The following is a 72,089-nucleotide window of genomic DNA, read 5'->3' on the forward strand; positions in this document are numbered from 1 at the left end:
TTCACAAAAAGTTGATGATAACATAAAACTCTTGCTGGAATGTCAATTTTCATGGTAACAACAAGAATCCAGGTTACTGATAGGCTGTTGCTATTGGAAGTTGCCATTCCAGCAAGAGTTGCTATCCTAACATCTTTTATAAAATGGGGCCCAGGGGTTATCTCCTACATTTATAATGCAATCCATTGTGTCAACCCTCTTCATAATTTGGACTCAAAACTTTTTAAACTCACATCTGCCATTGGACCCACACTAGCTGAAGCTCATCTTCTCCATCAAACTCCACATCATAGTGACAATCACCACACTGTAATCAGCAAGTAACTTATGGCTGCACCTGGTTAAATAGAGAAATGGGGAAAAGAGCATGGCTAGTAGTTAACAGGTTATTTAATTGAGGTATTCAAAAGGTCGACATCTCCACCATCAGGAAGAAGATAAATACTGTCTGTAGACATTGTAGGCTGGTGTACTGACACTGGAATAGATAAAACAGTAACAACTTGATCAAGAGGACAGCTAGACAAATACAAGAATACATTATTTAAAGGGATGGTATAGAAAATCTACTAGTTTGGTCGAGATGGGACTTCAGGTTTTGGGGTAGCTTTTCTTTTTGAAATAGTAAGAAACCTTTTATGAAATATACAAAAAAGCATATAAATAATTGAAAGAGGAATTCAAAGTTTATTTGGTGAAAATCGGTTTTGAAATAGCTGAAACATCAAAACAATATGATAGACAAACAAGTGTCTATAACTCTTACTTGTTGAATAAAAGGTTTGACCCACCTTTTAGGGTCACTTTGTTTTCAATCTACTTTGTTTTTCGGGTATCTCAGCCATTTCAAAACCAATTTTCTTCAAATAAACTATGAATTCCTATTTGAATCAATGGCGGTAGGCCTATAGCTTACAAGTGTAAGCCTATTATGCTACGGCTATGCTCTTTAACATTTCAGAAAGTAAGCATCTCACAAAAACTTCAAAGCTGAATTGTCATCTCAATCTACACTAGATCTAGTGGTAAATTTACACCGTATTTGTAGGTAGGCACAAACTTGACCTGAAGTGGTGAACTTGGCCCCTTGTAAATGGGGTCATGAGGGGCTGAATTTACCTGTTTTAGTGTTAGACCGAGTTTACCCATTCCTTTACTTTACTAGGTAAGGACTTCTTTGGAATGGAACAAATTAAAAACAACAATTTGCATTGCCATTATTGGCCAAGCATCATCTTGACTACGGGCAAGTTTGTACCAATCGTAGGGGGAGAGAATGGGTGGATGTCCAATACTATTTAGTCCATTGACGTCGACACCCTAAATGTTTTAAACTTAAAATATCTCACAATTTGCCTGACTTTTACTCACATGTCAAGAAAATACTATGAATTTACAGGCATAAATTGAAAATGTGATTTGCGGTACACACTCCAAAATATTAAACTGCATCAAACGTGCGGGGTGTAACGTTCTTTAAGATTTGACGCATTCATTGTCTCAGTTGTGCTGTAACTTTGAAACTGACTTTACGACACCCCTACCCGCTATTGACACGCACGTAGTGCTCTTCCAATGCAATTAGGCCTATGTGCATTATAATTGGTTGCATGGTATGGTATCATTGTTTTGCTGTTGATCTTGTTTATTATCAAGTTTTCAGTAATTTTTGGACACCTTCAAGCTTCAAATCCCCAGTAAAGAATCTAGCTAAAACCACAGCAAGTAATCTCATGCGCATATATGCGTGAATGTTCGTTCTGTGTGCGCAATAAATACTACAGACAGTACCGTAGTTATGGGTAAACTCGGCCTAGCGGGTAAAGTCGGCCCCCAGCGCGTGCAGTACAACTACTTGTACATTGTAGTACAACTACTTGTACTGCGCGCGCTGGGGGCCGACTTTACCTGCTAGGCCGAGTTTACCCATAACTACGGTACCTCTTCTTCTTCTTCTTCTTTTGTTGACTTCCTCCAGTCCTGGAGAACTGCGTTAGATTTGCAGAAATTTAGTAGTACATTGGTTGTAATGTACTTAATGTGGTCATAGGTCAAGCCGGAGACAAACAGACAAGAATTAACACAATAAGTAATAGCAAAGAGCAGGAGAGATGAGGAAGACAAGATGAAAGCAACAAATCAAGCAGCAGGTATGAAGAGGTTATAATGTCATAGATGAGCGGATCACATGCATATCAGCTAGGAAGCGAAGGGAGTTGATGTGGAGAATTGCAGATTCTTCCTGGGAAATATTGGGGTCACTTGCTCTGGTGAGTATTAGGCTGGCAGTGAGTGTGGCTTGCTTATCTTAGGGCATCCGGGAGAGCAATTTCCGTAATCTTTCTGGTAGGTGTGAGATATATCTTCCTCTCCTTGGCGTACAGCACGCACTCCCCAAGGAGATGTGTGATGCACTGATGGTCTCATCTTTGGGCATCTGAAAGGGGCATCTAATATTCTGTAGCTTCCCAACCAAAGCTAGACGGGTGTTAGTGGGATAGACTCCACACAGCAGCTGACATTTAACTGCCTGTCGAAGTGAATGCGAGTCGAGTCTGGCGGGGCCGGGGCAGGGAGGATGGTAGAAACCTGAGAGCAGAGCTACCAAGTCTCACGCATTTTGAGTGAGACTCAAGCATTTAGAGGCCGTCTCACGATCTCACGCATGGCACCCATTTTCCTCACGCATCGGGCGAATTCTGCAAATTTGGCCTAGGCTATAATAAGGAGCATAATATGTTGTAGCTCAAAGGATTAAAGTAATACTGTTGGCGTGTTGCAATTGAAGGTAATTTCCCTTTTGTCTTTCAAACTAAGAAAAAACAGTCACGTAAATATGCACCTGGTCGCACCATTAAGAGCTAAAAATTGAAAAAGCTCCCTACCGTGGGAGGCCACAGGGAGGAAAAACCCCTCCCACACCTTCGCTCGCACGCACATTCGCGCACCAAGATGCCGAGTCATGACAGTCTCACTCATAAAAATTTTTTGAACTTGGCATCCCTCTGTGAGAGGGGTCCAAGGAACTGAGGAGGCGGAAGTGAAGTCTGGACTTGGCATTGGTGGCCATTGATTGCCTCTTGACTTTGGATTTGTCTTCTCTTTGACCCAGGACTGCTGCTCTAGTGATCCTCTTCCACTGCTGAAAAGTGGTGGGCATGTTCATGACCTCTTCTAACAATTAAGGGTGGCCGCAGCCGGTGGGTTGGCTATTGCGCACACAGAACAATGAATGACCATTGATGACCTGTGCAGAACGAACGAACCCTACTTACTATTGAATAGTAGGCCTAAAGACGTTTAGACAGAAAGATCCGTCTGTCCGGAGGACTCTTTTATATTTTGCCATTAACGCTGTCCCCCGTAGACAGACGGAAGGTTGCAGTACCCATTGCTGTGTGGATGTTCTTAACCACTGTCTCTATGGAAAATTGGGTGAGGTACCTCACCCTTCTCGATTGCGTCTAATTCACGGCCCTAGGTCGGCAAATTTAAGCTTGTATGGTGAATTTATTTTTTTATGAATACGTTACACTCACCAGATTAATGAATAATCCAACATTTTAGGAGAATTTTCAACGTAAAACACAGCCTGTCGCGTCGTCACATTCAAACTGCAAAAACATACACTATGAATCTATTAGCCAATCACATGCGAGGTAGTTTCTACGTGTTTGTTTTACTAAAACACGTACCTCGCATGTGATTGGCTTAGCAATTGTTACAGATTCAAAATGGCGACTTACTGCTCGCGAACGGCGATGTTGCGATATCGATAAAATTTCTGCATTATAACCGAGGTTATGTGAGTATTTCGATTGCACAATGTGAGAAATTTATCCCAAATATTGCTGCATAATGTGTCATGTCATGTCATACTTGTTTGAATGTAAAAAAGCTGTCTGAAATTTGGTTTATCGTAACGTTTGATCTGTGCGCGACTGCTCCACACAGGAGCCGCAATCATTGACTTCGGTCTGTATACGGAGGGGATCCGTGAAGCCAGACGCAGTCTCCGCGGAACATTCCCCGACGGACAGATACAGACCGATCTTTCGGTCAAAAAGACGTTCTGTTAGTGTTAGGGATTAACTAGCTAAACTTAAGCATTAAGTTTAGCTAGTTAAATTATATATGGGATGCATTAGATCTATAAACTTGTCAATAATTATAAAAAATTATGCACTAAAATTGATTATTTTACATTGGTAACCATTACTAGTATTGGTGTAAAAGAAGGTAATATGTAGCCAAAATTTGACTTACAGATACGTAATATAGACGATCTGATACCACAGTGCGTGTACACCGGTAAAGTACGGTACGAACAGCAGGTATCTTCCATCTGCCCATTCGTTTACACATAACAACAAGGCTTTTTATAAACTTGTCAATAATTATAAAAAATTATGCACTAAAATTGATTATTTTACATTGGTAATTGTTTTTTCAATTAATTATTAATATTGAAATATATATTTTATAGTGGGTTTTTTATTCTTTATTCTAATATTTCAGGACTCTAGTTGGCAATATTCATGAGATTGGTTAAATTGTTCAGCAGAAGATGTGACCATTGACTCGACCTCTTGCTAACTCGCCCCACATGCACGTCAAAGTAAAGAACCAAAAATGCCAGTATGATGATAATATAATAAAAATGGTAATAACCAATATATAGAAAATGTAAAAGTTGATTCAAAGATCTCTAACAATTGCAAAAAATAGAAGAAATCGACAACATGGTTACTGAACATGTGCCTAGATTTATACAGGGTCATATATAATTTGGTATTATATGTATCATATACAATATTATTTATATCTATATAAATATGGATTCAAAGGTTGATATTGTTAACACTCAAATAGACTATACCAAGAGTTTGCAACTAGGTAAGTGCACCCTTGGTAAGGGATGGTATAGTTTTGAATGAGATGAGGCTTCCGGTTTCAAACTTTCTTCGTGACAGAATGAGTTGAAACCGTTTCTTATGAAATGTGAAAGAGTATGTAATTCTAGGAAATTCTAATAAGAAAATCTTTAAAATGATAGAAATTAAAAGAGAGAGGGGGAGGGAGAGAGATCGAGATCGGATTCCAATCTGCAGCCAGTAAATCGCACCTTCACCAGAAAATTGATGGTGATAAAAGTATACACCTGTACTTAAATGGATAGGATGCTGATCCATCCTTTCCCATCCAAGAGGGAATGTCCCTTCGATTTCGTTTCGTGGGTTCCAAGCTTTATACAATATTTTTTTTTTTTCAGTTCAGTTCAGTTCAGTTCAGTTTATTCAAACCAAATCAAACATGACAAAAATACAAGACATAACTGTGAAAATTTAGAATGACAGGTTTGGGACCCCAGTGAAGCACAGCTTGTGGTCGGGGCCCCTTTACACAATACGCTACAGTATATGGCAAGGTGTAACATATTTACATGGAATATAACATAATGTACAAATTATACAACATAATAAATGCAGGCAAGTATACGTATACCACCTCCCCCATACACAGCACACACACACTCACACACACACACGCGCATACACACATGCATGCACACTTGACACATGGCTACCTCATCTCATTTTCTACATTCACGTACCTAATTTCAATCGGTCGAAAAGGTGTCTTTTACACAAAATTTTGAATCGAGACAGTGTAGTGGAATTAATTATATTACGGGGCAACTTATTCTTAATACTTTTCTTGTTGCATTTTTGGTAAATTTTCTCGGATCCGCGAACCTGTTACACAGAATTATACCTATAGGCCCTTAAATATTTTTCATTACAAATCTTCCAAATTATAAACCAATCCTTAGTAAAAAAAAAAAAAAAAGTGCACAAGATCGCTTTAAATTCTAAAACTGCAAAAGCTCCCTTTCATGAGAACCCCCATCTTACATCATAGTTACTTCTTTTGGTCGACCCACCTCCATGAACTTTAATTACTTAAGGCCTCATATGGCAGAGAAAAAAAAATTGCACCATGGAACAAGAGGTCAACAGATACCGCGATTTAGTTATATATTGCCTTTCACATTGTTCTTGTTCATATATTTACCTATATATTAATATTTGCGAAAGTGCACATAAAAATGAATTCACTGGAATTCGCGTTAAAGAATCTCATTCGTGTGAGAATAACCCCCTCTCGCCATCGACCCACCTCAGTAAAATGATTAAAGGGATGGTACAGTATTGGTGGAGCTGAGGATTTGGCTTTTAACTTTTTGCGAGATACCAAGAAACCACTTATGAAATGGTACAGACTCTACAGAGCATACCAATCTAAGAGGAATTCAAAGTTTATTTTATGAAAATCGGTTTTGGAATATCTGAGACATCCAAAAACAAAGTTAAACAAAGTGATCGTAATAAAATGTGGGTCCCACATTTTATTCGTATTGCTCTGTGTTGGGTATCTGAGCCATTTCATAACCAATTTTTCTCAAATAAACGTTGAATTCTTTATGGAATTACATGCTCTTTCATTATTTCATAAGTTGTTTCTCATTATATCATCAAAAAATGTTAAAACCCTGAAGTTAGGTCTCAACCAAAACTATACAAGCCCTTTAAGTCATTCACAATGTCCCTGAATATTAACTTTTTCTTGCTTTTTTTATCAATTTTCCCAAACATTCTACCCAATGTGCACGTGTTGCCGATTGTTGGATTTTACTTCTAAATCATAATATATTCGACTCTCCGCTAGTCATGTGCCGGGGGGAGGGGGCCAGGGGCGGGGGGGGGGGGGGGGGGAGTGGCACACCCCGCTTCACACCCTGGCTTGTCTGTTACCCCCTCCCCCTCAGTATTAAACATCTTGCCTCCCCCCCCCCCCCCCCCCCCCCCCACTCCCCTCCTGAAAAAGAGAGAACGGTTCCATGACATTTGCCCCTGCATGCGACTAAAAAATATGCGCAATTGTTAAAATACCAGTGCACGCACGCCAAGCCAATTACCTGCCCATAAACATAACCCTGACCAGTAATCTTAATTCTCACATCGAACTAGAAACCTAAGACCTTAAAACCCTAACACTGTAAAGTTCTTGAAGAAAATAAGACCGGAACAATACATTATCCTAGAAGCAAATGTCGTATCACCGAAAAAACAACAACATTCCTGCCCACGAGGTCTGTAGGGCCAATGTATCCTACGTGTATATCTTCTGGCGCTATATTTTCCTACTCGAGGGTTTACTTATTTCGCCTGCGATATTTCTTCATCTCTCGCCACTGCAACCATCCAGTTTACATAAAGCAATCTCTAATGCATTCATTGATGTTACATAAATCTATGAAAGAGACTCCAGAACGACTGCGAGGGCCTTATGAGTATATTATAAGATTTTTTTCCTTTTATTCTGTTTAGACAATTAAGTTGCCTATCATATTTTGAAAATAAGTGAAGCGATTAAACTGTTAAATTATTGGTATTGATCTATTTTCAAAGATTTCGGCCCTATGAACATGCTGTTTGAAATGCAAAACATTTGCTTAATGCAATGATCCCTTGATGCTGCTCATATACATGCGGAGCTATGGACTTGGATTTGTTAGTCATGCAGTCATGAGGGCGGCTAATCGATTGTATTGCATGTATTGAAATCATAAAGTGCCATATTAGGGGTTGAGCCAGAAAAGTTTATCTTAATTCTATACAAAACAAAATAGCAATACGTGTGATAACATTCAGTAAGCTTTACATGAAAAGGTAAAGACCGTTATTCAGGGATATCAAGATTGCTTGACGTTTATAAACTGCGCATGCATTATCTATTTGTAGTTCTATGTATATGATTTGATTAATTAGAATTTGCCCCATGCACTGCCACAATAGGCTTATTGTTCATTAATTCACCACTGATAGGCCTAGTACAATGCAAACAGAAAATGAGAATTTTTGTCAGGAAAGAATAAAACCATTGTATAGCTCCATGATCTTATACCAAATTTTGGGAATGACTTCCTAATCAGAATTAGGAAGAAAACACCAAGGCCAATTTTCGTAAAATTGACATCTTAACGGTATAAAACGTTTGTTGCAGTTAATGTGCTCAAGAGATATTGCAATAGATATTTGTTTTTATAAATATAGATACTTTCTGTTTTTGTCAGAAGTAGACATCGTTTATGACATATCATATACAATATAATTACAATTGCAAATAGATTCATCACGTGAATTACTGATTTGATCATTTTTGTAAGCATTAAAATATTTTTTGATAACTTACTACCTAACAATGACACATTACTAAACAGTAAAAATACTTTGTAACAGCCTGAATTGCGATAGGCCAAACTCAACTAGCATTAATGCTATTTTCTGGTTCCTATTACCCTTGGGGGGGGGGGGGTTGTGTGTGTGTTTGTTTGTTTGTTTGTTTTTTGGTGTTTTTTGTTTTTTTCATGTGACTGCGTATATATTTCACAAATATGCATTATGAATATTATTGCACTGGATAATAAATCTTTTCATTCATTCCTTTAGTTGTTTGGTTTGGTTTTGATTTAGGTGATATAACCATAGCACGTGGGTGAGTATGTTTATTGAATTTGAATTGATAATGATTTATTAGAACAAACATGCAAAGTAGTTGCCCGAAGGCTAAATCATATAATGCATCACATAAAAACGTATAACTTACATCAAACAACATACATTGTATGAACATTTCAACAATAACAAATTCCAATTATATTGACATAACAAATACACAACATCATATCATATAAAACTGTTGAATTAATCACAGGGAAATTCAAGTTTTATATGATATGATGTTGTGTATTTGTTATGTCAATATAATTGGAATTTGTTATTGTTGAAATGTTCATACAATGTATGCAATATAAGAATTCAATAGATATATTATACATATCATCTGTAAAAGAATAAAAAAAAAACTAATCGACCATTAACACTTTACTTTGATGCTCAAATAACTGTATCTGCATTCATTTTTAACTGGACTTATCATCAATTTCCCAAATCCAATTACTCATATCAATTATTACAGAAAACACAAAACAAATGATACACTTTACAATACAAATACACAGACTAATGAATTATTTCTTATTGCACAAACATCATAAATATAAATTCATGAGGGTGAGTATACTACAAATGAGATACTTGTATATTTGATGGCAAGGTACGATCTCTTCCTTGTATATATTATAAGTGGGTGATCACTGGTGGGTAACGAGAGTATACTCTCCAGGACTGATAATGCACCAGTATGTTGTGTGGGCGTAATGGTGTGTATGAAAAAATTACATGAGAGAAAGAGCGAGTGAAAGTGACAAAGAGGGAAAGAGGGGGAGGGAGTGCGAGAGAGGGATATTGAAATAGAGAGTGTGAATACCAAACTCTAATCACCTGTGTTTTTGTTATAATATGATATTTACAGCATGCGCAATCTGTAAATCTACATATCCTGTCATAAACCTCATTTTATAATAACTATATTTCACTTATTTCTTTTACATAACTACCTATTTCATAATCCTTATCATCTCTTTTACAATATAATTTTATATACAATTCAGTCCTATAACTGCGAGATATATCTCAATGAAATACCATTATCAAATTCACATAAAACATCAAACAGTAAAAGCATAAATTCATAAGATGAGCATTAACTGGAACATATACTGATAATTATAACATAATTAGTAGGAACTTAATAAAATGGCATTAACAAACAACATAATGATTACATCATTAAAAACAAATTATTATATATACACCGTGCATATTCAACAATCTCGTGAGGTATGGGACACAGCTGTTTCGATAGCGGTCAGTTTTACACTTTGGTTCAAAACACAGTCGATTGTTTCTTAGACTCCTCGATAGATTTGCAGGCAAAAACCATTGATTTGACATAATTGATTTGAAAACCTTCCGGGCAAACTCTAGACACAAGTACTGACGTCTTTCCTCAAGTGACTGAAGTCCTGCGAGTTCTATAATGCTTGGGAATAAGAGAGATAATTGTACGACAGAATTATTCGGAGTGAACGTTTTTATACTTTCTCTGTTTTATTTCGTTGAGACTGGGTTAAAGCACTGTGCCAGACAGGGCAGGCATATTCAAGCAAAGGTCGAACAAATATTGCATAAACAGTCAGTATGTCCTGGCAACATTAAAGGACAAGTTCACCTTCATAAACATAAGGATTGAGAGAATGCAACAATGTTAGTAGAACACATCAGTGAAAGTTTGAGGAAAATTGGACAATCGATGCAAAAGTTATTAATTTTTAAAATTTTTGTAATGGAACCGCTGGATGAGGAGACTACTACAGCTTGTGAGTCATATGCGTACAACAGTATAAAGAAAATATAAAGAAAGTTCAACATATTTTCACTTTTTTCACATAATAAAAGAGCACTTGACTTGGCTCTTTCTAAAGGCAGGGGGAATAATATTACCCATAACATTTGTCGGTAACGAGTCGGGGGAATATGAACTTTTTTCATAAGATGAAAGTTTGTGAAATTCTCTTTATATTTTCGTTATTTTGTTGTACGCATGTGACATCTAAGTTATTCACACACTGCAGTAGTCTTCTCATCCAGCGGTTACTGCACAAAAACTTCAAAAATTCATAACTTTTGAACGGATTGTCCAATTTTCCTCAAACTTTCAACGATGTGTTCTACTAATATTGCTACATTCTCTCAATCCTTATGTTTATGAAGGTGAACTTGTCCTTTAAGGTCTTGAGAGAGTTCGCAACATAAACAAACGTTGATTAGCTCGGGAAACCATAGAGGCTACTTGAGAATCCCATTTTAAGTCATCCTGGACAACAACACCAAGAATTTTTATTTGTTTCACATTACTGACTTTTCTCTTTGACGTAAATCTGCAAAAGTTGTCTATCTGTCCATCCATATACTGTCTACTTATCTGTCTATATTTTGCCCACCTGCAAAAAAAATTCGCCAAAAGAGGAGAGTGTCGTAGGCGGGCGTAAAATAATGATTGGTGAACTAAAGAGGCGATGCATTGGGCGAATCCGATATTGTACCTGCTTATGCACAAGTGAGCGATTTTGGGACGAGGTACCGTCTGTTATCGCAATCTATGGAGTGATCTACACAGCAATAGGTTTCGTGACATATACAACAGCACTGGCCACTAGCACAGCAGAAGACGTGCTCAGGAGAAATGACAGTTGTATTTTCAAGCAGATTGAACGTTTTTCATCTAAATCACCGGTCACGGTTGCAGTAGTTATCATGGCGTACAGGTAACTAAAGATTTCCTTTTTTTTAAAACTCAGTAGTGTTAAAAAAAAGATAAGAAATGCTGTTGATGACTAATATTTTCACCTTGCATCTCCGTCGGGCGTCGCGTCGATGAATGGGAGGGGACGATAACGAGTCGAGTGAGTAGTGATCTACTGAGTGCAGTGCCATGAGATTTGTGCATTGTTCGGCCGGCCTGCCTGCGAAAATACGCTAAGGCCTACCGGGCTACCATGAACGGCGAAGACAATACTCAGAAGACTGAAATTATCAACTCGTATTCGTCGTTAGATCTATTAATATAAATGTAAGTTCTATTCTAAATGCAGACATGCGACACAACGTAATAATATTAGCTCCAGATTGGTATTTAAAGGGGGAATGCCAACCGGCAACCCAAAGATCAATGTAATGTGGTTTGAATGAAAGCAGCAACATTCAATTGGTAACGTTAGAAGTAGAACACATGATCACATCAGTGAAAGTTTGAGAAAAATCGGTCAATCGATGCAAAAGTTATGAATTTTTAAAGTTTTGGTGTTGGAACCGCTGGATGAGGAGACTACTACTACTACTACTCAGAGGTTTTATGACGTATGAGTGGATAACAATATAAAGAAAATATAAAGAAAATTCCACAAAAATTCTTTTTTCTTGAAAATTACAAATTCCATCAACTTGATACTGGCGTATGTTAAGGGTAGCAATTATTCCCTCTTCTCTCTGAAAGCAGTTAGTCAAATGCTCTTTCATAATGCTAGAAAGTGAATTTTTGTTGAATTTCCTTTATATTTTCTGTGAATTGTTGTCCACTCATACGTCATAACCTCTAGTATGCAGTCTCCTCATCCAGCGGTTCCAACACCAAAACTTTAAAAATGTGTAACTTTTGCATCGATTGTTTGATTTTCCTCAAACTTTCACTGATGTGTTCTACCAATGTTGCTGCTTTCACTCAATCCACATTGTTCTTTGGGTTGGCATTCCCTTTAAACACAGCCCAGACTCCCCAGTCACTGTAAATAAAAACCGTGCTCTGCACGGCGTCTGGTCGGGCTACAGATTGGTGTGCTATATGTCATAGCGCATTTGATGTTCTATTTCATAGCACACCCACCAATCAGGCGCTGTTTAATGTACACTGTACCTTTGTTACCATGTGATGTGGATATTTTTTATGCAATGCTATCAAATTGCACCAAAATCACAGGAAATACTTTGCATGATTCTATTTTAGTTTATTTTCAATCACCCATATAGATTTGAACAAAATCAATTATTGGAAGCTCTGATATTGAGTTTCATTCTGCTGCTTAAAGATAATAAAAAGTTTTGGTACCTCAAAAGTTTCCCTGAATTTCCTTGTCTTGGTTTGTGTTTCACGTTAAAGTATGTTGTCTGTGAGAATTACTCGCCCCAAAGTGCTCTCATGTCTTAGTAATCATGCAATAATGGTTTCGTACCAGAGCCGTCGCCGTACGGCGTCGATAAATATTGTACGAAACCACTGACTGCGACCAGCAGCGTGCAGCCCATTGTACGCATAGCTAACTGCGACCAGCAGCCCCATACGCATAGCGTATTAATGGGGCTTCACATTGTAGCATTCAGGATCATGACAGAATTAGTATCGCGGGTAAATGGCAACCTAAAATCCAAAAATTTCTTCGATTTGAAGACTTACCAATTAAGTTGAAGTATTGAAAACAGGTTTCGAACAACGTTTGGTTCTGCCAATAGTCCCTTTCTTTTTCGAATTGATGACTGAATGTGACTTGGTTGAGAAGACCTTGGGAGAGCTACTACACTGACTACTACGGCCAGCGCATGCGCACACAAACATCTTATCCGTTGATGGATTTGAAATTTGTGCGCATGTGATGTGTTCGCATGCACTGGCTGTAGTATTCAGTATATCGTAGCTCTCCCAAGGTCCTCTCGACTGAGTCACATTCAGTCATCAATTCGAACAGAAAGGGACTATAGGCAGAACCAAACGTTGCCCGAAGCCTGTTTTCAATACTTTACCTTAATTGGTAAGTCTTCAAATTGAAGAATTTTTGGGATTTTAAGTTGACATTTATCCTGCGATACTAAATCTGTCATGATCCTGAATGCTACAATGCGAAGCCTGACTACGCTATGCGTATGGGACTGCTGGTCGCTATGCGTATGGGGCTGCTGGTCGCAGTTAATTGCATGATTACTAAGACATGAGAGCACTTTGGGGCGAGTAAGTCTCACAGTGTTAGTTATATGAAAGGTACTTTAACCTGAAACACAAACTAAGACAAGGAAATTCAAGGAAACTTTTGAGGTACCAAAACTTTTTATTATCTTTAAAACTGCACTCTTTGTGAGCTTTTAATTCGCAATCGCAGCATATGCCACTCTGCAAGCAAAATCTGAATGATTAATCTAAAGATTGAGTTGTTTTGAGCAGTGTCATGAAAGTCCTTGTTGATATCAATGTTTCCCCAATAACCGATCTGGTAGTCACTCTTTACTTTGAAACATCAGGGCTTTGAAAAAAAAAACAAATGCTCAAATAGAAATCTGAAACCAACACATTCAAAAGTGTTTGTCTCTTGCTTCCATGAGATGTACAACAAGAATCAACACAACTTTGCTCAGGTAGATTAACTGAGCCTATAATCCAAGCCTCTTTATAAATGAATTGAATGCACTCAAGACCTTGCCACACTCGCTGCCCTTTGAACCTGAAACCGATGATGCACTATCTTCTGTAGTATGTAAATCACTGTTTTCTCTCTTGTTCGCAGACCTCCGTATGGGTCTCAGCCACCAGGGGCTTTCTCTGCAAGTCCACAGCCAGTGAGACCTGGAGGGGCCGGTGGGGTGCAGAGTCCCAGGCAGCAGCAGTTTGGGATGGGGATGCCACAGGCACAGAGCTTCCAGATGATGCCACAGCCCCCTAGTGCTGTTCCAGGAGGTGGAATGGTTCCACAGATGTTCCCTGGGCAACCTGCAGGCATTTATGTGAGTAGATTTGGTAGCTTCTCAGGATTGATACATGGTGCTGCTGGATTTCATCAAATGGGCAAGCCTCCCCTTTTAATTCACATTAAATTTTTGGTCATGGTGTATTAAGTTATGCATGCTACTTTCTGAATTTGAACTTATGTGAAGTGAATCTCTGCAAATTCACTTTGAGGAGCATGGAACATCTTCACTGGAAGTATTCATAAGCATTAATTTGTATCCTCCGTTATGTTTAAGTGTGTGAGTGCATTGTTTGTACGCATTTTTTTTCTGTTTGTTTTGTTTGTTGCTCTTTTTAATGCTTTTTGTGTTATCAACAGGCAAAGAAGATACATTTAATGAAGCCATTTACATATAAACAGTGTATTCTGTATAGATGTAGCGGGATTATGTTCTTCATTTTAACTCTTTCTTCTACTTCTTTATTCTGTTTAAATAAACTTCTGTAGCCTGGTACTGGTTACAGTCAGACACCAGTGCAACCAGTCTACATGGGGCAACCAGGAATGGTCCACCCAGGGATGGTGCAGCCCGGCCTCGTAGGCAGGGGTGTAGAGGCTCCAGGTATGGTACCTGGTATGGGTCCTCGCCTCCCTCAGAACATGACCGCTGAACAACAAAAGTGAGTTTGACCAGCAGCATCAATAAGAAATTTGTTTTCAGAATGCATGTAATCATAATTATTACAATGGGTCCTTCATATTTAACAGCAGCTAATAGAATAATTTGGTGTACATGTGTATATATAAAAGCTATATCAGAATGAGTGAGACAGCCACTAATAAAAGCATAGCCTTTCTTAGAGATTGCTGAGGTGTCAAAATGCATCCACTCATTGTAGTATGTTGTTTAATTTAAAGAAAAAAAGTTCATAGGATACTCTACTATGTATCTTTGACATCTTATATTGTATATTGACAGTGTTCTGTGAAGCTATGATACCTTATTATACAGGGAAGTACCAGTTTTGTGGTAAGCATATTCATGTATACAAGTCTTTTCTGATTAGTAATGATGTGGAGATTGAATACAAGTCATTGGTCAGTAGTGACATTGTTCAATCTCTCCTATCAAATTTGCATTCTTTGTGTAAACAAATTTCTGAAAGTGACATTGATGTCTTGTTGTAAAAGTAAGCATGACATTTTGATGCAAAGCCCCTGTTGATTTAGTATTGTCTGAATTATATTTTTGAAGGAAATTTGCTGAGAAGCAGAAAAAGCTGGCTGAGGAGCAAAAGAAGAAGGAAGAACAGGAGCGAAAAGAGCGCTACAGGGAGGAGCAGAAGAGGAAGCTGAAGGAGTTCTCCACTGGAGGCAGATCTTCGCTGGGCTCCAAAAGTCTGGATATGGGGGAACTGCTCTCAAAGGGGCTCATGACATCTCCTAGCAACCAGGGACCACACCCAGCAACAGCTCCTGGTATACCATACCAATATGGTGAGTTGTAGGATTCTCTCTTGCTCAAGGGTTCTGATTTTGCAGTCCTCATTATTAGACTTAGAAATTTTGCACAATTTTTGTTTGTTTGTTTGTTTGTTTGTTTGTTTGTTTGTTTGTTTGTTTGTTTTTATGGCAAATTAATGCATTCTAACAGGTCAAATAGAACAAAGAGTCTTTCAAGTTTGAACATCAGTGATAAAGTTGTTGTACACTATCTTGACATGAAGAACTGATTGTATCTTCATTATTGACAGCTAATATTTCACCTCTGATATCCAATATGTACATGTAGAAATAGACATATTTGCTTGTCATCATTTTCATTATTGTGTATCACTATGCGTCTTTAGACTTGAGTCTTTCACTGCCTGTTTTTTCTTTGTATGCTCACAGGAATGCAAGCACCCGCTCAGGCTGGGTTTGTTCCCCACTCCCAAACAGTGGGCATGGTGCCAATGATGCCAGGCTGTGTGATGGTTGCCAGGCAACCGCTGCAGCCGGCAGCGAGTGCCACCCACCCACTGACCCACTCCCAGAGTCTGGACGATGGCTTCAGTGGCTTCCAGAAAGCAGCCCCTCCTTCGACGTCACTGACACCCATCTCGTCAGATCAGACGGAGGGGGATGATTTTGGAGACTTCCTGCAGGCACCTTCAAAACCAGGTATGCATCCAGAATTGGGATGATCTTCAAGGCTGTTTCTCCTGATCTGTAGCACTATAGTAGTGATGCAGTTTAGCAAGACAGACTCCGAACATGAACAACGTAATGTAACTCTTATTTGCCACAGTGGTAATTGGATGATATCCCTTGTACATGACTGTAATGTAAGCTAGACAATTCCACTCAATTGTCACAATATCAGGCCAATTGTAACAAAAAAGGCATGAACATGATTATGTAATATCTGCATCAGTTTCAGGATATCTGTGGTGATTTGTGAAGAGAGCACACCAGTAAATTGTGCCACTTGATAAGCAAAGCACAGGCAGGGTTGATATCTTCATTCTTGATCATGTTAAGGTTGGCATCCATTTTGTAGGATGTCTTGGCAAATGACCCTCCCTCGTCATTCTGTAACTCCGACAGGATCACAGTGTTGTCCACTCAAGAATGAGATGTACGCTGGTTCAAAGTGTGAACTCCCTATACTTGATTGTTGATATATTCCTCGTGTGTTTTTGCGCAGCACCAACCACTCCATCACAGCAACCACCAATGCAACCTGGAATGACCACGCCCGTGGCTGCACAATCACAGACCCCTCCCAAAAAGAATGATGATCATGATGATGATGGCTTTGGTGATTTCCTCGGGGGTCCAAGCCCCTCCCCACACGGCAAAGCCAGTGGGCAGCAGGAGACCACTGAGAACCAGTTCCCTGTAGCTCAAAGCTCTGGTACCCCTCAGGATGAAGGCAACAGTATGCCCAATACAAAGAAACCAGGTACTCTTTCGTTCTATTTCATCATGGATTGTCTTTGTCTTTATTTTCAGGTATTGAAGAAGCTAGTACATTGTCAGAGACTGTGGTTGAATGGTTTGTCTAATATAAAGTCTGTTTAGTTATGATGAGCTTGTGGTAGTGAATGATTTTTTTTTGGGGGGGATGGAGGGGGAGTCTTGTTTTTTTGTGTTGTGTCAATTCATGATCATTGATGGGAACTTTTGGAGTATGTGTGCTTGAATCTTTTTCTTTGTGTCATGTGCATTTCGGGAAAAGAATGCTATTGTAAGAACTCTTTAGAATCAATGTTATATGGAACATCTAAAAGGACTTTGTGTTGATTAGTTAATTGTGTTGCTCTTTCTTCCTGTATTATGTGTGTAATCCTCGTAGGTGGAAAATCCCTTGAGAGCATGCTGATGCAGTCCACAGACCTGTCTGAATCCCAGAAGGAGCGGAAGCGGTTCAATCAGAAGCCCTCCCTCAATGAAGTCAAAGGTCACGGTGGTAGTTCACCCAGGTCAGCCAGCACCTTCACCCCCAGTGTCAAAGCCCGGCAGTGGAAGGAGTCCGAAGACCTCTCCTCACTGTTCACCCTGCCTGGAGCGGAGCCCAGTCAGCAAGCCTCCGTGGTCCCTGGTGTGGGAGGGGGAACAGCAGTGGTAGGAGTCGGACAAATTGGACTGACAGGACAAGTCAATCCACCTGTGGCTCCCCTGCCTGCTCAGCAGCCATCGGGAGCAATCCATCCTCCAGCTTGGTAAGTCCCTCAGTGTCCTTCACCAAACTAGTTTTCTGCCAAAGGTTGTTGACTGAAGTGTTTAGTCTATTCTTTGCTTGACCATGACCTGACATTGATTTTGCATCCCTGCATCATCTTGTCAGAGTGATACTTCAACACAGGCTCTCATGGTGTGCAATAGAACAGGACTCTATGTTGTTAAAACTCAGTGCTGAATTTGGTGAAGTAAATTTAATGAAGTAATATGTTAACTGTCTTTAAATTCTCAAACTCATGTAGTGAACAACAGCAATATGGAAATACATTATGTCTGTATCTTACTGTGTATTTGATTTTGTGAGTAATAGATTTATTTAATGAAAAAGCACACTGATAGTAGGACAAAGTTTGGTTGAAACTAGTATAATTTGATGTCACTCTTACCTCAGGCTGCAGAATGAGTCTGCTCTGCCAACCGTCTACCGCCAAGTCCTGGAGGCTTCTGTCCGAGAAGGGTCCATCGACACGAGCCTCCTCTACCCCATCTTTCTCCTCTCCGGCCTTGACCGCAATCTTCTTGGCCACATCTGGTCGATGGTCAACCTCACCATGCCAGGCCAGCTGATTCCGCAGGAGCTCTTCATGGCCTTGGCCCTTATCGCCCAGGCTCAGGTAATAACAGGAGTGTTGCAGTGTCAAGCCAGCAACGATAATGTGTGAAGGGCCTCTCAGAGGGAGGGAGTGGGGGAATGGCTAGTCAGCATAAATGTATTCTTGCAGCCATATAAGGTCATTTTGGGGAAGCAGTTACATTTTAATAGGTTATAATGATTTATGTGATGTGGAACAGTCTGAATGATATATTTCCATTTGTATTTGGCAAGGGTTCTTGCAAAATTGTTTAGGTATTTGGTAAGAAATATGTAAAGAAGTGGCAATTTTAGCTAGTGGATGCAAATTGAAAGATTGTATGCACCCATACATATATTGTCATTGTTATTTTGACTTGATTAGGACAGCCTTTATCATTGTTCCAGTCGTATTTAATCCTTTTGCTCCTGGATTACAGAAGGGACAAGAGATATCACTCCCTGCTCTCTGCACCCTTTCCGAGGCACCGGTACCCAACCTCAGCCCACAGAATCCCGCCCAGCAGCCAGCCTTGCAGCAACTCTCCTCCTCAGCCCCACCCCAGCCTCCTGTGGCATCCCAGCCCCAGACCACCTCTGGTGACGACGATGACTTTGCGCCCTTCCAGGGGGCCCCTAGTGTGCCCTCTGTAGCAGCTGAGGCTGACATGCCACCTGCTCCAAGCATTTTGTCGGCAATGAGTAAGCTCAATTGGAGAACTTTTGTCTTATCCATTTTATTCACTCATGTGCTTTTACTTTTGTTATTAAAGAGGTGTAACCCCATCATGCATGTCAAAATAATATGCTTGTCTATTGTAGACAGTTCAGCACAGTTCTCAAGAAGAGGTTTTGTTCTGAATTTTTCATTCTAGTACATGTCTTGGTGTAAATAGAATCAATCTATGAGTTAGTCACTAATTGTCTGACTTCATATTGTGGCCATTATGACAAGCCTCACTATCTTTTATTTCTAGAGCAGACTTATATTTCTGAAATTGGGTTTGTCTTCATGCCCGTAAGTCCTCCTGGAAAGGAAAATAAAAAGAGAAGTGAAATATTGTATTGACATGGGATGATGAATTTCCAAGCACTCTATCAATAGGACAATTCAATCTCTGCAAGCATTTCAAATGAGAAAGTGAGAGAATGTTTCTGCAGAACTGGAACTGAGTCTTCCTTGCTCTGCGAAGCAAATTCAAAATAAACAACCTTCCAGTGATATGAACCAGGACAGACATACACTTAGTATGGGATGTGATGTAAGTGTCACTCACTTTTTTTCATAGAATTTGATTTTTGAGACACTTTGTTGAAATTGAGGATGACGTATGGGTTGCAATGCTAGGTTCTCACTGTACTTGTTTCAGCCTCATCTGCAGAGACGAGCGCAGTGGCGGGAAAGAAAGGGGCCTCCAGTGGAACTCTGTCCTCCCTGATCATCCCCGCCGTGTCCACCTCCTCCTCCAGGCACTCAGCCTCTCCAGCGAGCTTCACACAGGGTGAGTGTGTCTGTCGTAGCAGAGGGAACCTTTTCATGGAGCAGCATCTCTCGGGCTTCCTCGATGATGACAAATATACAGGAGTAAACAAGCTCATGACAGCACAAAACATATATAGAGCACCTGCTCATTAAATAACCAGATTGAAAATGTAAACAAATCATTTTGATCCCCGAGTATTCATGAGTATTAAGTATGTGAGAATCAAAACATTGATAACTGTGATTTTGGACAGATATTTAACAGATTTTGTTTGCTCTAAAGAACAACAACAACAACAACAAAACTTTACAGTTCAAGGGTTACAGTTTATTTCACTCCAGTGCTATGGCTGCCAGCTGGACTATTGCATATTTCTCTTTCAGAGCATATATTTTCCACCCTTCTCTTTGGTAAAGACTCTGATCAGATTCAGTTGCTGTAGATGCTGAATATTTTGCGCTGGATATATTTTCACAAATTTTGCAGGTCAAGAAAACTTGTGAATATAACAACTTGCCAACATATCACCCTCTGGTTTCATTAATCATGAATACTAAATATGAATGCCATGTATATGCATGCAACATAGCCAGGCAGCATCTGCACACAGGTGCCTGGCCTACTGCGTGCACATGCACGCCTGCATGCAGACCATATGCAAGCAGTATGATATTTGCATTCTTCATGGCGAATTCAACCACCCAGGAATTTGTCTTACAACTCTCAATTTCGCGAAATGATATGCCTGCAAATTATTTGGCATCTACTGTACACTGAAGAGAGACAACTATTAAAAATCACCACTTAGCTTCTCTGTTTCTTTCGTGGTTGTGTGCAGTGTTGGAAGCGAAAATATTTTCTTTCAGATATTTTGCATTTCCAATATAATCAGCTGATGTACTGAGGAAGTCTCTGCCCCCTTCCTTTCCCCTCTGTTTCACTAGAACTATTGTCAGATAACTCCTTAAACAAAGGTTACCCTTCTGAATTCATCCTCAAAATACTCAGTCTATAAACTCAGCCACCAGTTTGCTGCAGTTTCAGTACTATTAAACCATATTTGATCTGTTCAGTTTTTGATGTGTGAAAATTCCATCTTACATAGGCAAAGCATTTTGTGTGTGGATGAGATTGCAAACATGTTGCAGGTAATAAGGCTCTATGACTGTGTAGAATTGATTTAGAATTTTTATAGCTTAGGTTTATCTGTGTGTGTATAGGTCCCTGAAGGTAGGTACAAATATGAGTATTATCTGAAAGGGTTTGCCCAATGTTTCTGTTACTGACAAACCGCATCGTATCATCAATCACAAAATCAATTATTTGTGTCCTCTGGTGTGGTCTATGCCTTTGTATGTACTTTATTATCCCTTGTTTTACCTCTCATATTTTGTTCCATTCAAACCTCCATTTCTGGCATCTTTGAGTCAATGAACAGGGTGCAATGATTAATGTTATGCTAGGGTTCAAGTACAATTCCTCATTCAGTTATCATTGCAGGAAAAAACAACCAAAGAAAGTGAGAAATGAAGAAAGAGATACTCCCTCTCGTTTATTGACAGTGACATTCTAGTTACCGACTAACGTAATGCTGCCGACTTACGTGTGATCCCATCCATTAGTCAATTTGACTCTCATTTCATAGCCCTCCGTCAACTCATGGTGTGATCCGATCCTTGTATTGACACCACATGTGGATGCTGTCCTGACCTGTCTGACAAGTTTTCTAACCTTTGACCTTACTCTAGTTTTGCCCCATTGAAGTCTTTCCTATTTCCACATGGAATGTCCTTTGTCCCTGCAACTGACTGCATCTTTAGATATTTGTGTTTGTCTGACTGATAACTTGCTTAACTGACATCATTTTCCAATCTGGTATTATTATTTTTTTCTCCTGTTTTATAATGAATGTTATTTGTCCTATTTTAGTCTGTTATAATTGCCCTTTATATCTCAGAATAGATTATGGGTTGGAGTTACGGGATGACTTTCATAATGCTGCAACAATATTTGAATTGTGTTTTGTGCACCTTGTCCACGTTTTCTCTTTTCTTGAGAATGTGAACTTCCACATACACTCCCTATCAAAGTATTGCTTGACATAGTTTGTGGTTATGATGGGATGGGAATGGAAATTTGGGAAATAAGTTGCATTTTGGTGTCTGACATACTGAAAATTCTACATTTGAGGGTCTGCTGCTTCAAAGTATTGAATGACAGTCAGTCAATTATTGAGAAAGTAATTTGAAGGGTAGAAGATGTCTTTCAAAAACAGGAATAAAAATCCAACACTTGGTACCTGATTTAAAGGAAACCCAAACCAAAGAGAAATGTGGATTGAGTGAAAGTAGCATCATTAGTAGAACATATCAGTGAAAGTTTGAGGAAAATCGGACTATCGATGCAAAAGTTATGAATTTTTAAGGTTTTGGTGTTGGAACAGCTGGACGAGGAGACTACTAGAGGTTATGGTGTCATGTGTGGACAACAATATAAAGAAAACATAAATTGAATTCCACAAAAATTCATTTTTCATGAAAATTACACTTTCCATCAACTTGATACTGACATATGTTAGGGTAGCAATTATTCCCCCTGCTTTCTGAAAGCGGTTAGTCAGGTGCTCTTTCATTATGCTAGAAAAGTGAATTTTTGAGGAATTTTCTTTATATTTTCTTTATATTGTTGTCCACACCAATGTCATAACTTCTAGTAGTCTCCTCATCCAGTGGTTCCAACACCAAAACTTTAGAAATTCATAATTTTTGCATCGATTGTCCGATTTTCCTCAAACTTTCACTGATGTGTTCTACTAATGTTGCTGCTTTCACTCAATCCACATTGCTCTTTGGGTTTGGGTTTCCTTTAAAATTAATATTCGCTACCAGATTTCACTTGGTCACAGGGGCAGCTTTCTAGTGAAACTCGAAACATATTTCTGTGGAATGACCTTTCACCCCTGACCTCTCGACTCTGTCTTGTATTCCCCCCTTGTCTGTCTGTCTGGCATGGGTAGAGGAGAATTGCTACATCTTTGCCAATTCTCCTGCCCCCTCAAGCGGGCGCAGCTCGCCCTTTATTTGGGACCAGAACACCATATACGACAAGTTGACCACACGGTCCTACGATTCCGCCTCCTCCAGCTCTCTTTCAGGTTTGTTCTCGCTATTTCGTGTTGTCCTGGCGATTAGACCACCTGTGATTGTGGAGCATCCCCCTTTGGTGAATCCCGCATGCCAGATTTCAAGAGTCATCCTCTCCATATCTGTTCTTCCCGTTGTTGTTGGATTGGTCATATCTTAATAGCATTTTTGTTTATTAAATTGTTTTGTTTGTTCCTTTGTTGGTATAAATATTTAGTCCTCAGTTTCTCCCCTTTTGTGTGGTTTCAGATATAGCCTGCTGTATTCCATGCATTTTTATGATTTTTCTTATCATTTTATCCTTTTGGAAAATTATGTGTCTGTCTTAGTGGTTTGTTTTACTGTTTCCTGTTTTCCTTTTTTTTCCCCTTCATCAGCCAATGCATTCATCAGTAAAGTGCTTTTCATTCCTTCTCGTGACATACACCAGTCAGTGCTGAATTTAGTGATGTGATGTTCATAGTTGGTAAACCACATGCAGAGTTGGACTCATGCCAAAAGATAGCAGAGATATTTAACCCTTTCAAATCCAGTCTTACTAGGCATGTGATGTTGCTTTAGTGGTAGGTAGAATTCATACTGATGGGAGGTACAGCTTCTAAGAGCTATGTAAATATTTCTAGAGGTTTGCAATATGAGATTATGTGCCTACATAGAGAAGGTACTTAGCATTAGTATTTTTACCATCAGTGATATCTTCACACATGTCTTTCTGTCTTAGAAATGTGAAGTGATTGTGATACATAGACCATTTGGATTTGCCTTGATGCACTCTGTTGCAAGCATTGTCCAATACCACCAGTTAGCAGACCTCAAATGGTTTTATGTGGTTCAGTCTGCCAAGTACTCAATGTTGCACAAACGAGTTTTCTTTTGGAGTCAAGGGAACTAATTTTCTGAGCAGATATGTAGTAGTGTATTCTGTCATATATTTTGCCTTGTAGAAGTTTGTCTGTATACATAAAAAGCATTTGAAAACCTAGATCTATGCATATGGTGCCAGTCATGGTGCAAATCAAAACCGGTAAGTCTGACTAGGATAAAGTGTAAACAGTGTGCCCTAGAAACCCCCACCCCCCCCCCCCCCCCCCCCAAAAAAAAAAAAAAAATGAATAACAAACAAAAAATGAATACAGTCATTATTTGGCATGACTGAGATAATTGGCATTCAATGAATAAGTTTAATCATGGTTTGACAGAACAGATTGTGGTTTAGGTGAATTCAAGAAAATATTGGCATCATTGTAAAAACATTTTTTGCCCTGTTAGATAATTATGTTACTATACCACTTGACAAATCCAAAAACACAAAAGAAAAAGAATTTAGGTATGTTTAAAGGGGATGGCTAGTAACCGATCAGTGGGAATCAGTGGGAATGCTGAGGGATGATTGTTCCAATCCTTGTGGGATTCATTTTAGAGTACATTATATATCTACTATTGTGTGAAAATTATTTGCTTCAGAACGGTCTCATATTCAAGTAATGTGCAGATTAATGCCCCGTCACTGACCAGGGACGCTTACCTGAAAACATTAAACTGCACATTACTTGAATATGAGACCATTCTGAAGCAAATAATTTTCACACAAGAATAGATATATAATGTACTCTTAAATGAATCCCACAAGGATTGGAACAATCGTCCCTCAGCATTCCCACTGATTCCCACTGATCAGTTACTAGCCATCCCCTTTAAACATTCCCATCACCAAAGCATTTCATATTCCTGAAGCTTAACATTTCTGCCAGGACAAAAAGAGATCATGTCTCATTAGCCCTTTTAATAGCAAATGAAGATGCTGTACATAATGGCCTATGGTTCCCTAGATGGTACAGTGATATTGCTCTCATTTTGACAACTTTATTAATGATTAAAATAGCTCACTGCATGTTTATTTTTGACTATGATATTTAAGTTATGTGTATTTGAAAGCCTATTAAGACTTTGCCAAGAGAATGGTGTGTCACAGAAGGAATTCTGACATGCTTTGTTGACCTGTGACCTCTTTCAAATTACATAATTATATATTCTTTATAACCCCCCCCCCCAAAAAAAAATAATAATAATAATAGATAATAATAATAATAAATAAATAAATTGGTAAAGCACATAATTATATATTCTATATAAAAACACAAGAAAATTTGTAAAACAAAACTATATTAAAAAAAAGAAAGGGCGGTTCTGGCAGTTCAGTTGCTAATGGGTGTGTTTTTAAGTGAGTATCATGCTCATGAGGAAATCCAGATCTTAGCTTTTGAGGCTAATAATGGAAATATGTTCTTCAACAGTTCCTGCAAATTTTAGAATGATGATTAAAACAAACACAAGAATTAATAAGAATGAATTTCATCAGAGTGGGAAAAAGTTGCATCGCTTTCACTATACCCAGCCAAATTAAGTTTGAAGGGGATAGGAATTAGCATGTGGTCAGACGAGTGCTTGGTCCGTCTGGGCAAATGTTGCCCAGAAATACCATATTTACTGCTGTACTGACCACAGTTTTGTTATTTTCTTTTTCAAATTAACCTGTTGAGGACGGTTTGATATTGCTACAACACGCATTTCCCATAGACACTTGCCCGAGTATATACTCGGGACTCATCCTCAACAGAATAAGAGACCCCGTAAATAGGGGGTGCAGTTATATAGGGGGTGCAGTAAATGTATGGTAAAAAAAAAAAAAAAAAAATTGGGTCTGCAAAAACAGTCTGTGTCTCGAGATCATCCTAATAGTAGGTTTCAGTAATAGAAGTGCAAATGGTGGTATTTTGGAGCATGTTACATGGTATTTGAAACGATAATATTTAGATTTTAAAAGTATGATACGGCCAAGTCACCTTCCACCTCTGGCAGTGCTTCTGAGAGCTGCATGGTGCACTCGCTCACATCTGTAGTAGCTAACACTCTGCTGACAATAATCCAGCTCTTGATATGATCAAAATGAGACCTTCAAATGTATTTGTGGATGTCACAAGTGACTTTTTAATTTTTATATATAGGTCGGCTGGAACTTTGGGGTGTAGCAATGCATGACCTTTGGTTTATATAATAGCAAATATAGTAGTTTTACAGGTGTAACAGCTTATGTGTCACTTAGAGAAACGGTTTCTACTGAGCTTCACAACTTTTCTAACTTGTCTTTCCTTTAAATCAAAAGTGACAATTTTTTATTTGTCAATTTTTCTCCTGTAATAGAGTAACATAAAACACACTGTCAAAGCATGCCATGTCAAGAGATTGGACTTAGTCATCATTCATTTAAGAGCCTTTTTTTGTGCTCAAATCTGCAACTTTTTTTCATGCATGTTGGTGGTTCATACCTTCAAGGAAATGCCATTAGGGCCTACTATCTTTCCAATGTGCAGCATTTATTTCATCATGACTTCTGAATTTGATTTTGTCTGCTTAGATGGAGAAAGAAAGAAAGACAGAGAGAGAGAGAGAAGATGATGTGGAGAAATTTATGTAGATTTATTTACCCATTGAAATTACAGCTGATTGGATTTTAAAAAAATGAAAGTAAATACAACTGTAGATTTCAGTTACAAGAACATACTAAATGTGACCCTGCACCTCAAAACAAACAAAAAGTCGGCAGACATGAATTTTTAGTTAAGACCATATTCTGAAAGAGCAGACTTCAAGCTTTAAAATGATGTATAACTCAAATCAAATGGACTCTCCTAACCTATCTAAATATTGGAAAGAAAGCACAAAATCAGGAAAAGTGTGAACTGAGAAAAGAGGCTCTGAAGTACAGTGTCTATTCAAGCGCTTAATCTGTACCAAACCGTGCTGGCTGTGCGATGAATGGGACAAAAAAACAGGAGGTTAACCACCAGAGTAACAACAATGAAGAGATTATCAGATTAAACTGAAATTAAGCATGCCTCATTAACACATTCTGTCCATAATCAATGCCAACTTTCAAAGCAGTAGTGCTATCCTTTCAAAAGTTATTAGAGTTGAAAGTGAAGAGTGTGGACAAGGTTTTTCAGAAATGAAAAAGGGATTCTAAAGACACACCTAATCACACTATTCTACCAAAAATGTTCAAGATAAACTGCTAAAAAACACACTTTCCTGCCCGTTTTATGATACCAAATCTTAGCATAATGTAAAAGAAGACCTGCTCTTTCAGAAAATAGGAAAAAGTCAAGTTCGGCTAGGTTGACCCATTTCACATATTTTCAGTCCTCATGCAAAATCAGTGTGTGCGACTTTATGTTTGTTTTGAGGTGCACGGCCACAAATAACGTTCATCATAAGAATAGCTTTCCTTGTCTTGTCCCGGTAACATGTCAGTTGTCAGTATTGCACATAGACATCTACAGAATTCATGCAAGGAGCTTGAGCAGTAACGTTTACTCGCAAAACACTGGGGATTTTTTTATTGCATCACCAAAAGCAGTCCGTGCATTCGATGAGAGAGGTGTCGACATTCAACTGACATATGGTGTCAACTCCATATACTGAAAACCTTTTTGATTTTACTCGCATGACCACATGATTATGCAATGAAAATTTCAGCAAAACAAAGCTCAGCGAGCCAACGTTAAGTGGAGTTTAATAGCGTATTCGAAAATCAATGCTCCTCACTTGACACATGCACAGTGCTTGTACGAGACGATCACTGTATAAACCACAACGTTCATTTCCCGAACTGCGGCGAGGATATGGTCATATCGTTCTGTGTGACCCCAAACTATGTGTGAAATGAAATGATGAGCATGTTGGTTATTCAACTAGGTTTTCATGGAATGCCTTTCTCACAATATTATGCATTGCTGGAATTGGCCTATTCCAGCTAGTTGCTGGCATTGTATGGAGTGTTGTCTTATCCCTACTGTGTAGTTTTATTGCTAGATTAGATATGAACGTTTCATGCTGTTTTTAGAAAGTGACGCAGCAAAGTTGCTTTTCATAGTCGGATTCTTATGTAAATGCACATTGTCCACTGAACTGGCTGGTAATTTTCCTGATAATATCCTTATAATTCCATGCACAGTGGAATGGGAGTTCCTTATTCTTATTCGATAACTTCCAAGTCTGTTGGGCTAGAGTTCACACAGTAACAGACAAGTCTTCATGTGTTAGAAGTAATTATGACTGTTGTGTCAGGGTGATAGAGCTTGCGGTAGATCTGGTCAACACTGGCATTCAAAGTCACAATCTAAAAACATTCGTAAGTTTCTATACAATTGATTTATGAACATAATAGTATGAGCAAGATGAATCTCTAAAATGTCTATGTTTGTTGTGACTGAAACAATGGAATGTGTGTAAGCTTTGCAAGGGCAGTAACTATGACAGCAATATATGGAGGAAATTCATGAGTGTGACATATCCTTGTCCATCGTCAAAGGTCAATGTCATTCTAGGAGTTTGTGATGATGAGATTTTAACCATACAAATTTTGGTTAAAAAAAACAAGCAAACAAAAAACAGCTAGGTCCAAGGATAGACAGAATGACAAACTAAGGTGGATATCAGAGGTAGAATTTTTACTGTTTAATAATTCAGTTTGTTTTGTCTGCATTGGCTAGATATGACACTAATTGACCAATTTCATGTTTTTGTAGCACAGTTAACACTAAGATGCAATATAGTGAAACCCCGTTATAACGGGTTCGGTTGTAACGAGGAACCGCTTATAACGAGGTGATCGCGTCGGTCCCATTTTCCTGTGCGTGTAAACCTATGGCAGAACGAGTCCGGTTATAACGAGGACAATTTTGGTGCATCATGATAAAGAAAAAAAAAAGCAATTTGATTGGATATAATGAGGTTCCTTTTCTCGACTTGCTGCTTTCAAACACGTGACAAACGAAACATTGAAAACCGAATTCACGCTATCCATGTCTCTTTCCCGTTTTGCAGAGTACCGTTCCTTCTGTGTTTTCTTCTAAACCACGCGATAAGACACAGAAAAACCTTCCGATGTTCCTACCAAGTTATTGAATAACATCATTCGATTTTCTTTTTCGCAAGATACGCGTGTGTGATATTAGGTCAGACCACACAGCAACGAGAAAAAAAAATAACACATTCAAAAACTTTTCAGGTGGTGACACTCATGACCAAAAATGGGCAATTGGAATGCGTGTTCAACTCATCATTATATCCTTTCCATTTTTAATTCCGACTTCCAGTTGTTTTGCTGGCTAGTAAATATGAGTGTATGATTGAAGCCGAAATAATTAATGAAATCATAGCAATCCTGCCAGGTGACAGTAGCGTAAAAATAGTTGAATAACGCATGTTAATCTACTTGATTGAGTCGGTGTTCAGAAAAAGAAACAAACGCATGTAACAATTTGAATAGATCTGGGTTTGTTCATTATCATGTAACAAATGATAATGTAAATATGAGTGTGTATGATTAAAGCGGAAATAATTAATGAAATCATCGCGATCCTGCCGGGTGACAGTAGCGTAAGAATAGTTGAATAATACTTAATCTACTTAATTGAGTCGGAGTTCAGAAAAAGAAACAAATGCATTTAACAGGTTGAATGTAGATCTGGGTTTGTTCATTGTCAATTAACACTACATTTCACAATGAAGATTTTTCTTTCTTTCAGAATGGTCTATGAGGTACAGATTTGCATAAGAAGGATCACAACCTTCCAAATTCAACCCTGTCGCATATTTTTCAAGAACGGATGTACAAAATGTGAATAGATTTTCGGAAGACAATAAAGGACGCATTTTTAATCCCTTTGGGTGCAATGATTATATATCGTATAAAAGGATTACAGCCGAAATGATTCATGATCATCGCATTACTACTGGGCACCAACAGCGTAAAATACCTCGCAAGTTACGGTAAACAACGCATGTATGTTACTCTATTTGCGCTGATGTTTAGAAAAACTTAAACGCATTTTATACAATCTCATTTTGTTCATTGACATTTTATACTGTATTTCACAAACGAAAAAAATGTCATTCTTTCAGAATGGTTCAATACAAGAGGAAGAGATAGGTGTAGAAAGAATCATGAATATGATCCTGCCAAGTAGGCCTGCTTCTCAAGAATATAATGTGCAGCTATTATGCGAAGAGATTTTTTGGAAGAAAAATAAAAAAATTAACGCATTTCAACCCCTGCTTTTTTCGTCTTTTTTTATATCAATTCACAAATAATTTCCCTTTTCACAATATTTTCTCACTAATAATGATCCATAATATTGTGTAATAACAATGCAAAGGATATTCTTAAGTTTGATTGATGGGTATATGACGTCGTGCTTATGCTTTTCTTTGTTTGTTATGCGTACGGTTATAATGAGGTACCGGTTATAACGAGGTAATATCGCCGGTCCCACGGACCTTGTTATAACAGGTTTCACTGTAGCTGTTATTTGAACATTGCCACAGCTGCTGCAAAACATACTTGGTTAAATTTGATAGGATATGCAGAGCTATTTTATTCAGCATGATTTCAAATCACGTTGAACATATACATTATGTGTGTGTGTGTGTGTGTGTGTTTTGTGTGTTTGTGTGTTTTTTTTTTTAATATGAATACCACAACATTATTGTTTGATATGTTGACGAATTGGAGTAGTATTGCCTATACTTTATGAATTGTGGAGTGGATGATGGCTGTGCATTTCACATATGACATTTTAAGACAATTTTGACGTGCAACATAATGTGTGATATATATTGTATTACCTGTATATGAATACTGCTGTAAATGTTCTTACACAATTCTGCCATGTACAGATCACACTCCTACCGAGGGAGATGATGAGGATGAGTCCTTTGATGACTTCAAGTCGGCGCCCTCAGACAGCATGCATAGGGATTTGGACCTCATTCCACAGCCCATCCCAACCCTCCCTGGACCAGGACAAAAGGCTTCATCCAGTGTGTCTGCTGGGGCTGCACACATTCCAGCTCTGGTCCCACCTAGAGAGAAAACTGGTGGGATATTTGCTGCCATACCGCCCCCGCCTCAAGGAACAAAGGGTGGGAGTGTTGCAGTTCGTGCCTTCGGGTCTGAGGAGCAGCTACGGGCAGACAACGACTTTGGTGATTTCGGCGATTTCAAGGCTGCTGGCTCTGATTCAAAGACTAGTCTCAGCTCTGCAGCAAAGCCTGGATCTATCCTTGGCAGTCAGCCATTCAAGCATTCTGCATCAGAGTCCAATCTACAGGGTATGCAGTCGAAAACTGCTAATGATCGCTATGCTGCTCTCCGAGACCTTGGAGTTTCTCTCTTTGACACCGAGCCAGTTGCCCTCCCACCTCCAGCTGTTGGTGGGACGGATGATGATGAGTTTGCTGACTTCCAGCAAGCTGGAGGAACTCTTCCTGGCATCCCTGTGGCATCTGCAGGGGAAGCAGCCAGTTTTACCTCCCCGGCCAACCAAGCCGCCCTCTTTGAATCTTTCTCAGCCAGAGATCAGCCTCAGCAACCAAGCCAAGGGTTTGCAGCCTTTTCTCCACCACGGGAGAGCTCGGACTGGGCAGAGGCTGCAAAGAAAGACAAGGATCAAAAGGCGTCCAGTCCACACGAGGAAGAGTTTGAAGGCTTCTTCAGTTCCAGGAGTAAAGATGGAGGCAGTGGTAGAGATACCAAGAACAATGCTGAGGAGTCTTCAGACACATTTGAGAAGTATTCCTCCCTTGCTGGCCTCCATGCTTTTGTGACCGACAAGCCAGACCCAGTGATACCAAGCCAGGATTCATCCTTTGGAGATTTCCAGACAGGAACGACTAAAGCTCCTCTGCAGAAACCCTCTACAATCTTGCCAGGAGTTGGTGTGGTCGCACAGCCAACAACATCCTCAACAGACTTTTTCCGCCTCACACCGCCTCCCATGACGTCCCCATCTCCAAGCAGTGAGGAAGCTCCGGAGGACGATCGCTTCAATGCCCTGCGTGATTTGTCGGTGGTTGATCCCTTCGAGCAGGTTGGGTCAGCAACGCAGCAGGGAAGCATGGACGGAACGGGGTCCGACTTCTACCAGACGCACTTTGAGACCATCGACCCCACCCCCAAAGGGGTGAGCAAACAAGGGCTGAGTCTTGGTGATGGAATGAATGCTGATTCCTTGCAGAGCAAGACGCACAAACTGGAGTTGACCCTGGACACTCCGGTCAGCACAACGAACAAAGCTTTTCCCATCGGCTCCATAAATGAGCTGGACCTGAAGAATTTTGATCTGAAGCTGACAATCGACTCCAAATCAAAAGAAGGTGCAGATGAACCCCGAGAGAGGGGAGACTCCTTTGGAGATTTCACTGCAGCTCCATCTACTGAGCCTCCTCCACTGAGCAAAGGTATCATTGGCTTTGTTTGCTGGCATCCATTTTTACTATCTTTCAATGAGATAAATGCACACAAAGTACTATGTTTGCATTCATCTCAGGTATTCACTAAATGTTTTATCAACTGTTCATAGATGAATGACATTGCACAGATTTCATTTGTGTTTCACTTCTAGCTCACTGTGCAACAGAATTTCTTCATTGCCACTGATGACAAGTCTATTGCAAAGGAATGTTTTTGACAGGATGGTCATACAGTGTCCAAGATGTGCTTCACACATCAACAGGCTCCTTCCTTTCCGCAGATGCAAACTAGATTTGATAATATTAAATGTTGGATGTTGGATTTTTTAACATGACTTAGGTTCAATTTTAGTAGTGTTTGGTCACAAATGGAGTCAAATTTATGTATGTTAACTGTCTCTTATATCACTCTGGCTACCAAACCCTGCTCCTCCCCCTTCATACAGCACCCTCTGTGATGCCAGGAGGAAATACCATGGCACTCCTTCCATCCAGTGGACACCCTCCCCCTGCAGCGGTCAAACCTGACACGACTCTATTTGGCGATAGATACTCGGAGGTTGCTGGTGATTCATCTGTGAGTACCCCAATTACTGCATTGAGACTCAGGTCATAGGGTCAATGTATGAGAAATGGCATCTTTTGATTTTCAAGAAAGTGTCAGTTTGCAATGGCTCAGCAGTCATCAAGCTTGAACTAGATTGTTATATTTGTGTACTCTGTGATTGTTGGTTCCATTTTGCTGTGCTATGCTTTTCAAGGTTCAAACTAAGGTAGAATAATGAATGGCCCTGGCTTATACTTTGATTGCTATAACTCTGACTGATGAGAGTCAATCATAGTTTTCCATTTACAGTAGTCGGTTGGGAGAAAGGCTGGCATGAATCAGAGTGGAAGAGATGTCTTGAGTGCAGCTTTTACTGTTATCGTTTGCCCTGATTAATGAGAGAAGATAGAATTAAATATATATTTAGTTGAGTCACTACAAGTATATGTCAAGCAAATTGTAGTTGAAGTCACACCCACTTTCTTGGGAATATATGTTATATCTAGGATGAAGGCAGGCATGCATCGGAGTGGGAGAAATGTCTGAGCAAGTGCTATGAGGTCATGAGTAAGGCAAACTCCATCTTCAACAACATCAGCAGCTCCTCTGTGTGCAGCGAGGTCATCGGGTCAGCGGCTGGCATCGACTACCTCACCGGTGAGCTCAGTTAATTTCTCAGTGATTATCACATGTGTCGTAATCATTGCTGCTTCCCCCATCAATGGCATGCTTTGATTGTGTCTTTGGTGAAAGTTCCACTCATTTTCAGTAATGCATTTTGCTTGACCTATATAATGATTCTTTTGATTCGTTTTGATAAATGTCATTAATGTAATACAGATATGGACTTCATAGTGCATTGACCGCGATCTCTCACCCTGAGCAACATTCTGCGGCGCCTGTCATTCTCAACCATCACATGTTAATATTATGATAATGATTGAAGAGATCACAGTGTGCAATACTTAGGGGTAGTCTACATTGTTTCATCCTTGATGCAAAACAGCATGCACATTTCTCTTCTGTTTTTCAAAAGTATGTCAACTGCTTTTTGTGCAGATGTGTTTGTTGTAAAAAATTATTGATTTATATTGTTATAACTTTGTTTGCTTTCTATTGTATCTTTTTTTTAAATCAGGCGTAATTGAAGTTTACAGAGTTGCCTGCAGAATCACAACCTCCATCCAGGGATTGGGTGAGTGGATTTTACCCTTTGATAGCTGTGTCATTTCGCTCGCTCTCATGAAAATCACAAGAATACTTCCTCTTCCTCTTTAGCTCTGAGCTTCTGCCCCAAGGAGTTGTTCATTGCAAATGAAAGTGGAAAAACGGCGTTCAAAACAAGCTTCTTCTCTTGCCCACCTTTTGCATTCATGGTTGTACTTACCTGTAACCAGCCTCTGAATAGTAATATTTGCATTAATCTATCCCCTTGTTCTAAATAGTTATTATGTAGCAATCTATACCTGTGTTCTAAATGGTTATACAGCTGTATGTAGTTTTTATGCCTCCGCCACGAAGTGGTGCCGGAGGCATTATGTTTTCGGTTTGTCCGTCCGTCCGTCCGTCCTTCCGTCCGTGCGTCCTTCCGTCCGTCCGTCCGTCCGTCCTTCCGTCCGTCCGTAATGAATTTTGTGGACAGGGTAACTATCAAAACCTTTTGAGGTATCCTAATGAAACTTGGCATGAATGTGTATTGGGGGGTGAAGTTGTGCCTATCAACTTTTGGGTGCACATGCTCAAGGTCAAAGGTCAAAAGGTCAAGGTCAAATACATATAATTTCACTATTTCCATCATTTCTATGCAATGCCTGAAGATATTTTCTTTAAACTGAGTGTATACATGTATTACCCGATTAAGATTTTCTGATGAAAATTTGGGTCATGAGGTCAAAGGTCAAAGATCAAAAGGTCAAGTAAAAATATTAAAACTTCACTTTTTTTCTCTGTACCTTGGAAATTGTTCAAGGTATCTTCATGGGATATAGTATATGTACATGTACTGACTGGCAGTGATTATCTAGAGAATATAGGGTTCATGAGGTCAAAGGTCAGGGGTCAAAGGTCAAGGGCAACACTTCAAAATTTTACCATTTCCCTCATGTTTATGCAATGCCAGCAGGATTTTTTTTTTTACACTTGGTGTATGCATGTATAACCTAACAGAGATTCTCTGGAAAGTTTTTTTTTTTCCTTTTGTTTTTTGCCTCAAAGGTCAAAAGGTCAAAGATCAACTGAAAGTGCTGAACTAAGTTTTTCCTCAATATCTTGGAAGTGGCTCAAGTTATCTTGAAATGTACTTCATATTTATGCATGTTCTGCCTGACAGTGATTATCTTATGAATTTTAGGGTCAAAGGCCAGATGAAAATGGTAACAATTTACCATTCAATACAGAAATTGCACTTTTTCTCCATACCTTGAAAATTACTCAATGCATAAACGAATGAATGGGTCAAAGTCAAGTTAAAGTCCTTAAATCCCAAATACATGCTCTCCTATTCATCCAATTAAACCTAGGTCAAGGAAGGTGAACATTCAACACATTTGTGACAAACTTGTCATTGTAATATTTTACCAATTTTGTGAAAATGTAATCACACATTGTCCACATGAACTATCTAGACCTATGAGGAGAATCATGCATTATGGCGGAGACATATCAGTCGCCATAGCGACATTTCTAGTTCAAGTTAAATCTTAGCAGCATATGATTGGGTGTTGTTGGTGGTGGTGATGGTGGTGTTGTTGGTGGTGGTGTTACTGTTGTGCTTCTTGTGCTTGGTTATAGGCTCTGTATCTGTTATTTACAATTTTGACATTATGCAGTTTATCTATCTATAAACAGTTTTAATGCACTAGCGATCAAGATGAATTTTCTTTAATGTTGACCAAAGAATGCTGATGCAAGCAAAAACATTTACAACAGCTAGGACATAATATAAGACTCCGTGCATTAAACAAAGTTCAAGTGAAAATTGGCACTTGCAAAGAATACAAAGAAAATGTTTTGTACTTTTTTGCACATTCAGCTGCAATATGTGCTGCTCATCATCGCTTTCTATGTTTGTTTATTTTTGTGAACAGGTATCGATAATGACATTCTAGGAAAACTAGAGAAGGATATCAATCAAATCTGGAATAATCTGTCAGCTTTTTTGCAACTTAGTTCCATCAAGGTTGGTATACATAGCTGAGTAGAGTTTACTCTTTCGTTAAATCTGATTAAACTCAGTATCGAGTTTATTCTCGTGAACAAAAGGGCATCATAATTAAAGAATGAACAAGATTCTGTCTGGATTCTCATGATTTGTACCAGCAATGAGATCGTGCAGAGTGGCTTTCATGTCAAGTGGAGGTGGTTATTAGGACCAAGTCCCAACCCCTTGTAAAAGAAAATTATAATGATAAAGAAAAAGAAAAGGGATAAAATGCTAAAAAACGAAGGACCGAGAAGAGCAGACACAGGGGATAAAAAACACATGTATGTCTCATCTGTATGGTCATTTAATGTATAACATTGATTCTTGTTAAAAATTACCTTTCCTCAATCAAAATTGATAAAGTTAGGCTGTTTCACTTGTGAGCCATGTGAAAGTCCATTATCTACTTGAAATAGTGTTTGTGCCTTCTGAGAAAAGAAAATATCGTGATAATCATGAACAAGAACTTGAACAAGTGAACAAGAATTTGTGGCATCAAAAACCAAAAATATAGTTAATTTCATGTTGTTTTCTCCTCATATATTTATTCTTTTGTGTATCTGCATTTCAATTTCTCTTTGTGAAGTAATTAAAGAGTTGTGTCCACTTTCTGTAAACTACATTAACCATATGTTGATGCATTTTATGTTTCATTGATAAAAGTGTATTTGTTTCGTTATTCCATACCTTCTCCTCCGCCAGCCAAACGAGGGCTCCTTTGTCTTCAAGACGGCCATGCTGCGGCCAGAACCCAGCAATACGCCCCAGGCGTGTGGCGTCTGCCTCCTCAATGTGGACTCGCGCAGCAAGGCCTTCGACCGCTCCGAGGACAGCCACAAACTGAGCTACGGAGGGAGGCAGTACCACGCGACCTGCGCCAACCTCTGGGTCAACATGGTAGATTCCATCCTGCCCGCTCTGCCACTCAACACCCTGCTCTGATTGAGAGGCTTCCATTCCGGATGGATGGTGGTGCACGTTATGCAAAATTTGAGGGACAGAGCATGCAAACTTATGTGTTTTTACAGTATTGCATACAACAAAATGCTATGTATATGGAGTTAAGAAACAATGTTCGTAATACTGTCTGCTATTGTCTGTACGTAGATAAACTGGAGTTAAGTGCTTTTGGAATATGTTGAGTACTTGTCAGGCATCTAACAGAATTTATCGAAGCAAAATTTGCTCAGGTGGATATAAGCTAGATACTGGTAGACAACTTTAGAATCAAAGTAGCAGTTTCCCGATGTGTTTTGTTCCTTGTTGGCCTGTTTGTCTTCGTTACTTTTCTTCTGGATCCCTGTGATCTGATATGCTACCCTATACTTTGCAGCTTCAAGTATATGACTATAGGTTGTACTGTTGTAGACTTTCTGGTTTGGTAGTAATCAGAATTATTTATAGCATCTCTTTTCTGTCTCTTCACTCTCATTATCCAAGAATCCATCAACCAATTCTAGACCGACTTGTCTCAAAAGAACATCTCTCACCCATGCTTCCAGAGATGTAGGAAGGTGATGTCAGAATTGGTTGGCTATTTTGAGGATTTTTTCCCCCAAAGAATGTGTTTCACTTTTCTCTCCTTTACTTTATATTTTTGTCAGAGAGGGTACAGGAAAATATAAATGTTTTCACATCTTCCTGTGGACCTTATTTGTTGACCAATGTCATTTTTTTAATGACTTCAGATGTGGGCTTCAATGAAGCAGTAGAGAGCAGATTTCCTTTTGGTCTTCTGTCGACAATATGACAATGAAGACTGCATTAATATCATGTTTAACCTGCAGAAATATGGTGCTACAGACACTTCAACTTTTAGCAGTGCAGGATAGAGGCCAAATCTGCTCTGAAATATTAGTGGATCTCGCATTGATAAAGACCATGTCGGTGACTACCTTCCTGAATCAGGGTTCGAGAGCAGTGGTTAAAGACATACCATGAGATTAAACTTAAGATGCGAACTATCTAGGGATGTTAGTATGAGCATCAGCTGACTTGTGCTTTGATACCCTGTTCACATGGATCCACTCATTGCCAGCAGTATACCCTTCCAGGCATTTCAACAGTATGGTGAACCGGGTGATTGTTGCTGGCAACAATCCTGCTTCTTCCAGATGAGAGGGCAAATAAGGAGTATTTGTTTTCTTTTTCTTTTTGTCATCATTTGTGGACATATGTAATATTTAGGGGTATGTAGAAGCAATGGTTTGTAGTAGCAATGGAGTCATATGAGAAACAGGTAAGATGTTTTAATTTTTTTTAAAGTGTTGAATCATCTCTCTTGTGGATCGAGAACACCACTCGAATTAAGCAAGAATTAAGCAAGTTGAATCATATATTGCAAAAGACTGTCACCCATGCTTAAATCATTATCATGGCAGTCAGGATCATATTCTACTTTAAGCTCCCTAAATCGTCTCGACTCCAGACTGTATTAATACTTGGATTGCATTTCTTTAAAAAGGCAAAAATCATGTGAGTTCCAGCCTTTCCTTCTATGTAGATTAAATGGCTGCAAGGGTGATTATATTCTGAAAGATCTCCCTTCTCCCTATAGTATAACACAATTTGCACACTCAGACACTTTTTGGGGTATGTGTTTCTGTTTATTCTCTACATTGTACATGTAGAGTGTTGGATGACAGACTGTGATTTTTCTTTTCTGATATAAAGCTATAAAGGAACAGATCCATCACAGGCTATCAGGCAGAAGCTCGGTAGCCTAATGGATATGACGGCTTTCTAACACTCGGGAGGTCACTGGTTCGAGGCCAACCCAAGTATGTATGCCCGTGATTTTAATCATGGCTACTGCTAAAACACTGAATAATCTGTCTGTACTTATGTCAGTGAAAGGCAATTTGTCAATCTGTTGCAATTATAAAACCTGGGTCATGAACTCTGTATAATACTATACTAGCTGGTTACAGTTCATTGCATGTAAATTTATAGAATTATGTATGAGGTGTATGCAAGAACCATGTGAGAAAAACATAAACCTGAAAATATCTGATGTTTTTGTGAATATTTGTTCTGTCACAAGAAAGTATTACTTTGGTTATGTGATCACATCTTATGTCAGCTCTTGTGGAAGGGAAAACTTGTGCAGTACTGAAGTACAATTGTTTCTGTTCTGTAGTTATGCTTGTTACGTACATCATGATCTGTTATTGAAACTTTGCATTTCAAACGGCCTCCAATGAAACAGCTTGATACACCAAAGCAACAAATGATTTATTTTTATTTACTTATTTTCATACCTGTATTATTTGTCTGATTTGTTTTTGTGGGTATTTGTCCATATATTCTAAGAAGCAAATTCTGTATATGTTCAAGGTAAAATTAAGTTTTTAGTTAAATTAGATGAATTCTTAAAGAGATTTGGTAATTATGAAAAGCTTAGCAAAATAAGTCCAGCAATTAGTGTAGAATATTAGAGGCAGTCAGAGTGATAAACTAAACTTTAAAGTTACCTGTTCATAAGCATCTGACAATTTGCTTTTTATTTTGTTTTGTTTTTTCCATCCCAATTCTTTGTTAAGCACAGAATAGTCATTAGCTTGTATTTCAATCAGAAAATTTGTATTATAGGATGATAAATGTGTTTGGCAGATCCACTGTCAAAAGCAAAAACTACTGCAATGTGTATGTGTTCACAAGAGTTCTGTTACTGCACAATTTCATTTATGTATTTTATGTGATACTGTGTTATGTAATCACTGAGGTAATTTTGTTATGAAGAGAGTGCTCTACAACAGTATGTTTTGCTATGAGATCAAGTCTGGTACACCTAGTTGATGTCAAATTTTCATTAGTTATTGTGCTAAAAGAAAAGAGGAAAAAACTATTTATAGTAGTAGCTGTATTCATGTAAATATATTCTATCTAACTGTATGATGATGCTGTGTGTTCCTATGTTGTATAAACAGAAGTTGCCCTTTCTTTCCACAATATGGGGGGGGGGGGTACTTTTGATAGAGACGGAATCATTGAAGCATAAACTTACTGCTGACTGAACTTGTGACCTTCATACAGGTAGTCTTTTCACATTGACGTTGTGCTATTCTGTACTGTGCTGAGATGGCCGTCATGACAAATGCGCATTGAGTTGACAGCGAACAGGATTGCATTCCAATGTGACGGTCTGACTTGCGTTAGTCCTCTTTCCAACAGTCGATCATTTGGAGAAGTAGGACGCTCAAAAGGCCTGCTAATTCTGTTCAGAATCGGTACTTGACATACTCATGAGGAGAACTCAATAACAGAAGTTGAAGACTTCTGTTCGATTCAGTCCAGGGGGGCATTTCATGAAGCGTTAATGTCAGACAATTTGCTCTCAGAGCCAATCAGATGCAAGGATTTCAGTAGCTTATAACAAAATGCTGCATGCAGTGCCCCCCTGTAGTCAATATTCCCTCCAGCAGGCGATTCTCAACTAAAAACACATGAGCAGAGTAATGGGCTTGACCAAAAATTGAAAAAAAAAAAAAAAGAGCTACAAACCAGGTCTTGTAGCAATGACTTGCCTAACAGACGACTTCCTTTTCTTACCGTGTCTGTTTAAATATTTTGTTTTCACTTTGATCATCAGTTTTGAATTTATAACCTTGACATAGATGTAACATTGGCCTGTAATTGTTTCCTTGTGGTACTATACATATTAATGCCATTTCAGTACTAAGTGCTTTGATCATAAAACTATCATATGTACTGACTATACCTCTACCTAGTAACAAACTCACATGACCCTGTTTTACAGCAGTGCATTATAAAGTGCATATGAATGAAATATATCCTTAGATTCCAATCTAATGTGGCTTTTTTTATACAACAGCAGCATTTAAAATTAGCAGCAATCAACCAATATCAGCAAGCCTGTATGCTGACTGTTTGAAAATGTGCAATACATAGTATATTATATATAATACATATGTTAAATTTGCTGAAGTAACCTGAACTTCAGGTAGTTGTTAATCACCAATTCAAATTGTGGCTTTGCACACAGAGCATTAATAAAATAGAAACATACTGATTGTCTGTTTGCATTCCATCTCTCTTATTGCAGTGCTTTGCTAAAGGATGCTATTGGTTTCATGTTGTTGCATAATTTCAGCCCTTTGTCTTGGCAGATGCAAAGTACATGTATTTTTTTTTTTTTAAGTGTTTTTACTCGTACACACTGATTTCTGCAAAAGAAAGATTGCACTTATAGATATTTACAGACAGATTTAAGAGTATTTTAATGTATTCAAATCTTTTGCACAACTTGAGAACAAAATATACTCCTCAGCAACCAAAATGCTTGTCCAACTGTGGCCTGCCTTGCAGCAAGTAACAAATGCAAATTGGTGTAGACTCATTTGGAAGGTAGGCTTCATGGATAGTTGCAGCGTAAGATGGGTACATTGAGAGGGAAAGCTCCCCAAATATACATTTGGATTCGATGAATGCAACAATATTTGTAGAAAACATCAATGAAGATTAAGGAATATCGGACAATCCATTCAAAAGTCATGAATATGTAACGCCTTCGTGCCACCATCGCTGGATGAGAAAACTACAACAGTTTGTGAGGCCACTGCTAAACAACGATTCATGTTAAGTGTATAAAGAAATTGTAAAGAGAATTCCACAAAATTTCATTTGTATGAAAAGTACACATTCTTTTGGCCTGTTATTGACATATGTTTAGGATGATTATTCCCCCTAATTCTGGAAAAGGTATTGCTCTTACATTATGCTAGAAAATAGAAACTTGTGAAACTTTTGCATTTTCCTTATAGCTAGGCCCTACAGTATCATCATTCTGTCATGATGTCGGAAACTATTGTAATCTTCTCATCCAGTGATGGCTGCTGATTTTTTTTTTTTTTTTTTTTTACTTTCGAGATTGTCAGATTTTCCCCAAACTTTCACTGATATGTTCTACTAATATTGCTATATATTCATTCAATCCACATGCATATTTAGGGAAACTTCACAATAGAATATCATTAGATAAGAGGCCTTGAAGTTGAATTTAGCCAAATTCCAAAATGGTTGATTTACTCATGTTTCCAAATTCATCTAACAAATCCAAGGGAAGGAACTTTGAAAGAGAGTCAGCTAGAAAGAGAGAGAGAGACAGACAGACAGACAGACACAGACAGACAGAGACAGTAAGAGGGAGAGAAGGAGAGACAGATGGACAGACAGTGATAGAGGGAGAGAGAGAGAGAAGGACAGGATGTGGTCAGAGAAATCTACAATAGTTGTTTGTTGAATTGCTTGAACACAAAATATGTAATGTTAGGCCTGCCTACATATACCAAGAGAGGGTGTTTTTTGGTTTTTTTTCCAACTGACAAATATATGTTGTCATGATGCAGACACTAAACTGGCAAACAACCATTCACTTGTAAAGATTATTCATGACAAATCAAATTGTCACATCTGTTTTTGCTTTGTTTTTGTTTTTGTTTTTTTCCTCTTTTTTTTTTGGGGGGGGGGGGGGGGGGGGGGGGGGGAAGGGGTCAGCTCATGCTACACACACAAGTTCTATCACTTTTTTCGAGACCCATGGTGGAGACAACTTGTATTCTAAGAAATAGGCTTGGTTGCATATGGGTAGCCAAGGAGGAAAATGAAACATTTACCAAGCATAGAAAAACTCATGATTGTTGTGTGAGCCATTACATAGCGTGTGAATATACCTTCTGTTCTGTGTGTTTATTTGCCTAGGGGATGGATATTTCGTGTAATATTTATTACATGTATTATGGTATACATAAAGATTACATACAAACACTTAGAGTAACTTCCAGCCATTGTTTGTCATGCGAGAATGCTATATTGCTAGATTATTTTCAAAGCACAAACAGGTCTCCACGTTTGAAGTAATAATACATGATGCACTGTACCAAGAATTGCTATCATGTCAGTTTATCATGCATAAGACTGTAAACATCACGCTATGTACCGATACTAAAAAGTAAAAAACAACAACAACAACAACAACAACTACAACAACAAATAAACCAAAAAAAGAATGGTGCAAAAGATAATTGAGTATATTCATATAGAGCTTTTCATGTTATTTCCAGTCATGTATTAAGGCATCATTATGTGACCCTCATCAAATTTTATACTCATGCTCTTGAGAAAGAAAAGAAACCGTACTGGTTGTGAATGACACATATTACAATTAATTTTTAATTCAATTCAATTCAATTCAATAGAACATTTATTTCCAGATAATTAATCTTACAGATTAGGTTAATTAGGGTCCTATAGCTGAACACCTAATCATAATTTATTATTCACAATTAATAGGCCTAGATTTATCATTGCTCTTTCTCGACATTTAAACACTCTAAACTTTGGGATTTTCACAAGGTCATAACCATAAGTATCACACGACATTATCGTTGCTACTAGTATATCGGATGATTATTCCATGTGTTCACTGCAGCATGCAGCGAACTGTAGATGTATCTAATGGGCTCACACCTGTAAATAAAATGGACTGTCCCAGACCCCTTCACAAATTCGTACCAAAGATACCAAAATAAATGAAGAAAAAAATTAATTAAAAATCAATGATGTAGTTTGGCAAAAAACTGAATAGCTGTAGATATTGAGTATGAATTCCTCTACAAACTGCATTTAGATTGGAAGATGAAAGCTTTTCTGATGGAATTTGAGGGGACTATATTTCATTGGGTACGTGTACGGAAAATAGGTGATTTTTTGAGTGACAAGAACTCGTAGTCTGGCTTTGCGGACCCCTGGACAGAATTAGAGCAGAACAACCCACCCTGGCAATCTGATGGATGAAAGGTAATATCTCACTTATTCAGGTTAGTGAAGATGAAACACCTCATTTCTCCCAGCTATCTTACAGAATTTTTTGAAATTTGAATTTTAACACACGTCTCTATGGGGAATTATTTACCCGTGTGAGCCCTAATATGTATGGGGTAGCGTTCAGTGGATTGCTACCGTACACTCGGCGTACCATACACGCGTTATTCTCATACGTTTTTGGTCTGCGAGCTTAGCGCGCTTACACACTGTGAGAGCACGAGCTGTGGAATCGTATCGTCGTAGCATCAGAACCTTTCTGGTTATTTACGGATTACAAACGGCGGAAAGCGTCAACGGAGAAGAGGGCAAGCCACTTCAAACTGGTAAGGATGTGACACATTCTTTGTCTCTTTTATCCATTGTCAGAAATAATTTAACCCCTGCCTATGCAAAGAAAATTGCTTATGATTTCCCTACTGGAACAATAATGAATGGGCCGATGCTACACAATATTGTAGCTTCATTCATCACCACGGTCTTTGTGAATCCACGCCACGTACGGGGCAACTGAGGGGTGATCCTACGTTGGGGATTGGAAAGCACCTTCTTCAGGCTTCACTGACTGGCAGCGCGCTGCAGCAGTGCAGGTCTGATTCGGGAATGACTAGAGTCTAGCAGTATTACTTCATATTGAATAAAAATTATGTTTTTTATTACACACCACGCACATGCAAAGCATGATTTAAATATATGATTTTCTGTTTGTAGCACAAATTCATTATCAAGACAAGTGAAGTGTATAACTACACGCAGCCGTCGCTTCGCGACAGCGGCTGCACGTCTTGATAGAGTCTACCCACTAACATTAGTAGACATTGTCATTTTCAGCGATGGGTGTACGTTTCCTTCATAAATATCTTTTTTAATTGTAGAAAACTAAAATATAAGGAATCCCCATAATCTATGATATTCATTCAATAATCAGTATGCGATTTTTTTTAACTACGTCAAAAACTCACCGAAATCCTTGACTAAAATCAGGTCTGTAACTAAGCATCCGTATTGCTCACTCCTCATCTTCTGCGTGTTATTTGAATGGCAGTCATTCTCGTATACTACAACGTAGCGAGTCGGCAATAAAATATTCATGAGCTAGTCGGCAATATTAATGAGCTAACGTTAGTCGGAGAGCAGAAGTGACACATGCAAACGTCAAACCATTGCCGGAGCAGCACGCGCGGATACGAGTGCTTTGCGTAACACACAAAACGCAAGGGCGCACGGGCGTACGTAAAACGCTACCACTTCCGGTTGCGCATGCGTGTTAGTTCATTGATTTTGTGAAGCTCTCGAAGAAAAAGATGCCACCGCACAATCTACAATGTACTCCGAAAAATTCAACAATAAGGTCTGGATACCAACGAAACACCAAATTCAACTCCACCATCAGCAAAATGCGATGTAGGTGAGAAGTAAAAATTATCTTTATGTTAAATCAAACAAAATAAAAGACATTTTATGTGATTTTGCCCTCAATAGCGACGGTCGTTTACAACGTTTAAACACTAGTACAATGTGTATATGTCAGACTGCTGTGCTTCGCTTCGCACAGCGGTCTGGTCAGGCTAGTGTGTACCTAATCTACTGCACGCATACATTGAATCGGGCTAATTTGTAGACTCTGCATCTATTTCCCTATTGCAAAATTAAATTTTGCAATAGGGAAATGGATGCAGAGTCTACAAATTAGCCCGATTCAAAACAAGTCATGCTGTCCATTATTTAGATCCCTTATGTGGGCAAAGTAGAGCACATCGAGTTTGAAAATGTGAATGTAAATTATATTGTTGAAATATCACACCTCTTTTTTGTTCCTGTGGTTTATGGGCATTATCGCGAAATAGGTCCCCACTCCTTTCAGCGCCATTCATTTCGTCATAGCCGTGATAGCCGGGGACTTCTTTCAACCTCCACAGACTTTACACATAGTGGAGATGCACACGCAGAAGGAGAGGGGACCGATATAACGATTTGCCGGTTTATGCTGTATGGTTTTTTTGGGGTTTTTTTACAATCTGTACTTTAAATCTACTGAAAATTTTCCAACTTTGATGTTGCATCAAATATTCTTATTTGTGACCCATCTTTACAATCAAATCACTGATACAGTATGAGGATTCAACCCTGAACAACCACTTAGAAGGACCAGGAGTTGGAAACCTCTTCAGATTAAGCTCCCTACTTCCAGAACTGGTCTCCATCTACATTCATTCTTCCCAAGAACCGCCAGATACTGAAATGCTTTACCACAAACAATGAAATATTGCTGATCCAAATTTATTCAAAGATACATTATTAAAACACTTTGAGTAATGTCCCTCCCACCATGACCTATGAACCAAAGTTGAGTGTTGCTCTACCAGGGCTGATCAACGTATACCATCAAGATCAAGATCAAGATTCAACATATAATCAAGTATGTATCAATAGCTTGAGAAAACCTAGTAATGTACATTTGTAGTATACATGTAATATCAAGTGTAGAGTTTGTGCAAGCCTGAAAAGTTCTTGATATTTACCATATCTGTACTTCTCCAAAGTCGGACGATCCTAACCCCTAATGGTACGTTATTTTTGTAAACTCCTCCGAACGAATGAAATTTGTGTCTGCAATGCCAGACTGCCGTGCTATATCGGTAAACGTGTGGGACAATGTTGCCACTGAGACCCATGTGTGTGTACGCATCATACACAAACATTGTGACCACGAGCTGCGGTGATTGGAGGAGAGAGGCCAGAAGATGCGTGGTTCTTTTGGCCTCTCTTCATGTGCATGCGCACTGTGAGTATGCTTCCAATCGGGAGCTCGCGTGGCTCGGATAGCCATTTTGGGTCATGTGATTTTGAGCCGCAGTGTGTGTTCGCTGACCCATTGAGCCAGCGCTATTGTCGCGACATTTGATACAGAATGGGGGGGGGGCAGCGTGTTGCGTTTTTCTCCGTGCCGCACAAACCACTCGCCATGATTGTAATGTAAGGCTTTAAATATTGAATTTACCGGGGTAAATGTTCTGGAAATTTGGTTGAATTAGGAAGTAAATTCCCTTCAAATTTTGAAACTTCCCTTCAAATTTTGAAACTCGTGTGAGATATTTTGCAAGCATGATTGAAGATATGCAAGTTTTGGGGAGTTTTATGAAAATTCAGAATTTGTTCTGTTTTGAAATATTCATGTGTTTCTATATTTTTATGTGAGATATTTTGCAAGCATGATTGAAGATATGCAAGTTTTGGGGAGTTTTATGAAAACTCAGAATTTGTTCTGTTTTGAAATATTCATGTGTTTCTACATTTCTGTGTGACTCATCTTTCCTTTTCTCTGTTTTCTGGGGGGGGGGGAAAGGCAGCTTGGAGAAATAGAATATAAAAAAATAGAAGGAAACAGAAACATTTCTTGGTTCAAAGCTTCCATGGTTTAAAATCAACTGTTAGTTGTTGTGTATGGGATGTCTTTGTTTGAAAAAAAAATGCAACCTTCAATGACTAGTTATATTGCTCTGGAATGTGTGTTATATTCAAAAAGTGCACAATAAACTCTTGCCCGACATCTGTCGGTATGTACATGTACAGTAGGCCTACATGTTGTACATGTACATTTTGCAGGCCTTATACCACATATATTACAATGTATCTACACATTCCATGACTTCTCAAGAAAAAAAGGTTGCTCCTGATGGCCTGAATGGTCTCCAAATGACTTGGTAAATACTAGTAACATAAAAATTAGATTGCAAGTACATACTTGCCAACTCTACCGCATTTGGCGGTAGACTACCGCTTTTAAAAGATTTCATTAGTATTCAAGCTACATGTAGCGCTGCTCGCATATAGGCATCCTGGATTCTACCGCTTTCTCAAATGAAAATGTTGGCAAGTATGCAAGTACAATATCTCAATTTTTGTATTCACAGTGTGTAGGCCTACTCTAATATTGAAAATTATTCTGGTGAATGGACAGGCTTGTTGATGCAAATGGTGTCCAGGTGTATGAAGGAAATCATGATGTATACATAAACTGACCACAAATTGTGCATTTGTTCATGAGTACAGTGAATGCTGTCCTTTCAGTACAACACTGTTCAGTAAGATTGTGATCATTCACTGTACAGTGTGTCATTGTGCTGGTGCTGTCATGGTGCATTACACTTGGCAATCAATGTGTATGGAAATCAAAATGAAATGCTGCCCTCTATTACTGGAATTATACACTGTACATGATGTACACTTGTAGGTATTACAAATGCTGCATTTAAAGACTGTGTTATTTGGAAATTTATCTCATATGATTATTGGGGGGGGGGGGGGAGATCGAGAGGGAGAAAGAGAGGAAGAGAGAATCAGAAAAAGAAGAGAAACAAAAAGGAGAAGAAGACATTCTTTAAAGTGCTTGCCGAAAAAGCAGGTATTAGGATACACAGCCCAGTCGCTGTATTCACATGGCGCCTGGTCGGGCTGGTATAAGGATGATTTTGGTGCAAGTTTTTGGCTACTACTTGTACATGTAGTAATACTACCCATAATAAGTCTTGATTTCATTCATGATGGTTCATGATGGCATGTACATGTATACAAAAAAATGTATTCTCTTAGACTGCAGCTACACCTGTACTTTGTTTGCTTCAGATAATTATGAGAAAAGAGCAGAGGCACAATGTACAGTAAAAAAAAACTAAGTGCATGATATTTACATTAACAGTAAGTGCATGATATTTAAACAATGACAAGCAATACAGTGAAAATTAAGAACCAGAACATAGTAAAGCAAATTACAAATAGAAGTATTAAAGAAAGTATATAACTAAGGAAGAGGAAAAAGCAGAAGAAAGGAAGTATTGATACTTTGTATGTCATCATGCATGCTGTATTCAATTTCTATGCAAGGTCTTAAATTCAATATTATTGGAAAGAAAGGATAAAAATCATGTGTCTTCTATGCTTGCAGGTCCCTCCCCCCCCCCCCCCCCCCCCCCCCGGCAGCCCCTGAGTGCAATCTAGCATCTAGTACTCTTCTGCATACAATGTAGTGTTAGTTCTTTCAGACCAGCTGTCAGATTTGATCATATGTACAGTGTACTCGTACGGGTGCTGTTCGTTATTCCGAAGGTTTGATATTCCGAAGGTTCGTTATTCCGAAGGTTTGTTAATCTGAAACACACAAATTCCCTATACCTAGAGGTTCGTTAATCCGAAAATGAAAAAGGGTTCGTTAATCCGAACATTTGTGGCGTTATTCCGAAGGTTCGTTATTCCGAAGATTTGTTCATCCGAAAATGAAATTCGGAAAAACGAACCTTCGGAATAACGAATCTTCGGACTTAAGAGCCTTCGGAATAACGAACCTTCGGAATAACGAGCTGTAACCACTCGTACAGTCTTGTACAATGTAGAAAGGGGCCGTACAAACTCTCATTGTGCATTGCACTAGTGTCTTGGAACAGCTTTAATCAAAACACAAAAAGCAACAGTCAGTCAGCAGTCAAGGAAAGTAATGTGATTTATAGTGAGAGCATCAACCCAAGTGTCATCTAAGCAAATGTGACTGTGCTTTTTTAATGAATGGGTTAGAAACTGATCGAGGTGCATGTTGTAAAGTCTTGTGCTATTCTCCACTCAGCGGAACAATGGCATGGGTAGCAGATGGATGCTGTTGTGTGTTTGAACGATACGGAGTGTGTGCAGTGAGCTCCCTCTTCACTGTGGTACAAATTGTACGTAATGAATGTACAATTTGTATGTTAGTGACAGGTGCCATTTTAGGGACCGTAGGTTTTTTATATCAGTACCATACTCTACACATGTGCTCAGGGAGGTTGTTGGCTTGTCATACATACATCTGTACTGTACATGTCACAATCTAAGAGTATTACATTGTATACATATACCAGACTAAGTACATTGAACATTGTATATCGGTCAATACTACTACAATGTATAATAGTGTCTTCATGATTATTAATAATTAGGTATTGTACATCTCAGGGATATTAGGGGATGTAAAAAATTGCACCTCTAGGCCTAGCTATGTCTGTTTCATACAGTATATGTTTCAAGTAAACAACAAAATGTATGAACGTCAGTCATGGTTATAGCAATTAACTACAGTAAAATGCTTGAAGGTTATTGGCTGTTGCATGTCTATCACCATTGGGGACAGTTGTTGTAGCTACATGTACAAGGTTTATTACATGTACAAGTGTAGGTACAACATACATGTAGGTGCTCGGAAGGATCACCTACAACGTTGTAGCTGGGAATGTGTTCATTGATGTTTTTAGGTGATCCGAGAATCCTCTCGGATCACCTATTGTATCTGTACGGATTCTTTCTTTCTTTCTTTCTTTCTTTCTTTCTTTCTTTATTTCTGGACAAAAGTTGTGCAGAGGTTAGCTCAGAAAGTGCATTGCCTACCAATGTCAAACTTATACCATATATGTATCATGTCGCAAAGACGACAGCGCAAGTAAAATCATAGTGATCAGTCGACCGTGACGTCACTATGACGTCATTATATGAAAACACATTTTCATGCATATCTCATTAATGAAATGGAATATTTCAATGAAATTTACGTCACATATATTTCAAGTCAAGCGGATTTTACTCATATTTTCAAAATTCATTTTTATTTCAAAAAGCGCGCGTACGCGCGCGTTGAAATATTTGTATGCTCGAATCGAGCTCAAATTTTTTTTGCACACGTTTCAGACCATTTGAAGCATTTTTGAAAAATTGAAAAAAATGGACGGACGCGTACGCGCGCGCACATATTTGCACGCACAGCTAATATGAAATAGAAATTTTCAATTTTTTCACAAGAATCGGATGTCGGAAATGTCAAGGAATATTTCTACCAAGTTTCAAGTCAATCCGACTCAATATGACGTCATACGGGCCCGTCAAAGTTGAAATTCCGCGCGCGAGCGTCAATGGCGATATACAGTGCAACGATGCCAAAAAAACGCCAATTTTAAATCCGATTTTACTCGTCAGGATGGACGGTAACCCCCCATTTTCTTTACATATTCTGAAAGCTGATGAGTTGGACATGTTATTTCATGGGTTGGCAATGCTGGCAAAATGATTAAAAGATATCAAATTTCTTAATAAAGTAAAAAAAGTAAATTTTCAAAATAACATCATCAAATTTCAAGTTCACTCGAGCGTATCTCACTTATCCTTTGCCAATTTACACCCAGATTTCAGTATGTTGTAGCTTATTGAATGATCTTTCATTCATATCCTTACAACATTTTGATTGGATGACGGCATCACTTCGTAAAATTGGATTGAAAGTAATATTGTCAAATTTGACCAGTTTACGTGTTATCTCTATGGGAGAGCAGTTTTTCTGGCAGTGAAAATTGACATGACTCTCTTTTTCGAGCACTAGCTCACTTATGCTTCGGTGAATTTCTCCCAGATTTTAGTATGTTGTAGCTGAGACTTTGGCTATCGTAAGTGTGCCCTTCATTTTTTCATACGACGTCGGCATCACGTCGAAAAACTTGGTTGAAAATGGCACGAGGCTTCGATGCAGCGTCATTTTGCTTAATACACAGGGCCTATGGAGAATGAAATAGGTCATTGCGTAGCGCATCCGACTCGTAATCCTAAGGTCCCTGGTTCGAGCCTCACCCCTGCCAATATTTTTTTTTTAAATTTTTTAAACACTTTTTTTCTTCTTTTCTTTAGTTAATCTTAATCTCCCTTTCCTTACTTTATCTTTTTCTGATTTTTTTATGCTTCTCCTTCAAATTTCTATAAAATAACATAATTTTTTCTTTATTTTTCTGTCTTTCTACTACTTTCTGTGCAATAGATGAACAACAACAATGGCTATCAATCCCATATTTTGCACATGTTTAGTACATGTCAAGTACATTATTTCATAAAATAACAACTACTTGATCGGACACCATCTTGGGTATGTAAATTAGGGTCAAAGGTCATAAATGTTTCATCCTGTATCTTGGTGAATACATGTCCTATCTTTCTCATATTTTGCACACGCGAAGACCATGTTACAAGAATCATTTCATAAAATAATCACTTTTTGCTTAGACGCCATCTTGGGTGTGCAAAGTGAGGTCAAAGGTCAAATATACTTCATTCTGTTTTAGCTTTCTCTCGCACTTGTCAATTATAGACCACAAAGCACAGTCGTTGAAATTATCTAAAAGCTGATCTTCGATGTATTGAGATATTTCTTTCTTTCTGCAACTTTCTTTGCAATAACTCACGAAAAACAGCCCTTATCACGCCCACATTTTGCACATGTTTAGTTCACATCACGTACATTATTTCATAAAATAACAACTACTTGATCGGACGCCATGAACCTATTGACTGTGTAGGCCTACATGGAATCTTCCTCGTCTAATTATGTGTGTTGTAATGAAATGTAAAATAAGTAGACTAGAAAAAAAAAATCATGGTTATGAAACATCAATTATTAAAAAAAAAAAGTTTGTATTTCATTGTCTCTCACCTTTTCTCCCTATCTCTCTCTCTCTCTCTCTCTCGCCCTGTCCTTTCCATTTATACCTGTCTCTTTCCATTCCTAAAATGTAATGCTGATAAAGATATTTTCCTATGTCATAACAGGCCACGTGATAATGACTTCTCACATTCATGTCTAAGGGACTTTCAATCAGTGAACCCTTTGACACTATAGTAACAACTTCATTCGTAGATTTTTTTTTTCTCCCAGTATATTTCATTCTAAGCAAGTTCACTTTTTTAATTTGGTCTTAATTAAAATCATGTCTAGCTGTGGATAGTACATGGAACACACACACACACACACACACACACACACACACATCATGTGAAGATGGTTAGGTGTTGTACTTGCTGAAACAAAAATGAGGCAAAAGCAGTCATTGGTTTTAGGTCACTGGTTACACAGAATTTATTCCTCTTAACATGCACATCTGTACAAACTGCATACAGCCAAGGCGTATACATATGATAACAATACATTCTGAATACTTATGACATTCACATAGTATACTAAGTACACATCAATTTAACTCACTTCTGGCCACCTTGAACCAACTGACTTAAGTGTGGGACCCACACTTTATTACGATCACTTTGTTTTACTTTGTTTTTGGATGTTTCAGTAATTCCAAACCCGATTTTCATCAAATAAACTTTGAATTCCTCTTAAAATGGTATGCTCTGCACTATATCATAAGTGTTTTCTTGGTATCTTGCAAAAATTTAAAAGCCCAATTTTCATCTCCACCAATACTGTACCATCCCTTTAACTGTCTCTGAAGTTCAATGAGGGTGGTCAATTTCTACCACTTGGTATCCTTCATTCATTTTACATGACATTGTAATCTTAATAAGAACTGCGTATGTTATATAAAACATGATATACACATGTGAGTATCTCTTATGGCTATTCAAACCTTTCTTTGCTTGATTCAGCTCACAGTACGAACAGCACCTCTATCATAAATATATCAAACTACAGATGAGGACAACTTTTAGAGCAAACTAACCCTTTCCTGTTATTTAACTCACTCTGATAAAACCAGCAAAGTTCCATGTCTCATTATGCTCTTTTATGTATGCCTTTATGATCATGAAATATTCCTTAGAACTGTGCATACAGTTAGTGTGCATTCTCAGAATTTCCATATCCAAAAAGGTATGTCATGCTCAGGCAAAAAACAAAAAAACAAAACAAAACAAAAACAATACAGATACCATACACATTATAATCTCAGTGCATATTGCATGTAAACTTAGTAAATATTTGCCTGTATATACATACGATAGTATGTGTAATTTAGCAATATGAGAATGTTCACTAAAATCCTACCATATCGACAAACCATTTTATTTTCTTCGCATCTACTAATGTCACAAACAGTTCATCACTCATTATCCTACACATATTATTCTTTGTTCTGCAATACTTCTCAGATCACAACATGGCTGTTGGCAGTAACGTCTACATCACCAGTCCTTGTACCGAAATCCCTTTTATAGCAGTCTAAATTTTGATTAATAAGTCACACACCAAATATCCATGTCAACAGTATTGTTTTCAGGGAAACATCATGTTTTTGTTGTCAACCATTTCAAGTTTGTAAATGGAATATCAATGAGTGTTTTCTGTTTATGACATCAGTGTATTAATGATGATTACGAGCTGAAAAGCATGGCATAGTTTTGATTGAGGTGGTGATTCAGGTTGTAACCTTTTTTTGCATGATAATTAGCAGATGTAAAATATTAAAGAGCATGCAATTATAGCATGAATTAAAAATCTATTGGATGAAAACCAGTTTTCATATGGCTGAGATATCCCAAAATAAATAGGTTTTAATTAAAAGTGTGAATCATCTTCCCTTAGATCCATTGTTTTGCTTTGTTTATGAAATATCTGAGTAATGTCACAACTGGTTAACGGTCAAATAAACTTTTAGTTCCTATTAAATTGTATATTCTTCAACATTCCATTTCTGTGGTTTTTAATCATCTCACGAAAACTTCAAATCTTTATCATAAACTCAAAATCTATATCATAATCCAAAGCATACCATCGTTTTATAGTAGCCTACACTGTACATACCACAAGTTCATTCAGCATAAAGTAGTTATTAACCTTCTACATAGCGCATCACATTACAAAAAAAATATATAGCAGATTTATATTTAATGTTCTCCACTGCAAAGAACAATACCTGCATCAATGATGAAGCACATCATCATATAGAAACACAACATCAATGTATAATGATTATTATACTGACAGGGCTGCACAGTAACCTATTTTTTTACTGGTCCAACCTTTCTATCGGAACAGTACAATCTTTATCCAAGACTAGCTCACTTAATGCTTCGGTGAATTTCTTCCATATTTTAGTATGTTCTAGCTGAGACTTTGGGCTATCGTAAGTGTGCCCTTCGTTTTTTGATACCATGTCGGGATCACGTCAATAAACTTGGTTGAAATTAAAGATTATCTTCGATGTATTTTCATATTCGTTTCTTTTTGCAACTTTCTTTGCAATAACTCAAGAAAAACAAGCTTTATCAGCCCAATATTTTGCACATGTTTAATACATGTCACGTACATTATTTCATAGAATAACAACTACTTGATCGGACACCATCTTGGGTATGTAAATTAGGGTCAAAGGTCATAAAAGTTTTATCCTCTATCTTGGTGAATACATGTCTTATCTTTCCCATATTTTGCTCACGTAAAGACCATGTTACCAGAATTGTTTCACAAAATAACTACTTTTTGCTCAGATGCCATCTTGTCGTTGCAAAGTGGGGTGAAAGGTCATATGCACTTTTTTCTCTATCTTCGTTATGACGTGTTATCTCAATGGGAGGAAATTTTTCCAGATGAAAATTGACATTGTCTTTATCGAGCACTACCTCACTTACTGTTCGGTGAATTTCTCTCAGATTTTAATATATTGTAGCTGAGACTTTGGTCTATCGTTATGCGTCCTTCGTTTTTTCATAAAACGTCGAATTCATGTCGAAAAACTTCACTAAGTGCAAAGCTGAGCTTCCATGTATTGTCATATTTCTTTCTTTTGGTAACTTTCTTTGCTTTAACTCAAAAGAGACGTTCCCTATCACCCCCATATCTTGCAAATGTTTAGTTGATGCCACGTACATTATTTCATAAAATAACAACTACTTTATCGGACACCATCTTGGTTATGTAAATTAGGGTCAAAGGCGAAAAATGTTTCATCCGGTATCTTGGTGAATACATGTCCTATCTTTTCCACATTTTGCACAAGCAAAGACCATGTTACAAGAATCATTTCACAAAATAACCACTTTTTGCTCAGATGTCATCTTGGGTGTGCAGAGTGGAGTCAAAGGTCATATTATATACTTCATTATGTATCTTCATTACTGTATACGAAATTCGGTACCACAGATGGCAGACCTGACTCCCTTTTCTAAATGAGAATCCAAACGTCACACGGCCAATGTCCCCTCAACACCGATGAAACGTGTATGGTCATGCCTATTTGGATCAGGACTCAGATCATTGATTTCCAAACAGATCGGATCACCTAATTTGTCAGTGTTGACAAATTCTAAGTCTAGTTTGTTTTTGTTTTTTTTCTACTTGCAATTGTTGGTGTGTAGTTGTCCAAATCAATTTATGTACATCAGATGTGGTCAATAGCACAATCAGGGTATGCAATTGTGTAACAGGGCAAAAATGAAAAAACTTGGTGAAAATGCTTTTTTTGTTGGTTGTTGTAGCTGAGTGTTCAAATTTTCATTTCATGTAAAGAAAGAGTCAAAATTTTGCATTAAACTGCGCATAAATTAGCATTTAAATTAGGGGTGTCGAATTACATTGAAATGACTAATATATTGGAAAAATTCATTAAAAAAAAGGAGAATATTTTTTTCATCTGATATTGCTGTTAGATATTCCTGATAAATATCCCTTTCATTCACCACCAGCACATAGCCATGACATATCACAAAATATGAATGAATTTTATATTTTCACTTCTCGAAATGGATGATCAATTTTGTAGGCATTATTTTGAATTCAAATAAAACCACTTTTACATATTTTATCATATTTCACTTTTGCCAAAGAGTGAAGAGGCGAAACTTTCAGGAATAGGTAACAGACATATAGTGGCCATTATTACAAATTTTTATGAAATTAGGGCTGGTACTTTGGAAGATATTATATTTTTCATCAAAAAATTATCTGTACAGTTTGACCTTGAATGTGCGCACAGTGTTTGGATCAATTCTCATATTTGTAAACACAGATAGAAGATTGAATGTGAGATTTATGATGACCTGAGTTGATATCCAAGCTGTGACACTCAAACAATGACATATTAAGCCAAAATACTATGTTTTTGCTTATTTAAATGATATCTTTAGAAATTGAACAAGCATTGAAATATGAACACTGAACACTTATCATATGACCTTCATGCAGTATAACATGGGCGTGTATCGCACTTTTTTATGCTCAGCAATTTGTAAAAATATAGAAAAATAAGTTCCTTTTGCTCAAATTTGCTAAAATTTTCACACAATAGATTTCTACATATGTACAATTCATGGTTAAAAAAACAAGGATATTCAATAAGGGGAAAAGATTCTTTAAAGTAGTCAAAATACCTCACTGAAAACACTGAAAAACAGCTGCACTTATTTTACTCAGCATTTGAAAATGGCTCAAAACTCAAAACTGGCTGAACATTTATTGGCAAACAGCGCACCATATTGTAGTGTGTCTTCAGTACTTTCAGGAAAAGCAGAAAAATAAGCTGTTTCTCCATGTATAGCTGTACAGCATGGGTTAAAAGGTCACAATGTCAAAAAAATAAGCCAGCATTACACTCCTACCAGGATGGGACTTCAGACCTTATAACTTTCTCCAGCTGAAAGAACCACTGTGTTTTATTGCATGCAAGCAATGCCAGGAAAAAATCCATTAATTCGATACCAAACACATAGGGGTAGACTTAAAATATGGACCTCAAATCTTGATTTTACGTAAGTTGTAATTTAAACGCCTTTTTTGACGCATTACGTGGGTTTTGGGGGGGTTTTTTGTAATTAATCTTTAATAATTAACAGTAAATGAGAAGAAATTAGCTATTGTCTTACCACATGTGATTACTGATGTCTTGGCATGCTGCATGTGAATTTTTAAGTCAGTTGGTGCATTTTTTTAGAAGTTACAATTTTTTAAAGTGAGAAAGTCATGATTGCATACCCTGATTGTGCTTATCACCGCGTATAAATTGTATGTATAATGAAACGGCATCCTTAAATTGAATGCATTAAAATGCATTTCATGGTATTGACTTGTAAACATTGAATGAGTGTTTGTTTGTTTGTTTGTTTCTATTGTTCCATATTCCATGTTTTAACAAATAAGTCAAACATGACATGAAATTGAATGAGTGAATTGTCAAATACAACTAGAGAGGGGCCGTCAAAGGCGGCAGACCCACGCCTTGTACAAAGTCGGGGTAAACATACTGTGCATTCGGTCATCTACCAGAATTCGGTCACTTAATTGCCAGTGTCCTTTATCACCAGGCAGTGCGTTCTACCAAAGATCGTACACTGAAGTGTACGATCTTTGGTTCTACAGTCACATCACACGCAAATCACATCATTTCACATACGGTAACACTCATTCACCACAGGAAAGTCCTTTAGTCTCCTCCAAAAATCCATCGAAAATCCCAAATTCCACCGTCAAAAGTGCAGATTCGGAACTTTTCCAAGCGCGCGCGAATTAAGTCCAGTTTTAAGAGTATTGTCTACGCGACGGGTCGCCGAAAAAGCGCTAAAAATCGAGAAATACGCCGTTTTCTTGCGGGATATTTTGCTTATAGCAAGCCGAGAGTGTGTTGATATCAAAGGTCGTATGAGTGTACGATCTTTGATGGTATCCACAAAAGCGCAAAAGAAAAACAAAATTTACGTACCCCCTAGGCAATTACCCCTATGATTAGTGTCTACGGGAATTATTCAATGCAAGGGTTAAATGCAAATGTCTACTGCACCAGTATTCGGTCACCAACGAGCGCCGCAACGTCCCCGATGCTATTTTGCACCAACAGGGTAGAGCGCGATGCATTTTCAGCAGCCTTGCACACGCATTGACATTGAGCGCGCATATCGTGCAGTGTGACTGCGACCGAGCAAATGCTCCTCCAACGAAAAAAACAATCAATTTTAATTTGAAAAATCATCAAAATACGGGCCAGTTTGTGACGACGGAGAACGAACTTTCATAAATCCAGAAGGACATAGTCCTTCAAATAGGCCTAAACGTAAATTTCGGAATTCTTACGAACATTTGAGCAGCGAAGTCCGATCGTTTGGGAGTTTATGTTTTCGTATGGTAGCGGAAAATCGCAAAGTGAGAAACGGGAAATTTTCGGAGTGGTCACTATACCATGGGGTCAAAACTTAAAGGTCGCACAGAATTTGCAAGGGTCAACCGATTATCACCAAAATCTAATCGATTCTTTCCTGTCATTATCCAGACATCCCCTGAACATTTCGTGCAAATCCGTTTACCCGTTCTCTTGTTATCTTGTACACAAACAAACAAACAAACAAACAAACAAACACACAAACACACAAACAAACAAACAAACAAACAAACAAACAAACATACGGAACCCTTTACATAACCCCCTGCCGATTTTCATCGGCGTGGGTAACAAATGAGAGAATTAAGATGTGAAATATGAGGAATCTACATAGTATGTACATGTATGTAGAAAGCATTGCTTGAAGATTCCCAGATGCTGATTTTAGATAAATTCGTACATGAAATTTATCATTGAAAGAAATGACAAATTATAAAGTCGGGAAATGCAAATGTTGAAGATTATAAGAAAATGAAAATTATGCATTTGAATTTGTAATGGTCAGTATTTCACCACATTCCATACAAATGCTCAATGCACTAATATTGCACTAATTTGTAAAGAGGCTGATACTATACATAAATCATGTATTGATATTCAATAAAGCACAAAATGATTACAAATTGAAGCATTAAAGAATTGGATTGAAAGACCCAGGTCCAGGGCTTACACATGAATTTTACCTATGGCAGCTAGGAATTGAAAGTTTTACAGAATATATTGTACATGTACATGACAGACACAATGACTACAATCAGTATTTAATTATGTTTGAAAGTAGTAAAACTCAAATGTAAGTACACCAACAAAATGTAAAAGATTAATAAATCTTATAATTATTGCAATATTGTAACCAACAATTTTTGTCTCGCCCACCGGAGGTGAAGGCGAGTGCTTGGATTACAACCTAACTTGGGCCATAGATGCACTGGGGGTACCTTCATGTTATGGTGCCGTTGGAGGTCACAGGATAAGGTCAAAGGTCATTTGAGGTCATACGTTAAAGTTTACTTGTAGGACTCTCTTATCACATGTAACTCGACACATGTTGCTACAATGGCAATCAAACTTGGGTGATGGATGCACTGGGGGTACCTTCATGTTATAGTGCCGTAAGAGGTCACATGATAAGGTCAAAGGTCATTTGAGGTCATACGTTAAAGTTTACTTGCAAGACTCTCTTATCACACGTAACTCAGCACATGTTGCTACAATGGCAATCAAACTTGGGTGATGGTAGATGTCTCTTGGGAAATTGAAGGTAACCACAAGGTCACTGGTTACAGACAGGGGTCAATGAACTTTTAGGGCCCAATGTTAAGCTTTTAGGGCGCATTTCGTTTATGGCTCATAACTTTTGATCCCTTTGTCCGTTTGTGACCAAACTTGGATTGAAGATGTCCCTTGGGGAGGTGAAGGTCGTCACAAGGTCAAAGGTCACAGACAGGGGTCAACAAACTTTTAGGGCCCAATGTTATGTTTTTAGGGCGCGTTTTGATTGTGGCTCATAACTTTTGATCCCTATGTCCGTTTGTGACCAAACTTGGATGGTAGATGTCCCTTGGGGAGTTAAAGGTCATCACAAGGTCAAAGGTCACAGAAAGGGGTCAACAAATTTTTAGGGCCCAATGTTAAGTTTTTATGGCGCGTTTCGATTATGGCTCATTACTTTTGATCCCTTTGTCCATTTGTGACCAAACTTGGATGGTAAATGTCCCTTAGGGTGTTGAAGGTCACCACAAGATCAAAGGTCATAAGCAGGTCAATTAATTTCTGGGAGTTATAAAAGATATTAATTCCTTGTACGCGAATGGGCGAGACACAATTTGGCGATTACCTTGTTTACTGACAAGACCTTAAACATCAATTATTAAGCAAGTAGTGGCTTTTCAAAGTTTCACATTGTATGGTACAGAGACAAATGGTTGCATCAAATTGGTGATGGTGCCAATACATGTACAGTACATGAACAGTGTCCCTCATAGCTCTCGCCTACAAATAGCTGTAGAAATTTTGCATATATTGTAATAATTATGTTGTAGAGGTCAGTCCAGTTTCTACAACCCATACCAGGTACCCCATTTAAATTCATCAGTACCAGGTTGGGAAACACTGCACAATAAATCAATGCAGAGAATAGAGGATGGTCTTATTGATTTCATTTAATAAAAAATAAATAGATGAATAAATAAAGATTTGCATGCAGGGGGATGACAGATTTATGAGGCAGCGGCATCATCTCATGATTTGCATGGATGGTTGCAGCCAATGTCCTTGTTCTGTGAAGCAAATTATATGTGAAATGTCAAAATGCCATAATATTTTTATATCTGCATCCAGTTTCTAATGAAACTTGTGCCATTCTCTTTGTTTAACTTTATTCAAATGCTTTACATTGTTAGTCAACTGCACACAAAATGAAGCAGTTGGCTTTACTTTCCCGTTTTAAACAAATTAATTAAAGTGGTAGGGAGGAAGCCTTTTAGATGATAGATATTTGCATCTTACCCATAATAAAAACATTGTAAATGGTGCAGAAAGGATACAGACCCCTTGGGTATACATGTATTGTGCAACATTAAATGGGTGCACTAGTCAAATACCGGTTAGTGATTGGCTAAACACAGTCACGTGATGGAGGAACATTGGTTATGTTTGCCCATGGGAGACATTTTTGTAATGTTCTCCCATCGGAAAACATTTTCACGTAACAAATGACAGAAGGACCCGCGCGCACAGTGAATTTGGCTCCAGATGCGCGAGCGATCGAGTGCGTTGTGCTGGTGGTTGACGTTGACATATTTGACGTATTTGACTAACCCATATAATATAACAGATCATGATGACTTTTGTTGTCGGGAACATGTACCAAATGTTCCCTCCCCCGCCAATCATCATCTATAGATATAATGTACACCGGGGTAGAAATACAACTGTACATTTTATGTATTGTACCAGTGTGTATGTGTCTTGGTAGTATCATGTACAGCTGTACTTACAATGTACAAGTTGTCGTATGATTCGGACTTGTACAATATCTAGCAGTACAGAAACAGGACTGATTTCACCATTAAAACAAGTGGCTTAAAAAATATGCATTAAAGGACCTTGTTGTTACAATGTATTCTGTTATCACTTGGAATGCGCACTATTGTGCATCATCTCTAGGTAGATAAAAAAGAACAACATTTGAAGGAAATACAGTACCTTCAAAAATGTGTGAGTGACAAAAGCTTGCGATCTAGAAAATCGGTATGCAGGGGCAGGCCTGTTGATTCAACCAGTCAACAAACTTTTTTAATGGAAGGCATTTCACCAGCATTACAGAAACTACTCTCAGTTGTATTTTCTTGATATTGGATCAAGAGAATTCAGTCATTGTTTTTAATGCCATTAGAGAATTAACTGTAACACAATTCAGTTGATCAGTTGATGATGCAGTGTCTATGACAGCTTTGTGTGTGACAAAATAGATGTTTTTAATTGATTGATTATGTACTTTCTTTGTTAATGTTGTCTTGTGCATGCTTGTACCATATTTCAAATTGTGCCAAAAAGACTTTACTTAATTCATTCTGAACGTCTTTTTTAATGTAAAAACAAACAAACAAACAAACAAATAAACTATTGTAGAAGACAGGCATTTATGCACTTTTGTCCTGTAAAGGTGGACATTTTTGCTCATTTTATGCAACCAGAAGCTAGCGCGAAAACAAAAGCATGCGAATATTTTTGCATGCCATATGTTCCAGTAGTTAATGTCTTGATTTCGCAGAATTGAAAACAAGCAAAATTATTTTTACCCGGCCGAGCACAAAAAATTCCTCACGCGAAAATATCCACTTTTACAGTACGCTACTCCTGATATGAAGTGTACATGTATACATGTACAATTCGTTCTGTACAATAGAGGGTAATACTTCTGTGCAATCTGCTTTAGATTTCACAAATATGGAGTTCTGAAAAAAACTGAATATTCCATCATACCATTTACTATCTGCCCATGTAATGTGCACAGGTTTGGGTAGGATTTTTGTTTTTTTTTCAAATTTATTTCTGAAGATTGATGTCTGGCAGAATAGAGGGCCCTTCTCAAACAGGTATCAATCAGTTGCGAAACATGATCTGAATGTGAAAGGAATGTATAGTCTCTTTGTCTCGGATTCATGCATTACCACTCAGGATACACCGTTGTGGCACAGAATTCAGCATGGCAGTGACGTACGATAGGATAAGAGGAGAGAGGGTGTATTGTGACAGCCATTTTAGACCTCTTTTCTTGTTTTCTCCCGGTAGCTTCCATTTGAGATGCTGCCGAGAGCTGCACTTTTGTGTTGTGCTAACAGTCAGAGTGCTCCGGCAATATCAGAGGTGTGAAAGATCATGTTTACAGAACTGTGCAAATTTTGAACCATTCCCAGATATATATATTACCCTTTTTTCTTTTTTTTCCCCTCCCCTACTTGCAAAGGAACATTATGCTGTTTGTAAAGGAAATAGCGAAAGGAGACCACCACTTCTGTATTCACAAATGAGGTATGTAGGAGAGAGAAAAGGGCAGGGGGATAAAAAAGGGCATAATGGGTGTATAATATGGACATCCTGAAGTAGAAAAGGTTTTCTTTTGCATTTGAACGGGAAAGGAAGGGAGGGGGGAAAAAAAACCTGCTTGATAATATTCCTAGGTCTTGATTGACATGCAGAGTGTTACCTGTGACTCACTCAACCACATTTTCAGTGCATCAGAGAGAAGCTTTCCATTCCGTGTGTGTCGGGGAGAGATGCAGGCTGTTCTCAAGTTCTCTCACGTCTAGTCGTATGTGCATCTTTTGCCGGAGACAAAAAGTGGGCCCCCGCTTTCGTGCTGCACGGCGTACAGGGATCTCTGGGACTAATTTTAGCCGAAATTAAGTTGCCGAGTCGACTCCAGAGAGGCCCCGGTCTGTCCGCCCAGGGACCACAACGAGCAGGGATCACCCTAAATAGATAGAAAAAAAAAAAGTTGCACCCCTCTAGAGGCAGCGAAAACAGAGTACAAGAGAAGAGAGAGAGAGAGAGGGAGAGAGATATGTATCATCATTATCCTTTCTCACTCTATCCGCCCCAGGATCAGCTGGAGCTTCTTGACTTACAGCGCCACCACCACCACCATCAGCAGCAGCAGCAGCAACAGCAGCATTTCATGACCGAGCTCGACAAGAAGCCGGTCATCCTCGTCGTGCCCAGCGTCCCCGGCCCGTCCACGCCGTCGTCCACCTACTCGTCCTCACCGAAGATGGCCACGCCCATGAACGCGGCGGCCGCCGCCGCGGGAGGCGGCCGCATGATGACCTCAATGAGCGGCCAGACCATGCACATGGCGGGAGGCGGAGGGGGAGGAGGGGGAGGGGGATCGGCCGGCCTGCCTCCTGGGATGTTGTCCTCCCAGGAGATGCCCACAAACTTGATGGTGAAGCCCCACGCTCCGGCCGGCCAGCAGTCTGTACATGCAGGAGGTAGGACTCTTGTGCATGCACCCGCCAAGAGAGGTATTTATGTCTTGCTTGCTTTGCTTTCACCGCTTTCACTCCTCCTGTCAGTAGAAACTTGTATTGAGGATTAAACCTGAATTGAGGACCGACATTTATCACTCCTTATACCATGGCCTAGGGGAACACAGTACACTGTACAGTACAATAAGTGTACAAAAGTTGAATTCACTACATTCATGCTGATGTCCACTTTCTGCCCCCAAAACATTGCTTTTAAAAAAAAATAGTTATGTCGTTAAATTTGTTTTAAGGTATCTTTGCAAAATTGGTCACAAATACTGCCAAAACTTTCTGTTCACCAGCAATTACATGTACAGTATGTTGAATTATTGAATCTCTGTTTTATGCAAGTGCAAGTAATTAGATTTTCTTGCGTTCGCATCAAATGCATGTACTTTCAACAAGTTTCTACTGCTCCATCTTGTGATTATTTTATGCACTTGAAATGTGATTCTTTCACTTATTTTGGTTTGTTCTTTATAAGTTTCACTTGAGATTAATCACTCATCTTTGTGTTGCTTATGTTATAACAGTCTTTCTCATTCTCGTACTTGGAACAACTGTACACTTGTAGGTCTTCATCTCACACTTACACTGTGTATTGTTATTCCATAAAGCTATATATTCACCCATCAACATCTTTCATATCAGACTGTATTGTGTACAGTTCTCATTGTAGCATACACTTTATACTTCATAAATGTATGCCATGCATGGACAAATATGTAAGATACAATTTACTGTCACATGGGCATACCGGTATCATAGTATAAATTTAAGACTTCCAAAACAGAATGCTTCTTTTACTCTTAGCCTACTGAATCCTAAACTACTGATACCATTTTGTTTTTAAAACGGCAAGAGAACACACATGCATGACTTCTGTAAAAAAAACAAAAACAAAAACAAAACAAAATAAAACAATGGTAAAACAAAAACAACAACACTAAAAAGTACCAGAAGATCATTACAAAGAGTTCCACCTTTCTGTTTATTGTAACATGGAAGATGTCTTCTCAGATTTATGCATGTGTGTGCTTGCTATCATTTGAAAATTCCAATGTTTTGAGCACAGTATCACTCAAATACCATTATTTCAAAGACAGTATCAATTTCTGATTCTGTGGATATGCTCATTTATATGTACAGGTATGGTGTGTTACTGTTGCAACTTCAAGTACATGTACTGTATGTACATATAATTTGTCTATTTCCCCTGCAAAATTACCCCAGGGCAATTCCATGAGATGGGTGTCATGGGGTGAAAAATAAATTGTTATGTTGAAACTTGCCACCTATTTTATTTTGTTTTAAACTATGTCTGGGCATGTGGAACAGTCATTTTTTAAAACTAATATACCTCCAGAATGACAGATATTACACTTTAAAGTCAAATTGCATTTTCATTGAGAATTACATCGAAAATGTACGTGAATGTTTGAGTTGAATCCATAGAATATAAAAGAATGGTAAGTAATTGATTTGTTGATTTTTACGATGTATTGGGTATTAGTTACTAGTTGTCAGTAAGGAAAAAATGATCCGTATTCCCATGAATTGGTATTGCAGTATTATTTATACAGTTTTAGTTATCATATTTTTACGGAGTTCACCATTTGTCACAACAATGGTAAAGGCCAGACTGTCTCTTCCAATTCTAAATAGTGTATGCTAAAAAAGGAGGGGTGACTGGTACATGTACCAGTATTCTATTTTGAACATTCAAAAAGTTTGAATGTATACACCTTTTAGTATTATAATAGGCTCTTGAAGGAAAGGTGTTAGAAATCAAATGGAAGTAATAGGAGCTATCACTTTCTATTTCAATTTTTAACTCCTTTTCTTCAAACGCCTTTCTTTTTCATCACACAAAACTATAGCAAGTACATTACAGTATGTATGCTGTAAAGATATTCTCCCATATGAAGGAAGGTAATTTGATATGATTTTCACATCTTTTAGAAGAAGATTACACAAATTGCTTGATCTGAGGTTTTCAAGATTTCCGACCAAATCTTATCCTGAAAAATTTAATGACTCGCATTTGCTCTGCAGTATAATTTTCATTTGGGGGAAAGGCAAAAAGAAACATGTTATTCATGGTATTTTCCAGTCGAGTCATGGAGAGTTCATTTGATAAAATGTCAAAAGGCAAGATTTTGAAGAATTTTACTGGAATTCTTGTTTGAACTGGGGGAGTACAAATGTACTTTGTACAAAGACTGATGGTTTAATTCTGCCCAGTGCCTCATCATTTCAATGTATTTTACCAGTGGTGATTTATTTGCACTATATTAAAATTATCACTAAGTAGTGATAGGAATATGGCATTATAATTCAGGTTGGAAAGAAAGGAGATTGAAAATGTCTCCAAAGATTGTTAAGGACTATCAGGGAAAATGTTTAATACTATTAAATGTGGCATTTCTGTACAGTAATTCTAGTGAGGAACGAGTTTGTACTGCATTACATTAAAAGCTGATTATCGGCAGTTAAAACTAGTTGTAAATGTTTCCAAGGCATGCACATTTAGCTCAAGTTCACATTTCAAAAGACTACTCTCAAATTCTTTTGAAACGCAAAGAATAAACGCTCCCAATAGACACTCAAAATGGGCTCAAGCAGCTATACATTCATTGTGTTGGTCATTGATTGTTATCAGTAATTTCTGTTTGACACCATTATATCATTATCATTTTTTGTTAAACTCTGCAAAATTCCCAAAAATGTTCTCACCTTGGTACAATGCATTGAAAATCCACACATTCACAGCCTTTTGCTCCCATCTGATTTTTATCATTTCTTTCTTTCTTTAGTTTCCATTGGTACAATGTACTGTAGCATTTGGCACATAACACCATGCATGAAGTACGCTCGATGCGATTTGCATTCTAACAGCGTCACTCAGTGTGTTCATATCACTTATCTCTGCATGTGAGCATCTTGAAAGCCATTTTGCTCCGCTCCGCATTGAATTTGAAGAGTATTGACAAAGGGTGGTATTCTCCCATCCTGATGCATACATCAACTGTACACAGTGAAGATGCACCTGCTCGTTGAAGTGGGCCGAGCTCCTTTTCGGTGCTCTCAAGCAGTTTCATGTAAAGTAATGTTAACATTGTAGTTTATGACTAGTAATTCAGCTAATTTGTCTCATTACTCTGCAGTTCTGTTGTTTAATTCGGTTATCTTGTATGTATAGTCTGTTTGTTTTTTTTTTAATTGAATTACATATTGTACAGCTTGCATGCTAAAGATACAATTTGTACATGGCTCAGAATTACTGTGTGAAGCATACACATTTTAAGTGAGATTTTTCATAACCCATCTTATTCTTTCATATGAAACTCTATCCTCTCAACCTGAAGGCAAATCAGCCTTGTAGCTGTTTAGAGGTTGCAATTATACACTCTGCAATGTATTGTGAGATTCTAAATTTAGGGTGACAATTTAGGGTGCTTCAACAAAGAAATTATGTTTATTAATGAATTCACTTTAAATGTCAAGATGTTAAATCATTTATGCCATTACTCTGTGTAGTTAAGGACCTAAACACAAACATACCGTAAAGCAGGTAGATTTTTGCAGCATGACATTTTTGCAAATTGGGGCCAACAGCCTTTTTGGGGCATGAAATTTTTACATATTATCACTGGCATTCAGTGCATTTAGTGAAGACAAAAACTTTGACATGCATTTTATGGAAATTTTGCAAATCTTGGCTCTCGCGAAATTTGAGAAATTGAAATGCACGTGAACAATCCTCCTCTTACAGTATCAGACACAGTATGCTTTGATTATATAGAAGCATGTATTTGATGTATAACTGAACACACACAGCCCATTTTCCAACGAAGACATTCGATTTAAAGAACATTATACAAGACGAGTCAGGTACAGGAAAAAAAAAAGTGTGATTCAGAATTGTCTCGCAATGATGAATTTCCTGTTCTCCTGCACACTCCAGACAATGTCGTCAACCTCGTTCTTCAGAATGCAACCTCCCATCGGGTACAAATGGGATTTCCTGTGTCTACGAAACATTCAATGTTCTCACAGACAAATGCCTTAGTCATGAGGTGGTGCATCAGTGATGCTGTGATACTGACACAGCGTTGAAGTGTATACAATTTTATTTTGTTATTGTTAATTTGGATGGATTTATTGATTGAACTCCATACGCCAATGTGAATCACGCTTTCATTCTTGCGTAGACAAGAGAATTTCCGTTGGCATGACACTTGACTTCCTTTGTGTGTTTGGTTGCCATGTAAACGTACAGCTTGCCGTCATCGCGGGCGTTGGCAAGAGTGAGGTGCAGTCAGTGAAAGGATTTTAGCAAGTCTAGGAATTCGTGTTAATTTATTCATAGGATGTTATGTGCCAACACATGAAAAGTTTTGCTATCACTACTCAGAAAGAAACACAATTCAACAAATACAAAAACATTGATGTAATGGCATTTTGTGCACAAGCAAGATTGTTCAGTAGTGCCTTTCGATAGAGCGTCTGTAGTTTGAAAAAGATCAAAGTTGAACATGAAAAGACTGCCTGGAAATGATGCATGTGTTCACATTTTTCAGCATGTCTTCACATCTGTTTGGTGAGACGCTGCAATTAGTATCAAAAGCATGTGTCAAGAGGAGTACATACCACTTCAGAAGCAGACACTAGTGGAGCTTGCTTGAATTCACAGATGCGGCCTTGGCAATATACCGTATGTCCCCCCAACAAAATTACAGTGGGACCCTCCGCAATGATAACTTTAGAACTAGTGAATCAATCCAAATACAATTTCAGGGTATGAAACTATAACTCATTGCCCACATCCTACAGAAAACCCCATTTGATTTGTTTCAGTGGTCAAAGAGAAATGAGGAGTTTTGTAGAACATGTCAGGAATCCCTTCCCTTCAAGTTCTGTCGATTGTGTTTACACATATCAGTTCCCAGAGCATCCAAGTGCTAAACTTGGAAGAATCAGACCCATGACATGCTTTACAATAATCCACATTTCTCTATGACCCCATAACCAAATTGAATGAGGTTTTCTGCAAAATAGAGCTAAGATGTTGTCTTATAAGACCCTGATGTAGCATTTAGACAGTTTAATCATGTTGGGAGTTATCAATGCAAAAAGCCGATTGTAATTTTTTTTGGGGACATACTGTACCATTCATTAGTTTTGATGTCTAATTGAGGTTGCAGCACTCTCTTTGCTGTGAAAAGTTTTATGAGTTGACTGGCAGGTCTTATGTGTGATGCAAACTCAAGTCTTCGTGAAGGCTTTTTTTTTTTTTGTAAATTGTAAATGGATATTATTGTCTACGCAGTTATACTGTGCAGGGTTTTTTTTTTTCATTATTTAATAGCAAATTTTGCAAGTTGACTGATGATTCGCAAAATTAACAACTTGGCAAAAAGTTATTGCCTCTCATAACACTAAAAGCATTTTATATCGTCTCCAAGTTCGGAACTTGCTCACTTTTCTCTTGAGATTTGGTAATAATTCAATGTGGCACGTACTAGCTTGATTCAACCACTCACAAACAAGTCCTGGGAGTCTTTGAAGGGATACATTGTACTCTTGTAAAATGAGGTGTATACCACGTAGTACAGCGATAGATATTACAGGCTTACACAAAAGATACCACTTGAAAAACTTCCAAAGGTATACTTGATCAGAAGGTTGTTTCTAGAGTTTTAATCCTCTGCCACAAAGTGTTGCCAGGAGCATTATGTTTTTGGTTGTCCATCACTCCGTTCTTGCGTCCATGATCAGTTTCGTAGACAATGTAATGCAAGAACCATTTGAGGTATTCAAGGTTTTGAGCCATAGGGTCAAAGGCCAAAGATCATGTGCAAATGCTAACTTTTCACTTTTTTGTCCATGACACAAGGTATCTGCATCAATTCTCAATACATTTACAGTACCTTGTACAATGTACATGAATTGCCTGACAATGATTCACTCTCGAAGTTTTGGGTCATGGGGTGAAAGGTCATGATAAAATGCTAAAATTGCATTATTAAATCTGAAATTACACCTTTGTTCTCTCTCTCCATACTTTGGGAATGATTCAATGTTAATTAAATTTGGTATATCCAGTGTATGCACAACTAATGATTCTGTAGGGAAAGATTGTGGCCATGTGGTCAATGGTCAAGTCAAACAATTTAGCCATCCAGATGAAACTTGGTTCAAGGAATGTTATTATAGCCACTCAACACGTTATGGGGTTGTGCCATCAAACTTTCAATCAGGCCAAGTTGTACTATAGACCCATTAGAAGAACAATGCAATATAGCGAAGGCATGTACACCAGTCGCTGCAGCAACATTTTTTTTTTTTTTTTAGGGGGGGGGGGGTGAGAAAAAAGAAGTTATCAAAGAAGAGATGCTCAGAGTAATTTTACTTCTTTGAAAGTCACAGGTTTTGATTGTTGCTTTAAAAATGTGAAGTATTGTGTAGGCAAGGAACATTTTTTTAATACCCAGGAGGCATGGCTGATGATTTAGATCAAAGGAATGGGCTAGCCTTTCAAAACTTACTGTACAGCCAAATGAACTTTGTGAAAATATTCAACTGGTAACCATTGTGTGGAATTCACATTTGTGTGCTAAGTGAATAGTATCTAATATTAATTTCTTGGATCTTTGATGGACCTCCCAAACATCTCCTGTGGAGTTTTAACTGGAGGTTGCGTAGAGAGTGGACTTTCAGAAAAAAGGATGAGAAGGAAGGGTCCTCAAAAAGAGCATGTTTTGAAAACTTAGGAGGGTCCTTTTGGGAAATAGTAGATACACTGTAGAGCCATTTTGTTCCATGCTTTTATAGTGCATGCACGAAAGGAAAACTTGTAGACATCAGATGAAGTTTGATATAAATCACAAACTGCTTGGTATTTAATACGTAATTTATTAAAAGCAAAATATGTCAATCTTTTAAATGGTACCAGTATTCAGTAGTGGCAAATAGTCACAGTAAGTTTTTGTACAGTGTATATTTTCATTGAAAGGGATGATTATACATTTCAGTACAATACCCTAAATATCAGAACTTTACAGGAATAAAGAAAATTGATATCTTGAGTACATAGATATCAATGTTGGCATTTTCGAAAATTAGTTCAAAGCATAATATTGACATAGTGAACAGCAGCCAGACTTAGCATTTGATTTGTACCGCAAATTGTATCTGTTGTGAAAGAATGCATTCATAATTCAGTGTGGACTGCACTTCATGTGCCTGATCTCATACATTTATGTACATGTATGCTTGTTTGTGGATCATACATACTGTATGTAGCTCTTCACTGGATGACTCAGAACCGGTGTACACACAATGTGTATGTATCTAAGAACAGGTACAGGTTGAGCTCACTTGAGGTGGGGAATCCACACACTGCTGAGAACTGGTAATGTTCTGGCCTCCTTGAAAGGTATCTAGGTATCTAGAACCAACATGTGGCTAAGAACCATTTACAGTGTATGTATGTTCCAACCCATCATAACAGAAACTAGGCCAGCGTTTAAAAACAAGAGAAGATAAAACAA

At 38.2% G+C, this 72,089-nt stretch overlaps 3 protein-coding genes across 3 annotated transcripts in view; 2 read left to right on the forward strand and 1 right to left on the reverse strand.

The window, feature by feature from the left end:
- Positions 1–4,301, reverse strand: part of LOC139719298 (uncharacterized) — an 8,554-nt gene extending 4,253 nt beyond the window's left edge. Inside the window, exons 1-2 of the mRNA XM_071630720.1 lie at positions 4,267–4,301; positions 234–337 (exon numbers count right to left, since the gene is read on the reverse strand). Coding sequence (XP_071486821.1) covers positions 234–242 — 9 coding nt within the window. The 5' untranslated portion in view covers positions 243–337; positions 4,267–4,301. The remainder of the gene's footprint in view (positions 1–233; positions 338–4,266) is intronic.
- Positions 4,302–11,183: 6,882 nt separating this feature from the next.
- On the forward strand, positions 11,184–37,223 carry LOC139719269 (synergin gamma-like). The gene is made up of 17 exons (XM_071630695.1): positions 11,184–11,293; positions 14,075–14,291; positions 14,744–14,916; positions 15,492–15,733; positions 16,130–16,399; positions 16,926–17,183; positions 17,577–17,943; positions 18,354–18,576; positions 18,974–19,235; positions 19,904–20,035; positions 23,034–23,171; positions 30,901–32,463; positions 32,943–33,052; positions 33,529–33,679; positions 34,161–34,217; positions 36,109–36,200; positions 36,927–37,223. Exons 1-17 carry the CDS (start codon positions 11,283–11,285, stop codon positions 37,164–37,166), a joined length of 4,506 nt encoding a protein of 1,501 aa, XP_071486796.1. The 5' UTR covers positions 11,184–11,282; the 3' UTR covers positions 37,167–37,223.
- Positions 37,224–64,169: 26,946 nt separating this feature from the next.
- Positions 64,170–72,089, forward strand: part of LOC139719270 (uncharacterized) — a 9,987-nt gene continuing 2,067 nt past the window's right edge. The window contains exon 1 of the mRNA XM_071630696.1: positions 64,170–64,530. Coding sequence (XP_071486797.1) covers positions 64,185–64,530 — 346 coding nt within the window. The 5' untranslated portion in view covers positions 64,170–64,184. The remainder of the gene's footprint in view (positions 64,531–72,089) is intronic.

Source organism: Diadema antillarum, unplaced genomic scaffold (assembly GCF_040938485.1).
Source record: "Diadema antillarum isolate AM-2024a unplaced genomic scaffold, OU_Dant_1.0 scf00000108, whole genome shotgun sequence".
Classification (NCBI taxonomy): Eukaryota; Metazoa; Echinodermata; class Echinoidea; order Diadematoida; family Diadematidae; genus Diadema; species Diadema antillarum.

Bases quoted from the DNA above. Each gene is read 5' to 3' on its own strand.
- LOC139719269 (XM_071630695.1), top strand. The intron at 18,577-18,973 runs GTAATAACAGGA...CCTGGATTACAG, and splicing joins CCCTTATCGCCCAGGCTCAG to AAGGGACAAGAGATATCACT. The intron at 20,036-23,033 runs GTGAGTGTGTCT...TGGCATGGGTAG, and splicing joins TCCAGCGAGCTTCACACAGG to AGGAGAATTGCTACATCTTT.